This window comes from Salmo trutta, chromosome 29 (assembly GCF_901001165.1).
Source record: "Salmo trutta chromosome 29, fSalTru1.1, whole genome shotgun sequence".
NCBI lineage: Eukaryota > Metazoa > Chordata > Actinopteri > Salmoniformes > Salmonidae > Salmo > Salmo trutta.
The window spans coordinates 35,394,260-35,464,865 of record NC_042985.1 but is presented as its reverse complement, the minus strand read 5'-3'; the positions used below and the strand labels follow the sequence as shown (position 1 = coordinate 35,464,865).

Here is a 70,606-nt window from a genome sequence, read left to right as displayed (position 1 = left end):
AGCTGTACTCTGGCTACACCATGGTGCTGCTGAGGCTACTGTAGACCTTCATTGCAAAACAGTGTGTTTTAATCAGTTATTTGTTGACATGTGAATATATTTAGTATAGTTTTTATCTTGCAAGGATCACTTTTTTAATGTTTCTCTATTTTTATGAAATTCACTGAGGAGGATGGTTCTCCCCTTTCTCCTCTGAGGGGCCTCCCCTGCTGGCAATACAGATTATGCATCTGTTGGTCACAGATACCTTTAAAAAAAGCAGGGGCGTGGATCAGAAAACCAGTCAGTATCTGGTGTGTCCACCATTTGCCTCATGCAACGCGACATCTCGTTCGCATAGAGTTGATCAGACTGTTAATTGTGGCCTGTCAAATGTTGTCCCACTCCTCTTTAATGGCTGTGCAAAGTTGCTGGATATTGGCGGGAACTGCAACACGCTGTCATACACGTCGATACAGAGCATCACCAACATGCTCAATGGGGTACATGTCTGGTGAGTATGCAGGCCATGAAAGAACTAAGACATTTTCAGCTTCCAGTAATTGTGTACAGATCCTTGCAACATGGGGCCATGCATTATCGTGCTGAAAAATGAGGTGATGGCGGTGGATGAATGGCATGACAATGGATCTCGTCAAGGTAATTCTGTGCATTCAAACCGTGATTCATCCATTGAAGAGCACACTTCTCCAGCGTACCAGTGGCCATCAAAGGTGAGCATTTGCCCACTGAAGTCGGTTACGGCGCCGAACTGCAGTTAGGTCTAGACCCTGGTGAAGGCAGGGAGCACGCAGATGAACTTCCCTTAGACGGTCTATGACAGTTTGTACCGAAATTCTTCTGTTGTGAAAACTCACAGTTTCATTAGCTGTCCAGGTGGCTGGTCTCAGATAATCCCATAGGTGAAAAATACGGATGTGGAGGTCCTGGGCTGGCATGATTACACGTGGTCTGTGGGTGTGAGGCCGGTTGGATGTACGTTGGAGGCGGCTTATGGTAGAGAAATTAACATTAAATTCTCTGGCTAAAGCTCTGGTGGACATTCCTGCAGTCAGCATGCCAATTGCACACTCCCTCAAAACCTGAGACATCTGTGGCATTGTGTTGTGACAAAACTGCATATTTTAGAGTAGCCTTTTATTGTCCCCAGCAGAAGGTGCACCTGCGTAATGATCATGCTGTTTAATCAGCTTCTTGATATGACACACCTGTCAGGTGAATAGATGATCTTGTCAAAGGAGAAATGCTCACTAACAGGGATGTAAACACTTTTCTGCACAGAATTTGAGATAAATCTATATTTTTTGAGTATAGAACGTTTCTCTGATCTTTTATTTCAGATCATAAAACATGTGACCAACACTTTACATGTTGCATTTATATTTGTGTTCAGTAAATGTACAGGTGGACTACAGATTTCCAAAGGCCAAGGCTGTCCAACCAGCATCAGTGAGGGATGGACCGTGACAATAGAGAGCTTCTCACAGCCAAGCGTTTGGCCTTGCTCCATCCTCTACTGTATGCCCCTGAATCATGATGGATAGGCATGACCTTTGACCAAATGAATTATTCACATTGGAATCATGCATGGTGATTTGTGTCTTTGTGCATCAGTGCCAAGTAAATTATTTAGCTGAAATGACTTGTATCATAGGGGAAAAACGGCAGGTTTTATAACATTATAAAATAGAGAATTTGTGGACATGAGCTGAGTATATTGTTTCCTTTTATACATTATCTGAACTCACAAGGACTGAGTAGTGTGAACTGTTGATCCCTGAACTGCAATGGGTGAGATTTGAGTTGGAACATCATTAGGGAAAGTGTTTTTGTGTGTATCAAATCTATATAAAATCACAACTGTCAAAAAGACCAACCTGGATTCCAGCACAATGCATTTGGTCTGAAAGGTCAATGAGAGACCATACGCTCATGACAAGGCAGATTCCAGCCCTACCAGTCAAACAGCGTGATATACAAGCCCATAGGAAATTCATCCCCATCCTCTCTCTCTCTCATTGGATCAATGAGTGATGTCATGCTCATGCCCTGGCACTCAGATGACTGTATTTACAAACAGGCCCCGGGGACTGGAGACGGGTGGTCACACAATGAGCCTGTGTCGACCTCCTGCCTCCCTCCATCTTTACTTTCATCAATCACGTCTGGTGCTCTTTGGCCCAGTGCTGTCTGAGAGGGACAAGCATGCTCATTGTGGTGTGGGGATCATTTTTTTATTCTTCTAAACGCCTCCTCATCGAGACAAACACTGGTGAATTCCATTGATATTAACCACACTTTAATCCCTCCCAACCAATCCTCCCACCCTATCAATTACTAGCGAGCCAAGTCAGCGACCCTCTCACAGCAGACAGGCAAGACCACATTCACTCCCCTTTCCACTGAGGTGGTTCAAAGCTCCAATCAACAACGCACATACCTGGCTTAGATTTGGATTTCGTAGGTGGTGGAACCGTCCTTACGTTTGATTGTTGTTTTTTGTTGTTGTTGTACCATGCCGCCTCCCATTCCCATTTAGATCTACTGTACGTCATTTTGCTCCCCTGCAACTGACCCCCTACACAAACAAACACACTGCACCAGTCTGAGGCTACTCTGTTGTTTTCAGTGGTTAACCCGTCAGTGTTGAATTACTATGACACACACTGTGCAGTATGTGTCCAGACCACATGTGAGAGCATTACATCAATCCCACTACAGGCCTTCTTCCTATGTCATTGGAGAGGGTCAGTGTGACGCCCCCGCTAGTCTAGCGACAGATATAATGTCACAGGACCCCGTTCACTTATTGATCAGTATTGGGAAATGCCCATTACCTTGAAACACAAGGTCACAAACAATAAGGGGGGTTCACTGGGCAGTGACCGCCACCACTGCATTGATCAATTCCCATCAATGTGACTCAAGAGGAGCTATCACTATTACATACAAAAGTATTCATTTACACTAGATGAAGAGAGAATGCTGGCCTCGACTTGACCTTTATCTGAACTCTACTGATTCTGTACTGGCAATACTGATGGCAGCGATATAAATGCATTTTCCTCAGAGTAGGCCCCCTAACAGGCGTAATTGCTGAACTCATTTGTATACTGGAGACAACAACAGATTCTAGCCACTGTAATCAAAGACATGTTTAGAGAGCCTGCTTTGTGCAGATTTTTTTGTATGCTGTAATTTACATAATTGGGGGATTTGAAAAGGAATATGAATGTCTTTTGCTTCTCGTCGTCTCCTCCAGATTGCTGGATCTGAGGAAGGAAGGGTTTGAGAAGAACTGCAGGAAGCATAAGCCACGCTGGGCAAGGGGAGGGGGAGGGGGAGGGGAAGAGAGGTGGCCGAGGAGGAAAGAGAGGTCCCGAAAGAGGAAGACAGCTCACAGATGACAGAGAGGAGCATCAGCACTGCCAGTTACCCAGAGCTCTTCCGTTCCGTTTGACGTAGTGCCTGATCCTCAGTGTATTGTGGTCAAATTATAATTATGACAACTTTCATAGCAACATTGATGATGTTCAGTTTAGTCAGCGTCCTCTGCTTTGTTTCCACTATAACCAGATGTGTGCTGGTGCATGTGTGTGCCCCCCCCCCCCCCCCACTCTGTCCCTGGTCTCCATGGTGTAACGGACTCATTTCCTGCTTACAAGGATTAGAGAAATTAAGCAAAAATAATTTCCCCTGCTGGGATTGCCTTAATGAACTCTGACTATGCATGGGCACAGCTCTCAGGGAGGGTACAGTTGGCTGGGATATGGTATAGCTCTTACCGCATGGTGTAGCACCACTGCCATGGGACCTGTTGGTGCCATGAAATGGCGTCATTATTTGCTGTGCTGGTCCTTTTGAGGTCATTTTCTGGTGCCTAGTCTTCTATCACGGTCCTGTTTTGGTCCTGTATTCACTTCAACTTCCCCCATGAGCCCTTGCCCCTCAATGTGGTGGATGACATCATAGGTTACAGTAATAACCTGCCCAAAACTCTAACCACAGTGGCTGCACCAGGGACACCAAACAATGGAGCCGAGAGCCCAGAGAGGCTGGGGAGAAAAGTCCTGCTGTAATTATGACATTGGGGGTGACCTAACTCTAAGGTTTTCCCCTTTCACTGGGCACAAAAGTGCAGTACAGGTCAATACCTTGCTCTTTTTGCCAGATGTAAATGACCTCATTCATTATAGACCACTATCGGGATCCCTGGCCAGCCAATCAGACCTTGCCTGGTGGATGTAGGAGACAGAGGCTTAGAGACAGGAAGACTATTGTATCCACTTACTGTAGGCCCACAGTCATGTTCCCTTTCAACCACATCTCTAGCCCAAGTTCTCACAGTCATACAATGTACTCTACCCTCGGATGTTAGCAGGACTGCATGAATAGGTTCTGTAAAGAACAAGATTTCCCATGCAGCAAATGTTTATACTGCGATACTGCGTTGGCGTATGTATTTATATACAGTAACCACGCATGTGTTCGTATTAGCTGAATTCGTTTAACAGACCATGTGATATTAGGACTGAGAGAATTCGACGTTCTGGCCCAGCTCCCACAATGCACTGTGCCAGTCGTGTTGGCTGACCTTCTGGTGGACTCACATTAAGTGGGAGTTTGAACTTGATGGAGCGAGCAGTCAGCAGGACTGAAGCACTCCCCCACCCAGGGCTAAATTATACCAAACTACCCAGGGTTAACAAGGCATCTAATGGAGGGGTTACTGTAGTCTAGTCCTCCTCCATGTGTCCCTACCGTGTGTGTGTGTGTTTACCCGTATACCTATGCGTGTGTACTTGTTTGTGCGCGCCTGTCCTCACTGTCTCCCCAAGGCTTTTGAAAGCCTCCTGCGCTGGGAGTATCGCATTGTCTGGCTCTGCTGGTTCAGCGCACGCTTGACAGTTTTATGGGAGAACGCAGAGCAGACAGGGGCGCTGGCGGCAGGGCGGGGTGGAGAGGGGGTGTCTGTCTGATTGTCTGGCTTTAGACAGGCGGATATGAGGAACGTGTGTGTGTCTGATCACCGCTCGGTGTGTCCGCGGAGAGTTAGAGAGATGCTGGCTGGCGAGGGGTGGGGGTAGTGTGGGGGGTGGGGTGGGTGGGGGGGGGAGGGTAGTGCGTCTTTATTAAAAGCTCTATGTCTACTGCTGCAGGTTGAGGTTATGGCAGACGGGGCCAATTCCTTTGGCTCAGAGAGGCAGATCTGCCGGTGGTGGTGGTGTTGGGGGGGGGTTGATTATAGAGTCACGGCGGCTGTGAGAGTGCTGCGTCTACATCCCTGTGAATACGAAGCGGCAGGCAGACAGTGACCTGGAGGTTAGGCGGGTTTAGAAGACACGTAGACAGACCAGGGCCTCTGACAGATTATCAGCCTCACTCCTACCATATCTTATCTCTGGACCAACGACACAGATAACAGAACATATACAAGAGGGGAACAATTGTTAAAGCCAGGAGACACGGTTGACATTTTTACATCAAACATGATGGACGGAGGCTATTATGAAGAGCTTTTTGACGTGAGCACCTATTGACATAGCTCTGGGACGAACGACTGACCAGACATTCAGAAAAGAAGGGGGTAAAGGGGGTATCTCTGTCTGTCTTGCAACCTGACCCTGGTCCTAAAATGGGTGTGTGGTCATCCTGGGAGAGGCATAGTGATGAAGACCAGGTCTGGTGTGTGTGTGTGTGTGTGTGTGTGTGTGTGTGTGTGTGTGTGTGTGTGTGTGTGTGTGTGTGTGTGTGTGTGTGTGTGTGTGTGTGTGTGTGTGTGTGTGTGTGTGTGTGCTGGAGGTATGATTTCATGAGCTCATCGTAGTGAGTTGCGTGCTCAGTGAGTACATTTACATGCACACGAATAATTTGACACTCAACCGATGATGGCATTAGGCCGAGTATGGCATTTTCGCATACAAACTTTACATGTCCGAACTCAAATAGACTTCGCAAAAATAACATGGCCGCCGTGGTGGAACGTTTGTTTTGATTGGCTATCTTCTGCACGTATCTAAGTCCAATCAGATGGTCCGTGTAAACAGGATTATTAGCAAAATCGTTCTTCTCGCAAAGCATGTAAATGTTTAAATCACACTATTATATTCATCTGACTATTCACAATTATCATATTGTTGTGTGCATGTAACCGTACTCAGTTCAGCACATCCGTGTGTCATTGTGTGACAGCTGTAATGTAGAACTGTCCGATGAGACAAACAAGGGAAAAACAAGGCAGGATACATACAAACGCAAACTCTATTACTACATACTCTGACCTTACATGTTGTTTACATGTGGTTGAGCGTTTCCGTGCAGTTTATTCAGAGTCCATTTGGACCTGTGTATGCCCAGCTTGGATGTCAGTCCTTTAAAGGGGCAATCTATGATCGCTAGAGTCGTTTTGAATTTACCCATTGATTCTTGAAGAATAGAACTTATGTAATGTCTCGTGAGCTAAGATCAACTGTTCTACCCCGTCAGAACTCAAAATATACGTTTATTTTACTCCGATGCCTGGAAACAATGTAAATGTAAACAAACACCATATACCCTGGAAACATGGTAAAAACAATTATTTTGGTCCCGTGAATGGTCAGTCCTTGTATCCATAGCTCTGTTAATGAATTGGAGAGTGATTACATTTCTCCAGCCCCATTCCTCAGCTGCTTACCAAAGAAAAGCTGGCTGGGTGTCTGCTTGGTCGTTGTTTGAACTACAGATTACCCTTTGAACTAAGAGACAGTCTCCTGACGGGATCTCCCGAGCGTTTCCCAGAACTTAGAAAGCCTTAGTGAGGAATCCATGGCATGTCTCCTGGACTATGACATAGAGCGGAGAGATAGAGGGGTGCCTGGGAGTGCCCATTCCAAAGGTATGATCCATATCCCTGTTCCAGAGAGAGGGAAAGTCCGCCAACACACAGATATAAGGGATGTTGGGGGGGGTCTCTGTGTGGTCCAGTCCATGGGGCCAGAGCGTCTAACACCTTTAGGTTGTCAGAGGTCAGTACCAGGGCTTCTGTCCTATCTGACAATGAACAGAGCACCAGTCATCCTGCCAAAGTAGAGCTCCTGTATCTATAGGTCTGCTCTCACTGTCATGGTGACAGATAGGTTAGATAGTCCTATTAGGACAGAAAGAGACTCAGCGTAGCCTCAGAGAGCCCCCCCCCCCCCCCCCCACAACAGGGCATGTCCAGTACACACAGCCAGAGCAGGTTTGCGTGCCCCTGATATTTCAAGGAAACACGCCTGGCCCAAACGAACCTGTAATTAGCAGAGAATGCAGTGCACGGTGTGTTGTATCCCTGAGTGGGTTTCTATCTCCACCTAGCTCAAAGGGTGCATGACAAGAGTGGATTAAGCAGAGTGGATAGAATAAATAGGTCTATAAATCTGCCCTGGCTGTCTCCTGTGGCGAGGAGGGGGAGGGACGGGGGACGGGGACGGGGGGGTAGCTATCTGTTTGCATTCCAGAGTGGCACACAACAACACAATCAACACATACCAAGCCAGCCCGCAAGGCAGGGGAATCAGACAGGAGAGTGACGGGCAGAGAGGTGCCAAAGATGGCACCGTGCTCTCCCAGGGGAATGTCGTTTAACTGTCCTCAAGCACGCATTCTCTCTCTCTCTCTCTCTCTCTCTCTCGCTCTCTCCTTCTTGTGCCCTGTTTGTCTATCATTTCCGTTCTAGCAACAACACTCACTCACTCACAGATTCACTCAGTGTTGCTCTCACTTCCACCACCGTTCCCCCGTGAGGTTCTCAGTGCCACCGTGCTGAAGTAGACACAGCAGTTTTATGATCTCAATCGGTCTTCCACTCTTCTCTCCTCCCTTCCAATGCAAGCCTATAGGGGAGGTATGGTGCAACTCTTGTCATTTGTCTGGCTTATCTGGCCTTCCGAAGTCCTTTCATCCGACCTCTCTCTCTCTCTCCCCCTCTAATCCTCTCCATCTCTCTGCTGATATAGTGCTTTTTGAGGAGTGCTGCTGCGAAAGATACCCAGACTCCTCTTTTCTTGTGGGGAGCAGACTTGGATACTTGTTTATACACAGCTAATCCATCCTTCTAATTCTCTTCGATGCCAGTCAATAGAGATTATGGCCAGTACACACATTTTGCAATTCAAAATGGCACTTTTTAAATGCACTGCACACGGTTCTCTGCATAAGACACAACAATCGACATAAAGTCACGTTTGCCATTTCAAAACACTGCCATTGGATACTTGTTTAGACACAGCTAATCCATCCTTCTAATTCTCTTCGATGCCAGTCAATAGAGATTATGGCCAGTCAATAATAATTATACACTGCCTTAGCTTATCTACGTTCTGTCCATATTACACGTTCTGCAGATGGAATCCCCGCTCGCTCAGACAAAGTAACCGTCCTACCTTCCAGATACAGGTCTCATGGCACAGTCGGAGCACAGCGCAACTATTCAATCATCAAGTGCCCTGGAATGGAACGGGGGCAGGAGTGCATGTTGAGGTGAGAACTGGACCAGACTCTCTCACCCTGCAAAGGCTCCTTTATTCTGGAACGGATATGTGGGGGGAAAAAGATGACTTCTCATTAAAACCAAGGAGAAGAAGGGAGGGGAAGAGTGACAATGCCAGCATCTGCATGGCATAAATGAAATGACAGGCTTTTGAGGTAAAGAGGGATAGTCTCTATATTACTCTTCCTCCTTCTCTCCATCTGTGGTACATCTCCTCCACAATACATTTGACAGTGTCCCATCTGGATCCGATCTGAGGAGACTGGATTCTTCTGAGGGTGCGCGGTGGCTCTCAGCTGCAGACCTTTACTACCTTACTGCTGACTTCAATGGCACCGTTTCAAAGAGCCAGCTGGGTGAAGGCAGGGACATGCGTGCCCAATGCTGTCCTGTGGGTCACAGAAGTATCAGGTATCAGATGAGGGGCTCTAAAGGAACAGATGAGATGCAATGTAGAGGGAGGGAGTGAAGGAGCATGACAGAATGACAAACGACGGGGAGAGATGGGGAGGAACACTGAGGAGATGAAGAGAGAAGTAGATGCTGACATGAAATGAGAGCGTGGCAGGCATTGAAAAGCCCCTGACAGGGCTGAAACCACAATTGCCCTCATTGCTTTGAGCGTGCAGCCACTGTAAACAAAGCCCGGGACGTGAGTCTCTGTTTGGCATGTGCATCTCTCTCTCTCTCTCTCTCTCTCTCTCTGTACTTTATACAAGGCCCTCTGCACCCTACCTCATCTGGGTGGGGGAAAAAAATGACTCCATCTACAGAGCACCACCTTCTCAGGGCTCTCCCTTCCTGGGTGACCCGCTCTCTGGGCAGTGTGCGCTCCAGATGCTGCCTGGCTGCTCCGCTCGGGGTCTCCGGGGCTGGTGCCCAAGCAGCTGCAGTAGGATCACCAGACATCACGGGCAGAGAATGTCTGACTAATCTCCTCTCCGGGCACCGAACAGACAGTGTGCTGCTGCTGAGTCTGTGGAGTGACTCTCTGTAAACACACAGGTCTAGTGCTAACCCTCACACACACACACACACACACGGCGAGAAGCGAGCACACACCTATCGAAGTTATCTGCTTAGGATGTTGTCTGTTGTTTTCACCTCGGAGAGAGAGAGAGAGAGAGAGAGAGAGAGAGAGCGAGAGCGATGGAGGGAGATGGAGAAAGAGAGAGAGAGAGCGAGAGAGAGAAACAGATAGACAAAGAGACAGAGAGCGAGATAAACAAAGACAGATAGAGGGAGCGATTGCAGCAGTAAAGGCGTTTGTCATGGACATGGTGAATGGCATGTGAGCAAGCGTGGAATCTGTTGCCATGGCCCCCTATACTAAGACATTGAACAACATCAGTTGCCTAGATGAACTACAAAACAAATTGATTATTTTCACCAAACCCAATGGTATTTTGTGGCTCGGCCATTGTTTTGACGGGTCACCAAGCAATCTTCCCAACACTAAACGCACCATTACTTCCCTGGCCCAGTCGCATGCACATTGTGATAGCTTCTTTATGGAGAGGCCGTGTGTTTGCCACCTTATGACGTGAGCAGTAAGATTCCCTCACGGTGCTCTCCTCTTCAACTCAATCACACCATGTCATTGTATAGCCTTTCCTCCTTATTACCGTAACGGGTTTGGCATCAGTCGGACCACGGTCTGGTTCTGCTCACTCAATCACTTAGGGTTCCAACACACACCTGTTCTATATACAGGCTTACTGAGTGTATCACACACACGTGCTTGCGCAATAACTAAACACACACACCCACCCACATAACGACACAAGCATGCACATAACCACACACACGCACGCACGCACACACACACACACAAACACACACACGCGCGCGCACACACACACACACACACACACACACACACACGCACACATGCACACACACAGTGTTACAGGTTACACAATCAGAGGGTGTGTTTACAGTTTTTTCCAATTGCACAGCACAATTATTTAAACTGACACACAGAGAGCAAAACCTCTTCTCAAGTCTCCAAAAGTCTAAACACATTTTCTGCTTTACACACATTTTGCAATTCAAAATGGCACTTTTTAAATGCACTGCACACGGTTCTCTGCATAAGACACAATCTGACATAAAGTCACATGTTTGCCATTTCAAAACACTGCCATTCAAAATGACACTACATGAGCTAATTGGCCAATACATGTGCCACCTGGCCAAACACCTCAATGGTTAATTGTTACCACTTCAATCAGGAAGTAAGCACTATGAAAAGACCACAGGTGAGCACCTTTTGTTTTACAACAACAACGGAAGCCGTTGCAGAGAGAGGAAGAGGAAGAGGGAGGGTGAGAATGAGAGGGGGAGGAAGAGTGAGAGGTAGGGGTAGAGCTGGTAGAGGAGTTCATGGCCAAACAAGACAACAACTTTCAAATGAAATCAGAGCAACCTTATTTGATCATGTCATCAACCATGGGCTGACAATGCGAGAGGCTGGACAGAGAGTGCAGCCCAACTTGAGGGGTTTTACTGTCGCCTGTGTCATCCGGACATTTAGACTGGAGTACAGGTATGTAACCAAAATTTCTTTCACACTATGTAGTACACCCCATGTCATAGTGTATCAGTTGGGTGACACCTGTTTACTTCATGAATGGCTGATGTCATACACTAACTGCACAAATTTCCTGTAGAATTTACTCTACTGTGGGGGAAATATCTTTAGGCTGCATTGTCCAAGCCCTATATTTTAGTTTTTTTGTTTTTCTAAAGGCCTGAGAGACGCAACCATGGTGGAGGAAGGGGCCAAATGTTCACCGGGGTACAGGAAGCTGCCATTGTAAACTTGGTTTTGGAAAATAATGAAATCAGATTACGAGAAATTCAAAGCCACATCATCCAAGACAACACCATATTCAACAATATTCAACGAGTCAGTCTGTCCACATTGGCTCGCATTCTCAAGCGAAACCAAATCAGAATGAAACAACTTTATAAGGTGCCGTTTGAGAGAAACTCTCAAAGAAACAAAGAGGTCAGACGAGCATATGTGGATGTAAGTACAATATTGACTGCAGTACACTACACGCAACATTGTTTCCCAGTGTACTGGATAACACCATATTGACTGCTTTTGTTCTTTGTTTTCAGGGAGTACTGGAAATGGATGCTCATGCAATCCCACATGAGTTCATCTTTATAGATGAGGCTGGGTTCAACCTAGCAAAGACCAGAAGAAGGGGGAGAAACGTCATTGGCCACAGAGCCATTATAGATGTTCCTGGCCAACATGGTGGGAACATCACAATGTGTGCTGCCATCTCCAATACGCATGGTGTCCTCCACCGTCATGCCAACCTTGGACCATACAACACAGCCCATATTCTCACATTTCTGGAGAGACTCCATAACATTCTCATACCACCAGAGCGTATGAATGAACCATCAAAGAACCCGGTATGTTGTAGTATGGGACAACGTGAGCTTTCATCGTGCAGCCCCAGTCCAAAACTGGTTTGCTGACCACCCACCATTTCTCGTGCAATACCTCCCACCATACTCACCATTTCTGAACCCCATAGAAGAGTTATTTTCGGCATGGCGGTGGAAGGTATACGACCGGCAGCCCTTTGTGTGCATGCCTCTTGTGCAGGCTATGGAAGAGGCATGTGATGAGATTGATGTGGGTGCGATTCAGGGATGGATAAGGCACTCAAGGCGCTTCTTCCCTCGATGTCTGGCAAGGGAAGATATTGCCTGTGATGTGGACGAGGCGTTGTGGCCAGACCCAGCTGTGTGGCAAGATGCTAATTATTGTTCTTGACTCTTTTTTTTCTATATATTTTTTTCTGCACATTTTTTCTGCAATTTTCTTTTTCAGTTTACTGTTTTTTTGTGAGTATATTTTTGTTCAGTCCAATGTAAATATATCTGCTGTGCATATGTTGCACTGACTTGTTTGGTGAAAAATAAAATGTTTCAACAGCATGTGTGTGTATCTGCAAATATTTCTGTGCATCTGAAGAATTTTCTACAATTTGAACTATTTTAGTATTATGGCAAAGCATACTAAAGATGAGAGTGCTTTTCATTATGCCCAACAGTGTGTAGTTGGTTAGACAAACATCTGGTGATATGAATGAAGTGTGTGCCATTTCGTGCAAACGTTTGATTTTGATAATGCTTCATGTAGTTTTGGTTGCAGTGCTTCATTTTGCAGGATATATGAGGTATTGTGCAGTTTGGGTGTGCGGTTTTGTGAATTGTGTTAGGTATTTTGATAAAACCAGCCAAGTTTGCAAAATTGTGTTTTAGCAATTGGGAAAAACTGTAATAGACGCTTGGTCTGTTGCCCTTCGTGTTCCAGGCTGATCCCTGGTGTAGGGTGGTGAGGCTTGTGTTTAATGTGACATGGGGTTCTGAGGGGGAAGACTTACCTCCTCTCTCCTAAACATAGACCTCAGATTAAACAGGGTTGTATAGGGTTTTACTACACAGAGGAGACGGAGCCGACATCATAAAACCCACACAGGTCTACCACGTATTTCCTCATCTGGAGCCCTTTGTACTTTAAACGGTGTAAACACTCAATTACTCTGACAGATTACAACGTCCGTGCGGCCTTCCGGTTAATCTGGGACTTCATAAAAATGTGGTATGTCGTGGTAATATTAGGGAAAACACAATCTGTGTAATATGAAACATGCTACCGTCGCTGTTCGTGAACTTCCAATGCGGTTGTGAGGTCCGTTGTTGGAACTAGAGTTAGAATTCAGGGTCCACAGGACTCTGTTGCCCTGGCAACAAGGGCAGAACTTTCTCTCAGGGAAAAGAGTGACCCGGCTGGATCATGTGACCGTAACGGAGCCACTTCCTCTGACCCGGGACTGTATACGAACACACAAGCGTGGGGAACAATAATTCTCTGAGGAGGAAAACGCTACAGATGTACTGAGGATCACTGGTGACCACCATGACTACAATCAACATTCATCATCCTCCCTTGAACCCCTTCTAGTGTCGTTTCTCTCCTGTGCGTGCAGACCGTCACGCATGCCTGCATGTTGAGCCAGGGGGACTTGAGTAAGCGTGGTGCTGAGGTGGGTGTTTTTACTGCGGGCCACGCCAGCAGAAACAGAGCTGGTGCCCCACTGAGACGCAGACTGTTTACAAGGTAACAATCACCTCGCTGCCCTAAAGCAGGTGGAGTCTAATCATGAGCAAGCATGGGCCAGATGTCACAGCTTGCAAAGCCACGATGCCTAAAAAGCCAAGAGGGACACAAATGTCAGTACATATGTGAATTTCCCTCGACTTACCCATTTCATCATGCAATCTAGACATAAGCAATTAGGACTCCAAAGAAAGTGTTTTGAGCTGTCATTTAGGCCACAAACGGATAGAAAGCCATCTAATGTTCCCATTCCATATGTGCACTCTGTGTGCTCAGAGTCTAACATACACTCCACATGCATGTGTAGTTTATGAGTAATGGGTGGGTCCTGCTATGAATTGAGACATTTCTCCCTTTACTTTGTTTTTGCCAAGTGCCCAAACATATTATGCTATACCAGATGTTCTGCCTATTACACCACTACCTCACTTTTTAACACTAAGAGGGTCGGTCCATTCCTGTCACACTCCAAATTCTGACTAGGAGTTATGAGATAGTAAGTCATTTTTATGGGATAGTAAGTCTGGATCATGGATATTGAATAGACCTGCAGGTCGACACTATTTAACGGGGTAATCTGGGATCCAAACAATATAAAAAAGTGTTTTCAACGCCACTTCGATTGGTAAACAGCTGAAAAATGGGGCAGAAGAAATGTAACCACTCTCAAACTCATAGACGCAAGAACTCTCACATATGGATGCAAGGACTGACCATCCATGACATCAAAATGACAGTTTTACCGTGTTTTGAAGCAAAACAATGTTTGTCTAAAATTACATTGTTTACAAACAATGGAGTAAAAAGCATATATTTTGGGTTCTGATGGGGTAAGGCCGTTGCTCATGGGGCATTTCTAAGTTGTATTCTTAAACAATCAGTGGCTATATATGAATAATTTAAAAGTTAAAAAAAATGAATGTGCCAATCCCAGATTGCCCCTTTAATGAATTGAATTGAATGAATCAATTAATTAAATCAGATGTCAACCAGATGTCATCAAACAGGCACCAACTCACATCAACAAAACTCTCCAACCATTCATATGGAACAATATCACCACAAACTTTCTCTCTCTCTCTCTCTCTCTCTCTCTCACACACACACACACACACCCACACACAATGTGTGATTTATGTGACAATGACTTACTATCTCATAATTATGACTTAGTATCTCATAATTATGACTTACTATCTCATAATTATGACTTACTATCTCATAACTCGTAGTCAGATTTTATTGTCTTGGTGGCGGGAACAGGCTTCCATACGGTTAGACAAAGACAGACATGAAGAAATAGAAAGTGCAGTTAAGGGGACAGGATAAGGATATACCATTTGCAACTTTTTTTCAGAATGTTAGGTACAAACTTACTGCTTGTATATATGGTAGGTACAGTAGCAGAGCAACAGGTGGTATGTGCAGTATGTAGGCCTAACAGGTGTGTGTGTGAGGTTAATAACAGGGTTTGCTTCTAGCCGTGGTTAGGTATTGCTGGTAATAATTAGTCCACTGCTCAGGGGAGCAGCCAGTATAAGTAAGCTAATTTAACAACGCCAAGGCCAGGTCTCAATTCTAGATAGAGGTCGGGAAATGATTTGAGCTCAGCAGGTTCAAAGCCCTGACAAGGCTTACGAGGAATGTATTAGTGGAGCTACAGAGAGGGCTGCCGCGTTAGGCCACAATATGGAGCCATTTTGCGACGGTACCACTAAGGGATTCCTTATAGACCCATGGTTTGTTATCTTGCGCTGTCACGTGTCATTAAAACGGCCTGTTTATTCATGTTCCGATGAGAGCTTGCATTTACTGTGCCTGCAAAAAGTAGTCACACCCCTTGACTTATTCTATATTTTGTTCTACAGCCTGAATTCAAAATTGTTTTTTTTAAAATGATCTCGCCCATATACATACAAAACCCCATAATGACAAAGTGAAAACATGTTAAATTGTTTTTGTTGCCAATTTATTGAAAATGAAATACAGAAATATCTCATTTAGATAAGTATTCACACCCCGCATCGATACATGTTGGAATCACCTTTGGCAGCGATTACAGCTGTGAGTTGTTCTGGGTTAGTCTCTAAGAGCTATGCACACCTGGATTGTACAATATTTGCCCAGTTTTCGTTTCAAAATTCTTCAAGCTCTGTCAAATTGGTTGTTGATCATTGCTAGACAATCATTTTCAAGTCTTGCCATAGATTTTCATGCCAATATAAGTCAAAACTGCAACTCGGTCATTCAGGAACATTTACTGTCTTCTTGGTAAACAATTTCAGTGTAGATTTGGCTTGTGTTTTAGGTCATTGTCCTGGTGAAAGGTGAATTAATCTCCCAGTGTTTGGTGGAAAGCAGACTGAATCAGGTTTTCCTCTAGGATTTTGCCTGTGCTTAGCGTCATTGTTTATTTTTTAACCTGAAAAACTCCCCAGTCCTTAACAATTACAAGCATACCCATAACATGATGCAGCCTCCACTATGCTTGAAAATATGGAGAGTGATACTCAGTAATGTGTTGTATTGGATTTGCCTCAAACATAACACTTTGTACTCAGGATAAAAAGTGAATTGCTTTGCCACATTTTTTGGAGTATTACTTTAGAGCCTTGTTGCAAACAGAATGCATGTTTTGGAATATTTATTGTATTCTTTACAGGCTTCCTTCTTTTCACTCTGTAAATTAGGTTAGTATTGTGGAGTAACTACAATGTTGTTGATCCATCCTCAGTTTTCTCCTATCACAGCCATTAAACTCTGTAACTGTTTTAAAGTCACCATTGACCACATTGTGAAATCTCTGAGCAGTTTCTGGCAACTGAGTTAGGAAGGACACCTGATATTCAATCTGTTTTAAAAAATATATATGTTTACCTTCTACCAAACCTGTGTGTACCCTTTTTGAAAGGCATTGGAAAACCTCCCTGGTCTTTGTGGTTGAATCTGTGTTTTTAAATTCAATGCTCGACTGAGGGACCTTACAGATAATTGTATGTGTTGGGTACAGAGATGAGCTAGCTATTCAAAAATAATGTTAAACACTATTATTGCACACAGTGTGTCCATGCAACTTATTATGTGACTTGTTAAGCACATTTTTACTACTGAACCTATTTAGGATTGTCATAACAAAGGGGTTGAATACTTTTTGACATTTCAGCTTTTTATCTTTTATTTATTTGTAAACATTTCTAAAAACATCATTCCACTTTGACATTATGGGGTATTGTGTGTAGACCAGTGACAAAAAAATCTAAATTTGATCAATTTTAAATTCAGGCTATAACACAACAAAACATGGAAAAACAGAAGGGGTGTGAAAACTTTCTGAAGGCACTGTAAATATTTGAATATAGAAATCTAAGTGAATAGGATTGTGAATCTACAGTATATTCTCTGTGTCATGATTTGGATATAGGTTACTACTGTATAGAAGGGCACCTGCTCTGACCAAACGACTGTACTTGTTTCCTCTCATTGCTGTAGTATTTGGGCTGTTGCTGCCAAATCTCCCTCCCATTTTCCCATGGTCCATGTTTCCTGGGCCCTGGTCACAGACTGCGATCTTAGCTCAGGGACAGTTTGAAGAAGGGGTGTGACCATTGTCAGAATATAGTTTGTTTGTTTACTGAAGTCCTCAATTGGGAATTTTACATTATGGTGGACACAATAAATCATGATCCCACAGCTTCTGTATTGGTGGAGTGCCAAGCATCAAAGCACATCATTAAAAAAGGTCATTGAGATAGTTAATCAAATGCAGTATCACTTTGGACTAGTAGACATCTTTGTTTTTAGAGCATTTTATTGTGTACATGTCCAGCATGGATCGTTAACACACTCAACAGGAGGTGAACACACAACACAAATGTATAAAATCTTCACTTTCTACAGCAAAATAAAATAAAAACACATACGGAATGTTATTAAAAGTACAAAAAATAAATCCTACGAAGTTCAACGAAAAATTCGGAGAAAAACGACACATAATTAAACAAACTAAATGAATATTCAAAAATAATCATGATAATCATACAAACAAATGAACTTTTTATTTTCATCCCATCAATGTTAATAGGCGTGGTGAGGTTTAAAAAAAAAAAAAACTCACTGAAGCATTACCCGGGTAGTAACTTTCACACAACATTGCTGTAAAGTTTTTAAAACATTTGTGAGATGTAATGCTGCGTTGCCATAGCCTGGTAGGCTTTTAGTTGCCTGGTTTTCCAAGGATCTGGGAGGAGTAGTCCACTAAGTCAGTTGAGAGTTAATAGCATGTGGTTTCAGTTGTTCAAGCTCAGCTGAGTGAGTAAGGTGAGATGCACTCTGGGATAGGGATGCGCGCCCACTGAGTGTGTGTGGAGCTGAGACGTCGAGACTCAACTGAAGGGCATCGATCATTTCCCCCACCAACCTCTGGATCTGACAGACATCAGACAGGGGATTGAGACATCGAACGCGGGGATCAAAATGAACCCCTTTCTCTTGACATGTCTTCCGTGTCATCTTTCTAACATATCTCTCTTTTTCTCCACAAAGAGCGGTCTGGCATCCTGTGTGGTTGTTGATTGCAACGGATAACAAAACCATTTTGTCAAGCTAGTGGTTAACTGCGAGACATGATATGAAGCAACTGTACAGGATGCCTGTGAAATGCACTGGCCACAAACAACAACTAGCGGAATACATAGAATGAACATAGTCTGCTGGGTTCCTCTCTATCTTGGATATAAAACATCAGACCGCCTTGGCTGCTCTGCTCCCTCCCTGGCCATGACAGAGTTGCGGGGAGGGACAGAGTGGGATTGTGGGAGGAAGGAAGCTTCCGGATCCTGGCCTAGGGCTCAGCCTGCCTTCCTGCAGGGCCGGAGCAATGACAGCATGGAGGACAATGCTGCACTTTGTGAGAGAGCCCATTGTTACAGTCCCCCCGGGGCCAAGGCTGGGCCTAGACGGGCTGCAGAAGAGTAGAGTGGTGTTCAACAGAGAGAGAGAGAGAGGAAGTAGTGATACTGTAAAGCTAGGGTAAAGTTATTAAAACTCACACCAAACACCTACACACAGAGTGTTGATACCTCAATCAATCCCTGACATAATATTTCAGAACTGTATTTTTCTTAACTGTATTTTTCATAACTGTGTTTTTCATTGCTGTATTTTTCATTGCTGTAGTGTTCCAAACAATTCTCATGAATAACAAAAGAAAAAAGGAAAACAAACAAAGCAGTCTTGGAGTCAATCCCAGAGTGCCCTTATAAAGGCTCTAGTTTACTTCAAGCAGGCATATCCTTTGTGAAATTTCCCACATTTCCGTTGCATCTGCTTGAGCTAGTTCTTAGGCAGGCATCGTCGAGGACTACAGTGTCTTATCGGGGAGATGTCTCAGACCCCCCGAGAAACAGTTGGAAAATAAATCCACACTAAGAGATAGACATACTAGGGACACAAACAGCCACACAGGCCACAAAGGTCTGGGACTCGCAGTGATAAGTCTACTCCATACAGGCACAAAGATACTAGCTATCCCAGATAAAGAGAGAGCGAGTGAGGCATGGACTGTGTCTCAGACGAGGAGTGAGCATTTTGTCCAGATACCTTCCAGGCCCGCTGATGGTGATTTCTCAATTGATTTGGACAGGACGGGTGGGTGCATGGGGACAGGTGGGGGAGTCAGGGGAGAGAAGAGAGAGGGAAGGCTTTTACCTCTGATTAACTCCCCTCTCAACCTCGCAGCACAATGAGAGGGCAACGGGAGGAGGCAGTCTCCTAGCAACCCCATCGAGCGGGATCCATCACTGACACACGCAGGACGTCTCATGACAGTGATTCCTCTCCGCTGTCAATAATATTTATAATAGCCCTTTTAACTGGCCTTCCCCCATCGCAGTGATATTATGGAAGCATCTCACGCATCCTCTGTGCACCTGCCCCACCCCCGTCGATGCCTCAGACAGACATGTTCATCACAACTACTGTTTGACAGATGGTAAACAGTGAAACCTGTCCGGTATCTGAGTATAAAATGACTTATCTCTACCTTATGGCAAGTCCTTCCTCAGTATCTTTTGGGCTGCTAGTAAATCTACCAGACGTATGCATACTGTACACAGGCCTTAGTGGTCGAAGACAAGAGCATAGGGAATACATAACAATGTGAGAAATAAAGAAGTCACATACACTGCATGCTACTATTTCCCTTTGGTATCAGAATAGACTCCACCGTTCCTTCTCTGGAGCTAGTGAATGTGGGTCATGTGATACAGTGCCAATAATAATCCTTACAGGAAGAACCCCGCCGTGAGCTCCTCTCCCTCACTCCCCCTACCGCCCTACTCAGTTGTAGGAAGGGACCTCTGGTCTCTCACTCAGCCTGCCTCGCAGCCTTCCCAACCCCCTTCCAACAATCACCAACATCTGGGTAAAACAATCCAGGAACAGACTGTAAGCCTTCCCAAACACTTAACAGATAAGGTTTCTGTCTTTGAACTCCCTGTGTAGATCTCTAGCCTCTCTAGCCTCCCACGCCCTCTCTTGTTCCCCTTCTCCCTCTCTGGTAAAGTCTGTCAATCCGTTTGGACCTCTCAGAAAATGAAAAGAAGCCTGCTTTGGTACAGAGAAGGCCTAAGATTCGAGGCTGGGGGTTAACAATATTTTAAAACACCTGCTATTTTTAAATGAGAGGATTAGCTGACATTTCCTGAGTATGTTCAGAGGAATAGTTCTCTAGAACAAGCTCAGCGAGAGAGAGTTAGGGAGAGAGAGAAAGAGAGAGAGAGAAAAAAGCCCTCCAATCTATTTAAATCTAGGGGAGTAGGGTATTACAGAGAGAGGGCTCATTGTGTGGTGCATTACTTGAATTATATTTATTAAAACATTTCAGGAGGCTGAAGTATAGTTTGTTCCAAGTATTTCTCAGATGAAAAGTGTTAGTCAATCTCTTACCCACTGGGCACAGACGCTATTTCAAACTCTAGTTTGATTTAATTTTGGTTGAGTTGTCAACGAAGTTCAATTCAACATGAAATCAACAAAACATTTCAGCATGTCATTCCCAGCTAGCACATAACGTTCTGAGAATCATATTTCTTCAAGCTTGGTGAGAGCGTGGTTGTCCTAAGGTTATTTTGCATAAAACCTTCCCACAATGTTCTGGGAATGGTGCAGGGTACCCAGCAAGCACATAACGTTCTGAGAACCATATATTTCTTAGGTTGGAATGTCAGTACTGTTTCCTATAGGTTTCCTCATGGTTCTATTTAAAGTGATGTTCTCCAATTGTTCAGAGAACGTTAAGAAACAAAGTTCTTCTGTGGGAATTTCAGTACTTCAGCATAACGTTTTCTGCAGGTTTCCTCATGGTTCTATTTAAAGTACTTTTCTCAGAAACATTAAGAAAATGTTCCATAAAATCCCACAAGAAAACATTAGTAATGTTCAAAGAACGTTCTAAAAAATGTTATTTAAAAACATATACATTCCGTTCTCAGCATCAATGGACTAAGTCCATGGATAGAGAGCAGAATACCATAAGTTCCTAAGAAGGTGAATTTCCATGTGTCCTATCTGTGGTTGGAGTTCAAAACAGTTAACCTAAGCTAGCAGTAGTATTAAAAGTCTTATTCCCAGAACTTTATTTAATTACCTTCAAATAACCTATAATTTCCACCTCAGAACATTAATAAAACCTCACAGGACAACTTTCAGGGAACCATAGTAAAATGTTCTCACAACCTCCCTGCAACCGAAAAATTAACATTCCCAGAACAGGCAAAATGTTCACTTCCATTCTCAGAACGTTTAAAAGACATTCCGTTTTACTATTCAGGAAACGTATGGCTTCTTTCCCAGAATCAATGGATAACCAAAAACTTCTGTTCCTACAACTTCCAAGGAACCAAATGTGCTAGCTGGGTTGGATTTAGGTTAAACGTTTGGTGGAAAAATGTCATTCCCTTACGTTGATGACTTTTTGCAAATCCAATCAGTTTTCCACATTGATTCAACATCCTCACATTGAAATGATGTGGAAACAACATTGATTCAATTAGTTTTTGCCCAGTGGATATTCATTCAATACCCCCTGTCTCTCTCCTACCTCAGTACCTCAACTGCTCCTCCAAGTCCCACACAGAGTCATTTCACAGTGAATTGCCTTTGTCTTAAAAAAAAATAATAGGAAAGAAGCACCTTTCTTTTCCAACCCCTCCCTATCATAACAACTCAAACTCTCATTGCCACGGTTAATAGGACCGAAACAAGGTTAGAAATTAAAAAGGCACCACGGGACCGTGTTTGGTTGAATAAGCCAAACATTTGTGAAAGTTGTCTATAAAGTATGGACAAGATTTCCAATATCATCCATGGTGCCCTTGAATTAAAAACAGATGAGAAAACCAAAAGTTCAGTTAGTGGCTGTTCAACATGGAAGGTGTAGTAATAAAAGGCATTGGGTGAGTTGCAGTTCAAAAGTGACACTATTTACACTGATCTCTCTCCTGTTGATACCTGACGTGCAGTAGGCCTGGTTCAGCTGAAGGAGTCCTGAGTGAGGGAGGAAGTGGGAGGGAGGGAGGAGTGGGAGAGGGAGGGGGGGCTCTCTGCTTTTCACAGAATCAAACCTCCTTCACTCCCTTCATTCTGTGCTGCAGTCTCTCTCTCTATCGCTCTGTTTTGTCTCTGTTTTCCTTTCAAAGGCTAATCCAAAAACCAGATGGAAGTTATCTCAGAGAAACCCACTGTAACGGGCGGAGAGAGAGAATAATGCAGACACTTCCTGGTTTAGAAAAAAAGACACACACACAATATGAACCAAACAAAAACAAAAAACAATGTGCAAACTTTCTGATATAAATAGACTACAGTCAACTCATTGGGTAGAGCACCATGGGAGGGGAACGAGTTATGTGTATGTGTTTATGTTTGCTGTGTGTGTGTGTGTGTGTGCGTGTGTGTGTGCATCGTGTGTGTGTGTATGTATTTGCACGTATGTCTCTACTACCATGTTTTGGATGAGAAGATAGATGAATGAGCGTAGGGTTCAGGTTGTGGGGGGGTATTAAGTGGGTCAGAGGTCACACCCAGTCCTGCATGGAGCGTTTGCAGTGGACCAGAAGTTTGGGAGTTCCTTTCCTCTTCAGTGTGTTGATGATGGCGTAGATCAGTCCCAGGATGCACAGCACCAGGACCAGGGGTACTGTCACCATGATGATGTTCATAGTGCGCGTCTCGCTCTCGTCGATCTTCAGCACCACGTCCACCTCGTTGGTCTCCTCTTCTCTCTCGTCCTTATAGTCTACATCGTTGGTACGGCCCTGATCCTTGTCCCGCTCCTTGTCCTTCTCCTTGTCCCGGCCTGCGTCAGGGTTGAAGGGCGGGCGATCCACGTCGGGGACCTTGCGGCCTGCGTCGGTGTCCCTGTCTCTGTCTGGGTCCAGGTCCACGCTGCAGCCCATGAAGTCCCTCAGGATGGATTTAGGGTAGCCCGGCTCACTCTTCATCCGGTGGTTGTCAAACTTCCAGTATTTGGATCCCTTGTAGAAATATGTATAAGCTGGGAGGGGAAGACAGGGGCAGAATGTTATGTACTAAATACACTATTATGATAATCAAATACTTATCCACGGCATTGATTGGGACAGTAAACACAGTACGGTTCTGGGGAAAAGGAAGACAGCAAAAAAAAAAAAAAATTCTTCATCCTTTCAAGATAATGTTACTTTTCCCCCTACTCAGCTCATAAACTACTACAAACACCCTACTCATATGGTGTTTGCAACGCCAGGGTTGGGGGTTCGATTCCCACGGGGGACCAGTACGGAGAGAAAAAAAAAGGATGAAATGTATGCATTCACTACTGTAAGTCGCTCTGGATAAGAGCGTCAGCTAAATGACTAAAATGTAAATGTAAATAACCTTATACTAAGCGCTCTTTTCTCTCTCCATCCCTCTCTCCCCCTCTCTCTCTCTCTCTCTCTCTCTCTGATTGACCAGACCCACCCTCCTTTGTTAAGAGTGTTCATTACTGGCATTCTCTTGGCCTCACTCTCGCCTCTCTCACCTCCATCATCGCTGAGGAAAGCCCCCTTGGGAGAGGACGGGACCGCAGAGCCCCACACACTGATTGGCTTGGGGTAGTCCTTGTCTACCGCACGGGACTGTTCGTTAAAGCGCCAGTACCTAGAGACGAGAGGGAGAGAATAACAGTATGTTAAACCACTATACAGCACGTATGTTAAATCAGGCATTCATGTAGAACTCAGGGTGTATGTGTCTTCTAAGCCCCCCAAAAAAAGCAGTCAGCACACGCCAAGAGATTATGTGATCGTAATCGTGCAAAAACATATTCCGTAGCCCCAAAAAATAAAAGACAATTTACAGTAGTGAACACATGATGGAAACTCCTTCTGTCAACATGGAAAAGGGCCACAATTCACAGATAGCTGGGAGAGTCCCTTCCTTACCAGTCTCCTTTGAAGAAGTATGTGAAACCTGATGGTTCCCACCAGATGGCTGTCTCTATCTTGTCATAGGGGATGTCCCTTCCGTAGTCTGTCAGCTCCTGGGGGTAACCAGGCTCCAGGTTTGCCTCCCTGAACAACCAGTACTTATTCCCTACAGGTGGAGGAGAGGAAGGGGGAGGAGAGGAGAAGTACAGTGGTGTAGGAGGGGTGGGGGAACAGACACGTCAAGGAGATGGGTGGGACATGATCATTCGGGAGGGAGGGATGGAGAGAAAGAGGGAGGGAGAAAGGCATTCATGGTTAACGGCCCTTTGTGGAGCATAGGGACTTTCCCTTTCCAACAGCTACCACTCATGAACCTGGAGATCGCTATGGAAACGGTTAACCCGTCATTACATTACAGTCTTGTTTATTTGCTGGCTAGCGTGCACCAATAATGGACATTATAGAGAGTGAAATTGTGTTTATGCACAGCTTTGGTTAGATATAACGCATTTGAAGTGGTTAGAGTGGAGGACATGGCAAGTCGTTTTTTTTATTATTGTTTTACAGTATGTTAGACACAGAGGCACCATCCGCGTGCCCTGCTTTCTATTCTCCTGGCCCAGTTCTACACTGAAAACAAAACCTTCGCAGTCAGCATCTGGAGACAAACGGCTGACGCAACTCTCTCACTCACATCTGCCAGATGTTGCAGGCCAACTTTTGGTCCCTTCAGTTTCTTTCCTATGGCTGTCATCCAAATTTCAGAAGGCCTTGCCAATGACATCATTTGCCCTGAAGACTTTCTCAGGGAGAGCCAGCTGTCTTAAAGAGCTACAGCTCAAATATCTCCCCAAAAAGCGGTTTTCGCTATCTTCGTCTGTCTTTCACCGTTTCTGGTTACAAAATTCATGGAACAAAGTGATGCCAGCGGGATCTATAATAACCTCTACAGACAAAATCATATTGAGTAGGTTCTCCTAAGGATATTATTACATTTGTGGTTTAACAATTGAGGAGGAGGTGGGGGGAAATCAATAGAAAACCGCAATGAAGTCTGGGCAAAAAAATCTTATAGCCTCAAAAGCACTTTTTATGTCAACCTAATGAGGGAAAATGATCTAAATGAAAGTTAAAACCTAAAGTGTTTGGGGGCATGGGACGGTTTCTAGGGCAACGGTGCAGGGAGGAACGAGGTAGTTGTGACCGAATGAGGAGTCTGGGGAGTATTACAGCTCGAGCCAATGGGCATTCACTGCCACCAAGGAGGTCTCATGTCTAGCCCAATCCGAATTGCATTTCAGCGCAAAACTCCAGGGATCTCCAGTCCTCCCATTTCAACTTGACGATGTCATTATCTTTTCCATTTAGACAGAAACATAATCTCTTCGATCAATGCAAAGACTGTTTGTCCGTAATATACTATTCGAGGTTACAATACATTTGGGGATCCATGCTAAAGTGAATGTGGAGATCAAGGAACACTTACTATCTGCAAAAACAAGTGTTAATGTGGAATTAGCATTGTTCACTCACTACTCAACTGTAATTAAATTGTAATGTGGAAAATACTAACAGCTTTAGGTTTAATCTCCAAGGCACACTAGCGTAAAAAGAAAATACACACGCTACACACACAGAGGACTGAAACAATGTTTGTGAATCTATTTTAGTATGAGCAACAATGCTTCATTATAGTGTAACCAAAGCTTTCAGTTGTTTTGTCATTGCTGCTACTTCAACACATTAACCACTAGACCAGTCCTCTGAGTTGGACTATTTCTCCTCTGTTTAACCCAAATAAAATAAAAAACAACAATGACTAACTGTGTGTGTGTGCGCACGCGTGTGTGCGTTCGTATGTATGCCTCCGCGCCTGCTTGTAGTCTTACGTGTGCGTACACGCGCGGTACAACGATTAGGAGAGTACAAACACCTTTAAAGAAGACAAATTTCCCATCGTGTCTCTCGTAGGCTGCATCGATGTCCCCAGGCAGTCCCCTCCAGAAGTGACCAATGGGCATTGGGTAGTTGTCCAGGACCCTGTTCCTCCGCACCCTCCAGAACCAGCGGCCCTGTCAGGAAAGAGCGGGGAGAGACGTTAGAGGGCACATCCACTGGAGCTCTACTGCTCAGCCTGACCTCTAACCTCTGACCCTGCCTGCCTGTGGCATGGCTCTCTGGAGCTCCAGACCTAGCTGGGAGCTGCTGCCTGCACAGCAGATATGGAGGCAACACTGCGTATCAGCAGTTTAGTACCATCGCGCAATCATTAAACTGCAGAAACATTATGGGAGAGAGGAACAGAGAGTGCCAAACATGATGGGCCATGTGCCCGATAGTTCCTGAACCTCTCCTCTCTATCAGAGCCTGTTCAGCACATTGCCTGGAGGAGGAAGTCTTCACAGCCACGTTCAACAGTTTGGATCAATCAATAGGAGAAATACTTCAATAACGTACGCATACACTACATACACTACATACACATCTGCGCACACATGCTCGCTCGCTCGCTCTCTCTCTCTCTCTCTCTCTCTCTCTCTCTCTCTCTCTCTGTCAGTGTGTCCTCAGTAAGTCCCTAGTCACATGGTGCGGTGGGCGTCCGAGCTTGACCTTCACATTCCCTCCATCTCGTTGGCTCAGGCCCAGAGCTTGAGATTACTTCAGATCTGTCTAATATAGAAACCAGACCCAGGAACGCAGCCAAGGGCCTCTAAATTAAAACCGTCTGTTCTAACACCCAGCCCCCACCCCCCCTCCTCCTCTACATCCACTAACCCCCCCACCACCCCTCTCCACGCCACACACTCCCCCCTTCCATTTCACCACCATGGCACAGTCTGCAGTGTCTAAAAGAGAGGGCAGGGTCCAGTCTATAGAAAGAGAAAGAGAGGGCACATTGAGTTCCATTTAAAAGGTGGGGGAAACAGCTGTTAGCCCGTACTCTCTCCGTCACCTGACTTTAACACAGGCTCTGTTCCAGCAGCGTTTGGGGTTCAGGAGAAGCCTGGTGCCAGGTGGTCGGGGCTCCCAAGCGCATCCGAAAGCCTGCACTACATGACAAGCCTGCCAGAACGGACAATGAAATAACTAAAGGCAATGCTAGAAGGCTATTAATACCCACGACCACAGCACTGAGCATATCGCGTGTCCAATTACTGTAGGAACTGGTTTGGGCTTGCTGCATGTTGCACGAGGAGCGTTTTTACGAGTTGGACTTTTAAATAAAGTAGTTCAACTGATTGAACTGTTCTGTTTGTTTTAAGTCAGCACAAAACATGTCTGAAACGGTACAAGAGGGATATCGTCCTCTCAGTGTAGGACTAGGAGTGCTTTCCAAAAACGACCTCACAGATCTGCAAACTCATTCATTAGCGGTAAGTTAATAGCATTGGCTGTCAGCATTAATGGTAAAAGCTAAGAGTTGCATCTTCCTGGCAGCAGCTCTTGTCTTTGTCCTTCAAGCGGGGAAGCGCAGCCTGTTGGTGAACAGAACATAATTTAAAGCAGACCTGCCCTGCATCCAATCTACTCCAACATGGAGAGGCAGGAAGAGAAGAGAGATGAGAGAAGTGTAATTACGATTCTGAAGAAGAAAAAAAAACACCCGCACAAGTCAAATGTACTGACTGTGGAGCCTCACAGGAGCACAAGAGGAAAAAGATATGACTTTCAGTGAACGCTACTCAATGTCAGAGACAGTCTGGGCTCGATGGTACCTTTCCTAAAATAGGCTGAGGGCATGAGCAGGAGACGGCCTTGTGGAGCTACAGTCTGCCGTAAAGCTAATGCATACTACTTCAAATAAAGCGCGATGTCAAAAGAGCACAGCACAGTCAAAGATGACTCTTTTCCCCCCTGCTCTCATATCTTCACACCCCTCCAACTCTATGGTGTCTGTCGTGTACACCTCCTCTGCCCTCTCCCACAGAGACAGTTGGACAGAGAGACAGATAACTGAAAAGGCAAATGACAGTTCTTGGGGAAAAAAGAGACATCCAACTTATGTAGATCCACCCGGAAGTAAGAGGAGTGCAGTAGAGGGAACGTGGCTCTTTTCAGTGCTTGACTTGGACTGAAATAGGAGCCTGCCCTGTTTATATTTATATTTAGGTGCTAGATACCTTTGAGCTAATATTCTAAATGAAGTGCAGGAGCTTAAGCAGTAAAACATTTTAGGTGCCGGTACTCAGCTCCGGCGAGCACCTGCCCAAGTCAAGCACCGGCTCTTTTCATACAAAAGAGAAGAGTTGACCACATCAACTGAAGCATAAACAGTGAAATTCTCTCCAGCTGTCGGCAAATGGCCTAACAAATGGTTCAAATGAGAGCCATCTCCGCAGCCCTGGACTGGTTGGTCCTGCAGTTGTTAAGGCACAACTGAGACCTGTTCCTCTGCTCTTTACTGAGCTCCATGTCATAAAATAGAACGAGTCTGGGGTTTTACAGCCTGCTTAGGGCCCAATTGAACCCAGGCCCTGAACCACCTGCCCATAAGGCTCTCCAGATGCAACTAACATTTACATTTTAGTCATTTAGCAGACACTCTTATCCAGAGCGACTTACAGTAGAGAATGCATACATTTCATTAAATGCATTTTTTTTTTCATACTGGCCCCCCGTGGGAATCGAACCCACAACCCTGGCGTTGCAAACACCATGCTTTACCAACTGAGCCACAGGGAAGACTAACCTGGGTATAACAGCTTTTACTGCACTAGAGACACAGACAGACAGCATCGTGGTTATCACGCCCACTGGCTGCAATAAGACCAGCCTTTGATCAAATGACCTACTAGATCAAATCAAATTTGATTGGTCACATATTTAGCAGATGCTATTGCGTCTGTGGGGAAATTATTGTGTTCCTAGCTCCAACAGGGCAGTAATATCCAACAATACACACAAATCTAAAAAGTTAAATTATGGAATTAAGAAATATAGAAATATTAGGACGAGCAATGTCGGATTATGGAGTATAATTATAAATGCATTTGTATAAATGTGACGGTATGTATAGACCATAGACAGTATATGGATAGAATATGTAGTATATCTGAAAAATAGTATATGTACAGCAATAGTTAAATAGGATGGTCTTGACTAGAATATAGTATATACATATGAAGTGGGTAAAACAGTATGTAATCATTATTAAAGTGACCCGTATTCCGTGACTATGTACATAGGGCAGCAGCCTCTAAGGTGCACGGTCGAGTAACCAGGTGATAGCCAGCTAGTGACAGTACTGTATGTAGGTCATGCAACCGTCCAAGAGCATCTGTTCCTTGCAGCCGCGCTGAGACTGAATCAACTCATTTCATATGTGTAGGGGGCAGTGTGAGGTCCTCACCTTGAACACAAACATCTCTCCCCTGAGCATGGTGACCGCGTCGAAGTTTCCTTCACAGATGTTTGGGCCGTAGTGGTCTGGGCGGTCAGTCGTGCGGGGCTTGTCTGGCCTCCGGGGTGGGGCGTTGGGGGGAGAGTTAGGGGGAGATCTGGGGGGAGTGTTGGGAGGAGAGTTGGGGGGTGACTTGGGGGGAGAGTTGGGTGGAGAGTTGGGTGGAGAGTTGGGGGGTTTGGGGTCTGGCTGGGCTGGCCGGCGAGGAGTGACAGTGGGAAGAGCCTGGGTGGGTGTACCGTCTGGCTGACCTAAAGAAGATAAAGTGATAAACGCATGAAATAAAAGCAGTTAGAGGCTACTCTCCACTCCAAAATCCTAAAAGGAAATCAAGGGCTCAGAGATTTGTCCTCCAACTGATCTCATAATTGGTAGCTGTGTCCTGGTTTTGCCCAAGCTAGATAAGTGGATATGTGAGTCAGCAGGCTGATTTTCCACTTAGAGCAGTGGGAAGGAGGCATGTAGAGTGGAAACACAGACCTCAGACTATTCCAGCTTCAATCAGGGTTCCAAACACAGGGGTGCCCAGGGCTGGAACTCCCCACTCTTATACAGTTATACTGCAGTGCCCAAATCAGACTAAAACACTGAAAACCAAAGCTCTTACAGCCAACATTATCAGGTCCATATACCAGTAGTTTTGTGGCGGAGGCCCAACTTACCATATATCTGTTGTATTCCTCTGAGGTCATCCTCAGGCAGTTGAAAGTCGTCCGTTTCCATCCACTGGTAGAAAGGAGCCATGATGGCCATTGGGTTGTTGGAGTGTTCCAGGCCCAGGGCATGGCCCAGCTCATGTACCGCAACAAGGAACAAATCATTACCTGGAGAGAGAGAAGAGAGAGAGATATATATAGAGAGAGACAGAGAGAGCGAGACCGAAAGAGAGAGAAAGGAGGATAGTCATTATCATACTCAAGGCACTTAAGAAGTATACACCTCGTCACGACTTAACCTAAAATAGACAGCGAGTGAGTAAAGTGAGAAGAGCAATGACCTGAGCTGTGGCCACAAGCAGGAAGTGCTAACAGAGTTACTGGTATCACCCAGGAGGGAATGGCAGACAACGAGCGATTCGGGCCATTCAGGCAGCATCTCACCCAACGTGTCTTTATTCATCCTCTCTCTCCACACGCTAACTAACCGTGTGTTGACTTGGAGAGCTCGGGGCTGGAGCTGTGTGGAGCTGGGGCTGGGGCTAGGGTTGGACCTGGGGCAAGGGATGGAGCTGGACCGGGGGCTAGGGTTGGAGCTGGGGGTGGACCTGGGGTTGGACCTGGGGTTGGACCTGGGGCTAGGGTTGGAGCTGGGGGTGGACCTGGGGTTGGACCTGGGGCAAGGGATGGGGTTGGACCTGGGGCTAGGGTTGGGGTTGGAGCTGGGGGTGGACCTGGGGATTTGGGTTTTAGTTGGGGGTTGGGTTGGAGGTGGGGGTTGGGGGGGGAGTTAAGGGGTTTTCCCATTTTGACCCTGGTTATTGTTCCCCAGAGCTGGCCAAGTGAGGAACACAGTTACGTCATTCTAACTGAGACTACATGGCGGTGGGGCAGTAGCTCCTCCCATTGGGGTTGTGAAGTCAACGCAGAAAAATGGGCTTGTTCAGGGTTTTTAATGGTGTTAATGGTGCGCTCAGGCGATAAAGCGGTCGGTCTAATGTCTTCTGATAAGCATCAAGACACGCACTCCTCGTACCCTAATCAAAGCCTGCCGTTGTCCTACACAGAACGACAGTGATGCATTGTCACTGCAACAGAGAACACATCTGTGACACAGTGACCGCCACTTCAACCGCCCTCCACAAAGAACATCCTGTGGACACCCGCAAAAAAAAAAAAGCAGATGGAAATCGCCTTGAATTTAATTGACCTATCCTATAGGTTCGCCTTTTAAGTTGGGTCCAAGTTATGGCATGGTACTTTCCCAGCAAATGACACATTATTCCATTCCAGTATTAATCGACATTTAACCTGATCTGTGGGCCATCCTGTCTGAAAGGGAGGCTGCGGGTGGTTAGTGAGATGTCTGTAGGGATCACTCTATTATATTGACAGACAACATTATGTCATATGGCTTCTGTCATCTGAGGGAGTTGAGCTGTTCGGGATTCCTCCTTTTGCCAGCTCCATGCTCTCATCCCCTCCCCTTCCAGCTTCTCCTCCAACCACAACCTGTGACTTAGCAAGCTATCTGCACATCCACGTTACTCTAAAAATATACCACAGGATATAGAGAAAGAGAGAGAGAGAGAGAGAGAGAGAGAGAGAGAGAGAGAGAGAGAGAGAGAGAGAGAGAGAGAGAGAGAGAGAGAGGAAGAAAGAAGTCTCTGTAAGGTAACCCTGACAACCATGTGGCTCACAGACTTCAAACATCTCGGGAGAAGAGCCAACTTATCTCTCTTCCTCCTCACTAAAATGAACACAGCAGCACATATCCCCATCTAAGAGCCTAATGAATAGACTTGCAGCTTTGTTGGATATCAGTGTGTAATAACCACAACACTTGTCAAGCGTGTTTAAGCTTTGCCAACAACGTCGTTAATGTGCCACGAAAACTTAGTTGACCTTTACTTTTACTCCTACTCTCTTGACCTCACCAAGCAGAGTCAGCCACCCGCCTCTGCTCTGATTGGCTCAGGAAATGACAACGTTCACCTCCACAAGGCAGGAAAAACCCTCAGTCACTCACCAAGACTCCTCTGGTTAATGATTGAAAGGATGAAAGGGGGGGGTTAGAACGAAAGAATACTACCATTCCTTAAAACACGGCTTTGAGAGCCGGTGGGATTTGTAAGAGCAGTATGATGTCATCCATCTAACTTTGAAGTTTAATGGAGGTAATGGAGGAGTGAAACATGACAAATTCTCTACAAAATGAGGGACCATGTGGTTTTGTCGTGGCAACTATGGTTGAACAAGTGGAAGGCGGGGACAAACCAGCTGAAGTAGGTGAGGAGAGAGGAAAGCAGGGACGTTGCGTTTAATTCTAGAACAATGTACAAGAGGTAACTGTTCTGGTGTAGCGCTAAAGAGACCGGTGTCCATCCACATCCATCACCTACCTTGCAAGTTCCCATTGCCGATGGTCCACGGCTCATCAGAGTCAAAGTGAGTGTCACCACCCATACCAGGGCCAGGGAAGTAGGCGTGGGCCAGGAACCCGCCCTCGCCATCGAAGGGTGAGCTGTCTCCATGGAAACCCGAGGCAAAGAAGATCATGATGTCAGGCTCCTTCCTGCGGCCGTATTTGATCTCCTGGTAGGGGATCTCATCGAAGGTCAGCGGGGTCACCTTCTGCCACACCTTGAAGGCCCTACGGATGGCCTCATACGAGTTGTACTCCCCGATCTTTGGTGTGTAGTTCTGTATACTGCAAGGGAAGAGGAGGGATCCAAATGAAAACTCATTTGGAATTTGGTTATGGACCAAGATTGACCAAGGTGAAGTAAATCCTGTTATTTACCTGTAGGTGAGGTGGCTCTTGTTCCATTTGTGGCCAGTGAGTGCATAACGTTTGCGCCGAACGTTGGTCTTGATCTGACCCCCAAACTTGTCTGGGACTCCACAGCGCGGCCTCCGCATGGCTCTAGGAGAGGACGTCAGGGTTACACTCCCCACTCCTCAACACAGTGTCACACTGGGGTTTTATGAGATACACTGCCCGTGACACCAGCCCAGATGCCGTACCATAGAAAGGGTTATGCGTTTTTTATGTGCAGTAACTGATCTGTGGGTTCAAGACGGGGCGGCGGGGTAGCCTAGCGGTTAGAGCGTTGGGCCAGTAACCGAAAGTGTTGCTAGATCGAATCCCCGAGCTGACAAGGTAAAAATCTGTCCTTCTGCCCCTGAACAAGGCAGTTAACCCACTGTTCCTAGGACGTCATTGTAAATAAGAATTTGCTCTCAACTGACTTGCCTAGTTAAATAAAGGTTCAAAATAAAAAATAAAGATTGCTCCCTGTTGGGGATTTGATATTTACACCCCAGACCGCCTCACACTCCTATTAACTTATCACTCCAAGGCTCAAATCCTTCCGTCTCCCTCACACTGTACAAATCCACTACAAACTAGGAAATGAATCCATTGCCATGATTGGACCCATAGGCATCAGAGAGAGAGAGAGAGAGAGGTCTGGTTCAGGAGAATAGCATTAGGATGGCAGTAATGACAGAGCACAACAGGGAAGGAAGTGTGACATACGTCACCGTGCCGTGGTCCATGGCGCCGGTGACCGCCAGGCCGTAGAAACGCTGCATGTCGCTGACGGCACTGGAAAGGATGTGAGCTGACCGCATGGTGGACATCTGCCTGCTGGCCTGAGGTAGGTAGCCATACATCCGCAGCCATGACTGAGAGAGGGACAGAGAGAAACTTAACACCATACAGAGTGTACACTTCTAAGGCTGCAATTCAGAATTTTTTCCCGACTAATTGGTCTTTTGGCCAATCACATCAGATTTTTCAGAGCTGATCTGATTAGTGAAAAGGCCAAAAAAGATCAGAATTGGGCTGCCTGTGTAAACGCAGCTTAATAGGCATACAGAACAGCGTAACTAATTGGCTCCTTTTAGGACACATCACTGCACTCTATACTCTTCTGTGAAGTGATCATCTCTGTATACCCTCTCTTAGGCCTCACTCCCCCCCATCTGAGATATCTACTGCTGCCCTCATTCTCCACATACAACACCCGTTCTGCCAGTCACATTCTGTTAAAGGTCCACAAAGCACACACATCCCTGGGTCGCTCCTCTTTTCAGCTCGCTGCAGCTAGCGACTGGAACGAGCCGCAACAAACACTCAAACTGGACAGTTTTATCTCCATCTCTTCATTCAAAGACTCAATCATGGACACTCTTACTGACAGTTGTGGCTGCTTTGTGTGATGTATTGTTGTCTCTACCTTCTTGCCCTTTGTGCTGTTGACTTTGCCCAATAATGATTGTACCATGTTTTTGTGCTGCTACCTTGTTGTGTTGCTACTATGTTGTTGTCATGTTGTGTTGCTACCATGCTGTGATGTCATGTGTTGCTGCCTTGTTATGTTGTTGTCTTAGGTCTCGCTTTATGTAGTGTGTCTCTCCTGATGTGATGTGTGTTTTGTCCTATATTTATATATACATACCTATATATATTTTTTTATCCCAGGCCCCGTCCCCGCAGGAGGCCTTTTGGTAGGCTGTCATTGTAAATAAGAATTTGTTTTTAACTGACTAGTTAAATAAAGGTTAAATAAAAAATATATATATTTATTTTTTAAACTGCCATGTGGGGGAGGAAGACATGATGGGCGAAACCTAATACAATCACAGACTTCAGATTGACCGTTCCACCTGTTAAAGGGATATTTCATACCGCCACAGTCTGTGCCAGAGCGTCACGGCAGATAGATCTACAGACGGAGACACTCAACAGGGTGGCCACTGAACTCTATCAGCTACACCATCGTGAAAGAGAGATCAGGATCCCTCACCCCTCGGCTGATGGGATACGCCTGGGAGGTGAAGCCCACGCTACGGTATAGGAGGCTACTGATCTTTCATTACGTAATTAGCGCTAATTAAATAAGACGTCCCCCACACATATACTGTTAAAAACACAACTAACCCTAAACTGTGTTTGCTGAATCATCGCCCTGCCTGCTGTAACCAACGTGGAGGCAATAACAGGGCTAGTGATTGAGAGCAGGGTTAAACACGGCGGGTTAACTTGATGTATCTCCCGAGTTTGATTACACACAGCTGCGCTGAGACACCATTTTGTTGACAGCGGTTTGTGTCCGAGAGATGATAAATCACAGCGTATGAGCCAGCGAGGCAAAAAGCAATATTTTCACTGAAGAAAAGAGACACGGGAAACACGTGGCATACATTTTCCTCATCTCCCGAAAGAGCCATTTTAACATCCGGCGAGATGTTTTACCTCTCTGCCTTGAATCATTCTCAACCACTTCCAACTGTTAGAAAATCTTCAGGAGCCTCGTGGAGGGAGACGTGAATGGCCACACTTTTGTTGATGCCACTCCTCTGATATTTGTAAGACTGCCCCGTGTGACTGAGTGTGCAAAGCGGCCACACGGTTTACACAAGAATAGTAACAACCTCTGACCCTGTATCACAAGCAACCATGGACATCTTGAGGAACTCTTAAAAGACACACCTCGTCCCAGAGCAGTAAATGAGTGAATTACCAGGGGGGGTGGGTGATTAGAAGTGGACCTATCCCTACCATACAAGCACCGGACTGAGCAGAGGAGTGGGAGGAGTGCTATATTGGCCACTTCACTTCTAGCTAAGGACCAGGCCTGGGTAGCTGTTCCAAGTTGCAAGGGGCTCCCTCTGGTTTCTGGCTGGCATGATCTCCCCCTTCCAACCCCCCTGCTCACAGAAGACACAGGCCTTTGTGGTCCCCTCCCTCTGCTGTTATGCAGGACTGAATAGCCGGCCCTGTTTCTGGGCACAGGCTGAATGTAAACCCCTCTTTCTCCAGGGCACCAACTGGGGCCCCCAGATCCCATGCTGCTGCTTCTGGAAACACGGCTGACGAGAGAGCCTTACAGAGAGCTGAAACACTGCTCTGTCTCTCTCTCTCTGCTCTTTCTCTGCCGGCACTCTCTCCAGCCTCTCTTATTCTCTTCCCCTTCCCTCTCTCGCTCTGATATCAACTTCCTCTCTCTTTCCTGTCACATTCTCAACCCCCTGCTGGCTACCTCTTTTTGCTTCCCTCATTCTACATTTTTCTCTCTCTCTTTCATACAAATTCAGGCAGATACTTTCCCTATATTTTCATTGGATATGGGTGGAAGCGGAGAATGGCCGGTTTATAGCTGGTTTAGGTGGGACCCACCTTATCTTCCAGATAAGGGCCCGATCACACAATCTGAGTCCGGGGTTCTGGGGGGTGTAGGAGATGAAGGGGAGTGTTCATACAAGACGGAAAATATATGATCCCAGCCTGTAAAATACACAGCAAAAAGGTTTCTTTTCTCTCTGGCATCGTTCGGGATGGTATTTATTGAAGGGCGTTGGAACAAGAGAAATAGGCTGCACCACGTTATAGATATATGAAAGCACCCTTTTAAAAAGTAAAGTGCTTCAGTCTGTACCCTAGCCTCTAAGAATCCTCTGTACTGAATACAAAGCAAGGCTATGGTTCCAGGGGGGAGTGAAGCGCAGGACGTACTTTAGTCCAATCAGCCACCCTGTCAGCAGCTCCTTCAATAAGACCTTGAGCCTACCTGCCAAAAACGAAGGCCTCTTGGATCCAGCAATTCACGAAGAATTGTAAAACGAGCCTCGCACGGTGTGTGTGGTTGTGTGTGTGCGTGCGTGCATGTGTGCGCGTGTGTGTGCCTACGTTCCCGCACAATGTCAGCCAAGACACTAACAAATGGAGAATGCTTTTATTCCCTGGACTTGGTAGCCTGCCATCTTTTGGTCCTAACCTCCAGCAGAGAGAGAGAATAAAAACGAAGGAGAGAGAGAAAGAGGGAGGAAATAAAAAACACACACAGGCACTGTCTTACTCTATAAAGGGAGTGTCTTGTGAGAGAGAGAGAGAGAGAGAGAGAGAGAGAGAGAGAGAGAGAGAGAGAGAGAGAGAGAGAGAGAGGGAGAGAGAGAGAGAGAGGGAGAGAGAGAGGGAGAGAGAGAGAGAGAGAGAAAGAAAGAGAGAGATGGACACAAACAGAGAGAGCGCAAGAGACAGAGAGAAAGAGAGAGAGAAGAAAGAGCGAGAGAGCGAGAAACAGGGATCCAGAGAGATAAAAAAAAGAGAAAAAGAGAGAGATCCAGAGGGATGACAGTCACCATTAGAGGTTAATGGCATTTCCCGTTCTCATCACTACCCATTTCCTCTCGCCCTGGCGATGAAACCTCGCTGTGCCCATGGCGACGGGCAACCTCAGGGGAACACAAAGGAACTGGTTGGAATACATGGAGTAGGCATGCTGCAGATTCCACAGATAAGCAGAAATAGAGGGAGGCTGGCCCTGCTAACGTTAAGGGTTAAACTCGGGATAACGATAAGGCTTCAGGAAGCAAACAGTCGGCCTCCTGTGTCCTGCAGACTTAATCAACCCTAGCCCCTCCCTCTTCTCTAGGCTGGTCTCTCTTTCTCCCTCGTTTCACTCTGAAACAGTCCTCTCCAGACAAGAGACCCCATTGTTGCTCCTCAGCTGCCTGGGAGTCCTGCAGGTCTAAATGTCTCTCCACTGTTTGTGTCCCATTTGGAAGAAAAAAAAAGCTGTCACACTTACCCATCACATGCGGCACGGCTGAGCAAGCCGTCTAGTTCCCTTTTTCTTTCTCTCCCGCTCTCTATCATTTATCGCTCCCTATCACTCCCACTCCATCTCTGTTCATCAAGACAGCGTAGGAGTCCAGTCTCTTGTGATAGGTCAAGCTGTAGGCTCAGGGAGGGAGCTGATGACCATAGCGTCAGTGAGAAAGTTCAGTAAAGACGCAAAAGGGAGAATCCATTCAAGACAGATCTCGGCTGTGCTTCTATGCATTTTATTCGCGCACGCTGATTCATCCCGTTATGATGAATTGAATGGAGAGAGAAAATCAGACATAGGCTAAGTGGAACAGTTTAGTGAAGACACACACGAAGCGTGAAATTCTCAAGTGAACACCAACCCACACCTTGAGGACAGCCGCTGGCAGGTAGGCGTTAACTAGCAGGCTGTCTGTTCTCCATATTTTTAAAACAACTCCTCAGTCAACAGGTCTCCCTGACTACACTTAAAGACCCCATTACCACCCAAACACTACAATGCTAATACTCTACCAGGATGTGGCATGTCGGGACAAGAAAGTCCCCCCCTGGTCTTTTTGTCTGGTAAACAATGGCAGCCGGGTCAGCAGTAACTACCTGTGTGAGCCTCATTCTTCATCGTAAATCCTTCAGTCTAGCCAGTCACAAATCTGCCTCACTCAGAGTGCACTCAACCAAAACACAAACATAAACACAACTCCGGTAAGAATGCACGGGCACGCATTGGCCGACTCGTCACTGATGTGACCAGTACTGACCAACTGAATGATGACAATATTGATGTTCCTCACCGCAGCGTTTCAATCTAAGAGTCTGCGCTACATTCATTAGTGGATGATTTATTATGACACAACAATGTTTTATACTCCTTTATGGGGTTTGTCTTACATTTGCATTGTCTCTCCTAAATATGCGATATTATAGTATTCTAAATATATTATTAAGTTATAATATTAGTAATATACCTTGGGAGTCCCATAGGCCGAACACCATCGTCATGGTTACTAGGGCTTTGAGAGTCTATATATATATATATATATATATATATATTTGGCAGTGGTAAATCCAGGGTGAAAGTTGGGCCAATAAAAAGTAGACCTCATCATGCCCGTCTGAAAAAAAGAAAAACGGTGTTGCCCACCCACAACGATGCAGGAGAACAACTCCTGGTGTCTCACAGCACCGGAACCTTCCAGCTAGCACAAAGGTGCTACGGCACAGATGTTAAATCTGCCACAGGCCCCACAGGTGGGAGAAATGTGTATACACATGGGTTGGCAAAGGATCCAGGCAGATTGTGGTGGTTCAGACTGCCTCACATGGCTATGTGTTAACACTATGACCTCAAAGTGGCTTAACAATCTTGGGAGCCACGACACAACAACCGACCTCAACTGCAGTGGCCCGTGAGGGAGAAAGAAACAACGTGTGCATAACTGACCCCTTCATTAAGCCTTGACCTGACGGGAGAGGCTAAGCACTAAAGTCAACACAGCATGGTTAAGTGGGTGCAGCTGGGACAAAGTCCACAAAAACACAGACCGATACAATAACAAAGGAGAAAGGGCATTACAAACATTCAATACTGCTCTGCTGGATTGAAACTGGCCCTCCACATTCACTTGGAGCGTTGTAAAGAAAAACTAGAGGGGTATATTCTTCTCTACACATTTGTTGGGACATTCGACTCCCTCTGGCACACATGTTCATGGCTAAGCTCGCCGCCCCAAACATTAGCCCACATCTCAGCTCCCTCTCACCTATCTCGCCCCAAACATTAGCCTACATCTCAGCTCCCTCTCACCTATCTCGCCCCAAACATTAGCCTACATCTCAGCTCACTCTCACCTATCTCTTCCCAAACATTAGCTTACATCTCAGCTCACTCTCACCTATCTGGGGCAGGTCGGAAATCAGCACTGTCTGCTGCTGAAGACAGAAAGCGTGATGGTCTGGAAATGAACCACGAAAGCATTTGCCTATCCCCCCCCCCCACATTTAATAATTCAGTTGATTCACACTGTACATCCAATGCAGGGGGCAACTAGTGAGATGAGCATGACTCGCTCAGTGACGCAGATATCTTTTCAGGTACTGTTGTAGTATTTCAAGAAAGCAAAAACAACCCTACCTGTAGGAAGGTAAAGTGGGGTGGACCAATACTATGGATATGTGCATACAGAATGTGGTTATAACAGTGGGATTACTTAACCTGACCCAGATCTCCTCTAAGAACAGCAGCTTTCCACATATGGTGCTGCCTGCAAGAGTGTGTCAGTGTGTCAGTGAATTGAGTAAGATTTGTGTAGTTTGGCTAGCAGCATGGCCTTTTTGGGGAGAAGTTCCAGCCCAGGAGGACCCTGCTGGCGGCACACAGGGGATAGTCCTGTTAATATTGGAACAGCTAGTTATGAGCAGGATATGCAGCTTGGTGTGCTGGATCGAGTTCCTCAGACCGAATGAGCTGGGTCATTAAGTTCAAAATGCGTGTGAAAGTGCCCCATTTGCACTCATGAATGCCTTATGAATAAGCAACATGTATAATAATGATCTGGCTTTTTGTTTCAAGACTGGAACAGACTTGACCTAACAAATATTTTGGTTTTCTTGCAGGGGTATCCAAAATGATTAGGAAGACCTGTCCCCAGCACATATAATTGTTATTTTGGCCAATTGTTATTTTGCGCGCAAGGTTGTCAATGTTTTATGCGACCATCTCTATTGGGCCGTCAAATAGCAATGTCAGCTAAAGTTAACTGGAATTTTGGTGAGAGTTTAAAAAATTATTTGTATGTGTTTTGCTGCATATTATGATACATTAAAACTAGTTTTTGTGTAAACACTACAGCATTGTTGTCACACAGGGAACTTTCTGAACATTGACAGTTTCAGTGACGATGATCCAATTACCTCTGCATTAAACGCGTCATCCTCTCCTCCGTGTGTCCCGAGACCGGTGACCCAAAGCACGAGGAGAGAGGGAACTAAAGTCCGTCTCCAGAGTAAGCAAATCCACTTTTCCCATGAGGATGCCATAGCCTACTCTTGGCTTGCCAAAACCCCGGACAAGGAAATGGATACCTTGTCCAAGTGTCCACTGTGCCACTGGGTACAAAGACGTGCTTCGAGTTGTTAAGAATAGTTTATGTTGGTCACCTTCCAAGGAGTTCCTCGAAAATACTATAAATGTTAAGAGGAACAAATATTACATTCGCTATGGCGATGACATCAATACAGACGATGACATTCATCAACTCCGTCAGTATCGCTTCCAGACAAGGTTCACTCGAGTAGCCAGAGGTGTTGCAGCTGTTCGAAAGGTTGTCATTTGGACTGCCAAACGACAGGTCTTCTCAACACAGTTCTGTTTGAATAGACCACAGTCCCAGGAGGGGGATCAGAGAAGTCTTGCACTGTTGCCAGGATTTCTAAAACGCTTAGGTTGCCTATTATTGCTTGCGGGCGTGTCCCCAATTTTACTCACAATTCCGTATCAGGATTAGCCGATAAAAAGTAATTTCCTAACAGCCAGCTTTATGGTAAGTGGCATGTTGGTGTAACTGCACCAGAAGCCAGCTCACAAAGCAAGCATAGTGACTTTAATCGTAATATGTCTGTCATTTACGGAACTGCTTTGTGTAACAGGCTTAAAACTGACAGAATAAACGTGCAATAAACGTGCAAATGAGCCCAGAGAAGCGGAAAACGGTTGAAGGTTAAATAACGGCTCCAAGTTTGTTGACAATTATTTACAGAACCCGACAAAGAAGTTGAAGTCGGCTGCAGCTGTCCAACACTCGCGCAAATCTAGCACGGGTGTCCCCGAAGCCTGTTTTGAATCGCGGAGCCTCTTGTGATTATTTAATATGATGGTTCTCTTCCCGTTAAAATCCAAATTTTTCTTCCAGTTTTCCTGGACTCTGTCCACTCTGTTCTGTTCCTCTCCCGGGTTTATGGAGCGGGGCAACTCGAAGCTGGACTGGCTGCTTCATCAGTGACTCTGTACCTTGTGCGTCGCCGTCAAAGTCGTTCCTCCAGCTATCAAATCAGTAAGGAGAGCGGATGTAGCCCCCCCACCCCATTAGCGGATGTAGCCCCCCCCCCACCCCCACCCCATTGGATGCTATCGAGCTCGTCTAGGCTACGAATTAGTATTTGGATGGCATTTACGTTTTCAGAGGTTTCACAAAACATTCTATTAATATGGTTATTGGCTGAATTCATTCTGCTTCATAGTTGGAAATAACAAATAGCCTAGCCCTGAAAATGATTATATTGTAGGTCTACTGCCTGGTAGCTCTAGAACTTCAATTCACCTCCCTAGGCTAATTGCCATTGACAGAAAGATCTTGGTGAACGAGATAACACCTTAGTAGGCCTACTTGATGATTTGTTTTTGTCCCTCTCTCATTAACTATGTTATTTATTGATAGTCTATACCTCAATAGAATGCCTCAGGAAGTGACTAGCAGCGGCCGGGCAGAGCACTCATGGTTGTCAACAACAAGCCAGTAGCAGAGGAAATATGTGCCAACAGCTGGGAAGAGACAGGTGAGTGTATAGCAGCCCTCTCATTAGTTCTGTCACATTCAGCCAACTCCTTTGTCTAACCTATGTCCTGTCCTGACACCTGCCTAATGGCAGCTGGGGACAGACATATCTGTAGGGTCAATGGAGCAGTCCCCTCCAAAGGAAGGGGATACATACCTCAGTAAGCAGCCTAATATCTCATCTCCGTGAGTAAGGGTGCTTTCCAACAAAGGAGGCACAATCTGATCAGGTGAACAGCTTTTGCATTTCGTTATCAAGTGAGATCAAAGAGGGGGGGGGGGATTTTTGAATCCCTGTACTATCAATCACTTGTCACCTTCTTATGTGTCTATCATCTGTTCTACAGCCTCTGGCTGGTTATATCCCTAACCTGTCTAATAACAGGAAATTCACCTTTATTGGATATTACCTCAGCCTCACCACAGAGCACACAGGCAAAGTGTCATCACATTTGAAACACGGGATGTAGCTCACTGGCGTTTCCACACATCCCCGCATCTTAGAATTACAGGACATTAGCTGTAAAATGGCAACATTTTTCTCTCTGCCCCATGGCAATATGTGTAGAATCGTAGGAAGCAGATCGAGGACCTCTATGTCTTTGGTTTGCAAATGCACCACCACCACCTGAGAATGTGGCCTCCTGTTCCATTTTTTTATTTTGTATTTATTTATTTATTTCACCTTTATTTAACCAGGTAGGCCAGTTGAGAACAAGTTCTCATTTACAACTGCGACCATGTGTCCAGCCAGCCGCTAAACAGGCTGATCGATAAAGCGGTGTCCAGAGATGGACTAAGTGACAAAACAAAGATGTGGCTGAAATGTATTTAGAGTGAATGGGCACAGCTTTGCCCTGGGTATGTATGACTACTGGGTAGGACTAGGACCTGTGTTTCTGTCACTGACAGGGCCCAGATTAATCAAGCCTCTCAGAATAGGAGTGCTGATAGAGGTTCAGCTTAGCCTTTTAGATCGTCATTCATTTGATTATAATGGACAGAGACCACCTGATGCTAGATCAGCACTCCTACTCTGAGACACTTGGTAAATGCGGGCCATGTAACTCCACCTTGAAACGGCTTCAGTAGAGTTGAGAGAGATTTGCTTATCTCTGGGCGCCCTCTACTGACATTGATTTTAGTCAGATGTTATGTATATCTTTTTTTAATTTTTTTATCTGTTTTCTGTCAGATGTAAGCTGTGCCATTGGAAGGTAGTATCCATGAGTGATGGCTCGGCATCATCGGCGTTGGCTGTCTTGTGTCACAGGTAGACATGTTATTCATTGGAGAGGTTTTTGCTGGTTGGTTAGCAGTGTAAAATGAAGACTGTGCGGTTGTGATGGTGTTGATGGCGATGATCAAATTCACCGTCATAGAATGATTTATTTTCGTCCGCTCCTAAAGTGAGCATTCACACTTACAATTCAGCCAAACGCCTTTTGCAATGACCAATGCGAGCCAAAACGCATTACAGGATTTTGTATTGAGCCTCAATACAGTGAAAGGGCAGGGGAAATGGTATTTTTCTTGGAAAACATCATATCTCTCCAGTGGTTTAGTCCTCTAATCACTCTAACTCATTTCCCCTTTGTTTAAGTTTGTTTGGCATTTCCCGTGCCTCGTAGACAACATGCCAGTGATGACATGATGTCAGTGCACAGGTAACTGTACAGCAAGGGTATAAGTTGAAACAACAGAGTCAAACGGTGAAACACAGTATCTGTCATATACTGCATGTACTTCCTCTGTAATTCTATTTGCACACACATTACTTCCTTAGAATGCATATAACCGCTCTGACCTCCTCTGCACCTCTTTGAGTTCTGTCATTAGGACCCAAGTTCTGTTCTAATAATATTTAAAGAAAATTTACTCTGAACCTTGACTTCCCAGGTTGATAGGTAAGTTCTACTTTGACTTTGAGACATATTGTTATTACTACATCCAAATATGTATTTCTACAATAATCGTAATTGTATTAATTGTAATCAATTTCAGCATATCCAACCAGTATTCAGTGGTGACAGACATGTGAGTGGATGGGTTCTTTGCAAAATTATAGCAACATTTCCTCTTTACTAGGTCACAAGAAATATGCGTAGGCAATGAGATTGAATTTGGTTTTATTAAAATGAGTGTTTCTGATGTTGAAGGTCAACAAACATTTTGTGACTGAGCATTTACACTAGATTATAGGTCCTTAAAACACTGGCTACTCTATTGGCGCAATACAGAGACAGTGTGAAGTTGAGTTAGAATATTTGAGGATTGCAACACCTGGATGATTGATTCAACGATTATGTGATATCAGATAAATAGTCAGAATAATGGAGTAAGGGATGTCTTTCCACCTCGTGTTTGACTTTTACCCAATTAGGATGAAGTCCGGGTTGTTTTACGTCATGGTTCTGCTCACAGGAGGTCTCTCTATGAACGAAGGAAAAAAATATTCGTGCTCCAACTACACTCAAGGTAGATTAAAACAAATATGAGTTGACCTTCTGACTTAAAAAGTGAAATTGTTATGAACTTGATTATTATTTTACTGATATTCTGTTGCCTGGTTTTATCACTTTGATTTCCTGAGTTTGCGTCAAGTGTACATTTTATTTGAAACAACTATAAGGACTCAGGTGTTTCATGAATCGTATTGTTTGTTTGTACAGTTCTATCTGGCGTTCCGTCTGTAGTTGATGTGGATGGTGCAAGATGCTGGATGGAAGTTGTCAATGAGCACCTTAAGACGGAGAACTTCAGCAATATCGTTAAGTATGCATCGAATCATTTTTTGCGAGATAATATAGATTATATACTGCTCAAAAAAATAAAGGGAACACTTAAACAACACATCCTAGATCTGAATGAAAGAAATCATCTTATTAAAAACTTTTTTCTTTACATAGTTGAATGTGCTGACAACAAAATCACACAAAAATAATCAATGGAAATCCAATTTATCAACCCATGGAGGTCTGGATTTGGAGTCACACTCAAAATTAAAGTGGAAAACCACACTACAGGCTGATCCAACTTTGATGTAATGTCCTTAAAACAAGTCAAAATGAGGCTCAGTAGTGTGTGTGGCCTCCATGTGCCTGTATGACCTCCCTACAACGCCTGGGCATGCTCCTGATGAGGTGGCAGATGGTCTCCTGAGGGATCTCCTCCCAGACCTGGACTAAAGCATCCGCCAACTCCTGGACAGTCTGTGGTGCAACGTGGCGTTGGTGGATGGAGCGAGACATGATGTCCCAGATGTGCTCAATTGGATTCAGGTCTGGGGAACGGGTGGGCCAGTCCATAGCATCAATGCCTTCCTCTTGCAGGAACTGCTAACACACTCCAGCCACATGAGGTCTAGCATTGTCTTGCATTAGGAGGAACCCAGGGCCAACCGCACCAGCATATGGTCTCACAAGGGGTCTGAGGATCTCATCTCGGTACCTAATGGCAGTCAGGCTACCTCTGGCGAGCACATGGAGGGCTGTGCGGCCCCCCAAAGAAATGCCCCCCCACAACATGACTGACCCACCGCCAAACCGGTCATGCTGGAGGATGTTGCAGGCAGCAGAACGTTCTCCACGGCGTCTCCAGACTCTGTCACGTCTGTCACTTGCCCAGTGTGAACCTGCTTTCATCTGTGAAGAGCACAGGGCGCCAGTGGCGAATTTGCCAATCTTGGTGTTCTCTGGCAAATGCCAAACGTCCTGCACGGTGTTGGGCTGTAAGCACAACCCCCACCTGTGGACGTCGGGCCCTCATACCACCCTCATGGAGACTGTTTCTGACCGTTTGAGCAGACACATGCGCATTTGTGGCCTGCTGGAGGTCATTTTGCAGGGCTCTGGCAGTGCTCCTCCTGCTCCTCCTTGCACAAAGGCGGAGGTAGCGGTCCTGCTGCTGGGTTGTTGCCCTCCTACGGCCTCCTCCACGTCTCCTGATGTACTGGCCTGTCTCCTGGTAGCGCCTCCATGCTCTGGACACTACGCTGACAGACACAGCAAACCTTCTTGCCACAGCTCGCATTGATGTGCCATCCTGGATGAGCTGCACTACCTGAGCCACTTGTGTGGGTTGTAGACTCCGTCTCATGCTACCACTAGAGTGAAAGCACCGCCAGCATTCAAAAGTGACCAAAACATCAGCCAGGAAGCATAGGAACTGAGAAGTGGTCTGTGGTCCCCACCTGCAGAACCACTCCTTTATTGGGGGTGTCTTGCTAATTGCCTATAATTTCCACCTGTTGTCTATTCCATTTGCACAACAGCATGTGAAATTTATTGTCAATCAGTGTTGCTTCCTAAGTGGAAAGTTTGATTTCACAGAAGTGTGATTGAATTGGAGTTACATTGTGTTGTTTAAGTGTTCCCTTTATTTTTTTGAGCAGTGTATATCACGTACATTTCATACACTCCAGATGTGGTATTGACATTTGTACGTTTGCCAAACCTCAAGGAATATGTATTATGTTTGTCCGTGCTTTCCTTACAGATCTGTGGAGAAACTAGAACGGGTCCTTGAAAACACAGCTTTGAATGAGACAACTTCAATTATTGTTGAGAGGCTTGTGGCCCACATATTCAGGGCCGAGGTAAACTTTACCGGGCTTAATATATCTGCCAGCCAAGAAAGGGTAAGATGACAGTGACCTACGATGAAATGTTTGAGGAAGTTTACACACAGTCTTCTGTAAACCACGTACAGTTTGGCATTTATTGGGAATGGCATGAATCTTGTCCTGGAGGCAGCTCTGCAGAGTGGTCACTATTTATTTGCCCTAGCCACAAACTCATAACATCTTATTTTAAACCTAACCCTAATATTAACCCTAACCTTAACCATACTGCTAACCTTATGCCTAACCCTAACCTTAATTTAAGCCAAACATTTTTTTGTTTGTTATTATGAAACATTTTACGATACAGCCAATTTTGATTTTGCGGCTGGCCCATCTAGCGGAAACTGCTCAGCACCGCCTCCAGGACAAGATTCATCCCAATAAACGTCAAACCTGCGTCACATGCAAATAGATCATTTGAATGGAAATGCAAATAGAATATTTGAGGTATGACATTTGGGGTGGGAGGGTGATTTGAGATGGGGATGACATCATGACATAATTTTACAGCAAGTAGTGAACTCTGTGCATGATCATTATCCTTGTGTCATTATCCCTGATTGTACTGTTACCTAGGTAACATCAGACAGTGACCATGTGGCCAACATTACCGTCAAGGTCCACCTGCCCAAAGAGCTCTTGAAAACCAACGAGAACAATACCATTGTCTTCTGCATGATTACCTCACCTGAAAAATATGGGGTAGGTGTGTGTGTGTGTGTGTGTGTGTGTGTGTGTGTGTGTGTGTGTGTGTGTGTGTGTGTGTGTGTGTGTGTGTGTGTGTGTGTGTGTGTGTGTGTGTGTGTGTGTGTGTGTGTGTGTGTGTGTGTGTGTGTGTGTGGTGCGTGCATGCATGCATGTGTGTGGGTTTTTAGTACCTTTTTTAGTACCTTTTTAGTACCTTTTTTAGTACCTTTTTAGTACCTTTTAGTACCCCATATTTTGAAATGTTCCTCTAGCCATTGGGGATTCTTGATGGCCGAATAGTAGGTCTGGCTGTGAGCAAGAAGACAGTGTTAGGTCTGCAGGACAAGGTCAACTTCTCCATGCCTCTACAGCGCCCCACATTGGAAAGTCAGGTGAGTGCAATATCAACTCTCTGCTACCTGCACAAGTTCTATGACTATGATAATGGCAAGAATATAAACTTAGATGCCTCATTTCTGTTGTTGTTCGTAGGCTGACAAACAACCATCTTGTCAATTCTTAAATTTTTCAACCAGTAGTAAGTGCCAATATGAAATGTTATAATACTGATTATAATACTTTTATGAAACTTTGAATACCCTTAAGGTATCAATCAATGTGATATCGCATTACTGTGTTTTCTCTGTACAAATGAATGTTTAGAGTTCTACCAGGATGGCTGCACCACAGAGTGGAAGAGAGACGAGGGCCGTGTGGTTTGCTCATGTGACCACCTCACATACTTTGCTGTGCTGATGGTAGACTACTTTACAACTACCACAGTCATTCCTTATCACAGCATAAGCACACATTTTAAAAATGATTTACAGTGAAATGGAAGAGAATAAAAACAAAGTCAGTAAAGTATACCCATCTACAAAAATACACTTTAGGATTTAGCTTTTTTTTCCTGCGTTTAGGTGTCTCCCTCCATCTCTGAAAGCGATCAGGAGATCCTAAGCTACATCACTCTGATTGGCTGCAGTCTGTCTCTGTTCTTCCTGGTGGTCACAATCGTTCTGTACGCCACTCAAAGGTATGTCACTCTCTGGGCATCATGGTCAGCTCCTCACAGGAACCGCTGGTTTGTCATAAGTTTGACATCATCAGAAAGTGACATCAAGATGTACATGCACTGGAGGGAGCAGATTAAATTAACATTTTATAGCAACTGACCTTGTTTTCACCATACGCTTTCTCTCTATTCCATTGTTCAGAGGTACAGGCACAGACATCTCCCTGAAGGTGCATATCAACCTGTCTGTGGCCCTGATCCTCCTCAACCTGCACTTCCTGCCCAGCCAGCAGGTAGCAGCATTATCCTCCTCTGGGCCATGTATCTATGTTGCTGTCCTTCTGCATTACTCTCTACTGGCCACCTTCACATGGACAGCAATCGAAGGCTTCCACCTTTACCTGTTGCTGGTCCGCGTCTTCAACATCTATGTCAGGAGATACCTGCTCAAACTGAGCCTGGTAGGATGGGGTGAGATTGCACTTTACAACCTGAAACTGGTCGTATGACTGTAAACAGTAAGCAAAACAAAAACAAAACAAAATGGATATTTTAAAAGAGGCATGGGTGATGGGCCAACCTTCTGTCTGTCCTCTGTGAGTTTTGTTGATCCGAGCGGGCATACAGTATAATAGATAGCCTAATGTCTCATTTTGTTTCAGGATTCCCTGCTGTCATTGTCATCGTGATTGCTATCATTGACAAAGACACATACAGCCGTGTGACTCTTCATCCCTCTAAGACCAATGGCACAGCTGTGGAGATGTAAGACTGTTGTACTTCTTAAATGACTGACCCTTGTGGCTGCTATGTTTAAACCCCAAAACCACTTGTCACATTTTATTATTAGAGTCTGTATTGAAATATGAGGACCCCCATAGAGGTTAAGAGGTTTCTCTCTCTCTCTCTGTCCATCTAACTCTCTCTCTCTTTCTCTCCCTACCCCTTCTCTAACTCGCCTAACTAGGTGTTACCTCTCTAATGATGTGATGAAGCTGGTGACCACGGTGGGTCTGTTTGGCCTGGTGTTTGTGTTTAACCTCGCTATGCTGGTTGTGACTATGAGGCGCCTCAAGTCTCTGCGCACTGAGCAGACGTCAAGGGAGAAGGGTAGGGCCAGGAGGGACACCTGCACTGTGCTGGGCATCACCTGTCTGCTGGGCATCACCTGGGGCATCATCTTCTTCTCCTTCGGCCAGCTTACCACACCTGGCCTCTACCTTTTCTGTGTCCTCAACTCTCTACAAGGTAAGAGTCATTATCATGACTCTCATTTATGGACGCAGGTCAAACTGACTGTTTATTATTTAGTAGTAACCTAATGGTACTTCATTTTTGATACAAAAAGTAACTTTACTGCCATCGTGTGTTTGCAATCAGTGTGCTATGTAGTTGAAGGGTTAACCATAATGTTGTTTCCAATACTTGTCTTTGGAACATTAATGTCATAACAACTGTGCAGTAATGCAAGAATGACCAATACATCAACATACAGGATAATCTCCTCAATTTATTTTATTTAACCTTTATTTAACTAGGCAAGTCAGTTAAGAACAAATTCTTATTTACAATGATGGCCTACACCGGCCAAACCTGGACTACACTGGGCCAATTGTGCACCGGCCTATGGGACTCCCAATCACAGTCGGTTGTGATACAGCCTGGATTCGAACCAGGGTGTCTGTAGTGACACCTCTAGCACTGAGATGCAATGCCTTAGACCGCTGCGCCACTCGGGAGCCTATCTTCACATTGACTTTCTCTATGCATTTTTTTGCACTCTGTGGAGACTTTATTTTTATTTATTTATTTGACTGAAACAATACACATCGATTAACATTTCTGTAAATGTGCCAAATTTAGCTGGCTAGTTTTTATCTGTAGTCCCTGGGCAGATAGATAAAATCATTTAGCATCACAACATTCCACATATTTCTTATTTATTTCAAATCCAGTCCTTAGATGTGTCTTAAAGAGCGACTGCCTTTAAAAAGCAATGAATCCCTTTGAAAACAGTGGCATCGATATGAGCCAAAAACATTTATTCTAGTCTCAAAATTGCCTACGAAGTTGTAAATAGGATAATTTTGGTCATAAAGTCAGTCTCATCTAAAACTGAGTTTGGAACATCTGTGCGTCACAACAGGTAAAAGAAGGTTGGGTTTTGATTTAATGATGTCCATTTGCCCACTAACATGGAGTGAACAGCTGCGGTGATTGCTCGATCCAGTAGCATAGACAGTGAGACAGACCTGCCCTGCAGCTCTGACATGTTTTTACTTGAGAAATACTGCACCAAACACCTTAGTTAGATATAAAATTGTGCAACTAAAACATCCTCTGCAAAAGCGTCAAAATGAATGACAGATTTCTTGAGTTAACCCTAGATTCATTCTGGGGATTTTGAGGAAGTGAAATAGGCTTCCGCATCAACAGTGTCTCATGGTGGACAAACATCATTAACCAAATGTGGGATCAGTCAGGAAACACCTCCAAGATTGAAATCTAGTTTTTTGAATGAGCAACAGAAAAACACATGCGCCAATCGGCGTGTTCAGTGGCTCTTTAAAATAATAGGAGTAAGAAGTAAAAAATAATAGCAATAAAAAAAGTAGAATAGGCCTAATTGTGAAAAAATAAAAATCACATCGTATAAAATACTAGCATAAAATGCAAACAACCAAATTGTACAAACAGCAACAAAAAAGAGTTCATACCCTGCTGTTCCAGGGTATAAACTTTTTTTGTGAACTCACCAACACTAGCAACACATTTTAAACCTTCTGGAAGTTGTTTCCAGTGCTGAACAGCTTTTTACAGAAAATGCCAACTTTGAATAAGTATTGACATTTGGAATATATTGTGTGGGTTGTGAGAGGTTGACTGAATACTGTAATGAATTTCTGTCTCGAAGGGTAATATGTCTCATCTTCTTTTGTAGGTTTTTTCATCTTCCTCTGGTTTTGGGTGTTCAAACGGAAGACTGAGGACAGGCAACCTGGCAGTGACACTCACAGTACCAATACCGGATCTGCCTGAGGACAAAAGTCTGTTGTCAACCAATCCAGCACTGTTGTTATCAATGTTCATTTCAAACTTTATTGAGATTTTTTTCTTTTGAGAATACACCAGGTTCCTCTAAACTGTAGACCTTCGAAAATGTCTACAAACCACCCACTTGTTTTATACCAATACAATAGCATGTCATATTGCTCTTTTTTTCTTTTTGCGATTGTTTAGTTATGGAATGAAGGAAGGTGTTTTCAGAACTCTTTTCATATGTGGTTTGTTCAATCATAAATCATGTGAACCAACAGGATCTGATGTAATGTGGTGAGATCCTATCCCTCACTAGTTGATTAACCTGCAACAGAAGATGAATAAGATTGACATAAGCAGAGAACTGTAGCCTATTCATTGACGCTCCGCTCGAGCAAGCTGAAGTTCAGACTAGATTTGCATAAAACAAATGCAATGCCACCAGGTTCCTCTAAAGGTAGCATAAAGATATTAAAATGTTGCAGTTATATAATTTGACTATGAACAGTCATGAAGAAAAAACAGCTCCAAACATTAGAATGGACGTTTGTTAAAGGCACAGTTGGAAATACAAATTGGATGGGAGTTTACTGTGTTCAATGATGTAATTATCTCTACAAAGCAGACAGTGGTTTCACAGATCATTTGCTCACCCCACAAGGACGTCAAATGTGAGTGAAATCAACTCCTAGCATGTAAGTAAGTGTATGTGTTTGTGTGTGAGGAATATGATTCAATCCTATTTTGTCATTGTAAAGTTCAGCTACTGTGTTGATAATGTTGTGTCATTATCTTACCTGAGTGATGGCAGAATGATATGTCTGGGAATAAGCAGACATCACAGTGTTGGTCATCAGAAAGCATGGCTAGGTTTTGTTAGTGCTGAAGCATTGTTGAAAACGAACAGAATGTGTTAGGCATACGTTGCGGTATTAAGCAGTGTTAGCCTAGGTGTCAAGCTGAAATGAAATTCTCAGGCTGCATAGTGTACTTTACTGAGTGTAATGTTGAATGAGTGGTAAGGGCTATGACAGAATGTTGAAAATATGGATTGCTTTGTAATGTATTTTTTTGTCATTCATATATTGCACTGTTCTACCCTTAAAACAGCCACAATGTTTCCTCTGCGTCTACTTCTACTTATATCTGGAACACTGGCTATGAATTGCTCAAATTCAGGTACTAGCACACCTCGACTAACTGGTGCCCCCCGCACACTGACTCTGTACCGGTACCCCCTGTATATAGCCTCGCTATTGTCATTTTACTGCTGCCCTTTACATATTTGTTACTTTTATTTCTTATTCTTATTATTTTGTAGGTATTTTTTATTTTTTTTACTGCATTTTTGGTTAGGGCTTGTAAGCAAGCATTTCACTGTAAGGTCTTACACCTGTTGTATTCGGCGCATGTGACAAATACAATTTGATTTGATTTGACTAATGAGCTCAAACTGTGTTTCATTTTAATGCACTGTGGGACCAAATCAGTGGAGGCTGCTGTGGGGAGGACGGCTCATATTAATGGGTGGAACAGAGCAAAGGGAATGGCACCAAACACGTGGAAACCATGTGTTTGACGTATTTGCTACCATTCCACTCATTCCGCTCCAGCCATTACCACGAGGGCGTCTTCCCCAATTGATATGGAGGACTTAAGTACACTTGATTTGGGTTGTTATTGGTACAATTGGCACATTATTTTAGGCTGTTGTAATAATTAGGCAAAAAGCTGTAAATAACCCCATTCATGGTTGTCGTAACTCATAAATTGAATGGTGGGGTATCAACCAAATAATAATAACTTTATGCATGTTAGAGATGTTTACCTATTGCTATTTCATTTCCGTAGATGATACCTTTTATTTAGACACCACAACAGGGGAGATTTCAATGAAAAACATTCTGAACAAGACTATCACCATCATTGATAAAGCTGAGGAAAATCTGAAATGCTTTTGGGTCATTGAAAGCTATATTGAGTGCACCCCAATGAATGTGACCTCGATTAACCTCACTGACTGTCAGACGGTGCCGATTTCCGTAGTCGAGAACTCAACCAACAAGTTGATCTTCAACATGTGTGAGCAAATAAACCTATCTTCCTTTTGTCTATTCGTAATCTCGAAAATTCTGAATGAAACGTGAAACTGTAGCTGGGATTCCTCTGTGATGTCAGAGGTGTTATATAGTCATAACAAAATGACACTAATAACCCCTACTGAACTGTAACACTAGTACAAGGGCTCTTTTACTTTTGGTCCCTCAGCTTCATCCACGTGTGAGGTCACCAAGTGTACTGGGCCACCAGTCACTGCCCTGATGAGAGAGATACAAGACCATCCCAGTGAGGGTCCAAAGGATCTTAGAAGGGTCCTGAACATACGAGATATGTGTGCGGACCTGTTTAAAAACAATCGGACCATGAGGATGATGTTTATTGGGTAAGTAACCAGCCAACCTGTTTCCATTGACTTCTGACAGAGACGTAACTTTGATTACCTGCCCTGTCTCTGTGCTGTATTTGAAGCGTTGAACGGTACCTGGTACACAACATGGTGAACGTCTCAATCACTGGAGAGTCTGTGTACTACCACCTCAGGGATCTGGCTCTGATTGTGTTCAACCTGACCAACCTAACCAGTGCTGATGACAAGATGGTGAAAATAAAAGCACCAGAGGTAGGGCTGCTGTTATCTGGGTTTGTGTTTGGGCATCAATCTCAACGTCAACAGTGAAGAGGCGACTCCGGGATGCTGGCCTTCTAGGCAGAGTTGCAAAGAAAAAGCCATATCTCTGTCCAGTGTCTGTGTTCTTTTTCCCATCTTAATCTTTTCTTTTTATTGGCCAGTCTGAGATATGGCTTTTTCTTTGCAACTCTGCCTAGAAGGCCAGCATCCCGGAGTCGCCTCTTCACTGTTGACGATGAGACTGGTGTTTTACGGGTACTATGTAATGAAGCTGCCAGTTGAGGACTTGTGAGGCGTCTGTTTCTCAAACTAGACACTCTAATGTACTTGTCCTCTTGCTCAGTTGTGCACCGTGGCCTCCTACTCCTCTTTCTATTTGGTTAGAGCCAGTTTGCTCTGTTCTGTGAAGGGAGTAGTACACAGCGTTGTACGATATCTTTCTTGGCAATTTCTCGCATGGAATAGCCTTAATTTCTCAGATCAAAAATAGACTGACGAGTTCAGAAGAAAGTTATTTGATTCTGGCCATTTTGAGCCTGTAATGCTGATGCTCCAGATACTCAACTAGTCTAAAAATGGCAAGTTTTTTTGCTTTTTTAATCAGGACAACAGTTTTCAGCTGTGCTAACATAATTGCAAAAGGGTTTTCTAATGATCAATTAGCCTTTTAAAATGATAAACCTGGATTAACTAACACAACGAGCCATTGGAACACAGGAGTGATGGTTGCTTGATAATGGGCCTCTGTACTCCTACTGTATGTAGATATTCCATTAAAGATCAGCTGTTTCCAGCTACACTAGTCAATTACAACATTAACAATGTCTACACTGTGTTTCTGATTCATTTGTTGTTATTTTAAAGGGCAAAAAAATAGCTTTTCTTTAAAAACAAGGACATTTCTAAGTGACCCCAAACCTTTGAACGGTAGTGTATGTCCTGAGTAAATATGTGGTCTGTGTCTATTTTATGTACATATTGTAGTACTCTGACTGCAGAAGGGGACCCTCTAATGATAATGAGTATAGTGTGTCAGCTAGGTATTTTCCATTCTCGCTGAAATCATTTAGCTCCTCTCTGAGAACAACTCTTACATTCCGGAAACATGGATCCCTATTGATGCACTCCAGAACATCCCAGAGGAAAAGAGGAGAGTGGGCGTGGTCACCTATAAATCACCCAATCAGTTCTTGGTAGGACTTCTTATATTGTGCATCTATTCTATAATTCAATTCAATCATTCTTCCAATTCAATAAATGAAAATAAATAAAAAATGTTGTGATTTGATGGACTGGGCTTTCATGAAATCGCAACCCTCATAATCCTCCATGTCATTATCACCCTCTTCTATCCAGTTTAAAGAGGAACTCGTGAGAACCATGGTCATACGGATAGAGGTGGGCGGCGGCAGACAACTAGAGAACTTGATCACTCCACTGAAGATGAAGTTCAAATTGCTTGACCCTATTATACCAGTAAATTGTAAATTGTCGTCATAAGATTTAGGATGTTCCTGTAATTGCGACATACAAATGTTTTGGGACAGTGACACATTCTTGGTTGTTTTGGCTCTGTACTCCAGGACTATGAGTACAGAGCCAATGACTATGAGGTTAAAGTGCAGACTGTCTGCCTTCATTTTCGGGTATTTTCATCCATATCGGGTGTGCTGTTTAGAAATTACAGACGTTTTTGTGTATAGTCTCTCCATTTTAGGGGACCGAAGGTATTGGGACTCATTCATTTATATGTGTATTAAAGTAGTCAAAATATTTGGTCCCATATTCCTAGCACGCAATTATTACATCAAGCTTGTGAATCTACAAACTTGTTGGATGCATTTCTTGTTTGTTTTGGTTGTGTTTCAGATTACTTTGTGCCCAATAGAAATTAATGGTTAATAATGTATTGTTTCATTCTGGAGTCACTTTTATTGTAAATAAAAAATATAATATGTTCCTAAACACTTTAACACATTGATGTGGATGCTACCATGATTACGGATCATCCTGAATGAATCGTGAATAATGTTGAGTGAGAAAGTTACAGACGCACAAGTATCATTCCCCCCACAAGAATGCTAACCTCCCCTGTTATTGTAATGGTGAGAGTTTAGCATGTCTTGGGGGTATGATAGTTGTGCATCAGTAACTTTCTCACTCGTCCTTATCATTGTTATAAACGGTTCACCCGATATGGATGAAAATTCCCTCAAATGAAAGCGCACAGTCTGCATTTGAACCTCATAATCATCACATCCAAAATGCTGGAGTATAGAGCCAAAACAACCAAAAATGTGTTACTGTCCCAATAATTTTGTAGCTCACTTTAGTTCACAGTTGATTCTATTAATGCATTACCGTATCAGCGTTTTTTTTCTCTACAGGTGAATTACAGCCTGTCATGTCAATATTTCAATGAATACGGTGGGTTTATTTCTGTTACAGTATGTAGGCCTACAGTAACTGTGTTTACTGAAAACTACAGTCCATTGCATACCACAGTCCTTTGCATAACATTTTGTTGTTGCCTCATATGGCAAAGTAAGCTGTACACATACTGACTGCATTTGTGAATGACTAAAAAAGGGTACTCTCTTCCAAACAGGGAACATAAGCCTCCCAGACACTGTCTTTTGGAAAACGGATGGATGCGTTACTAAGATCAACGACAGCGTGGTGGAGTGTATCTGTAACCACGCTACGCCGTTTGCCGTGCTGCTGGTGAGCAATTGATATCCATCAATTCAACTACATCATCCTACCATAAATTATCACCTGGTGATAGTCGTCGTGCCTTATCCGTTCTTATCCCCTCCAGATCGCCGACCTATCTATTGACAGTGCACACTGGCAGGTCTTGTCCTACATCAGCTACATTGGCTGTGGCTTGTCTGCCTTCTTCACCGCCGTATCCTTCCTCACCTACGTCATTACCACGTATGTGACCCCCACCTCGCCAAAATGCCGCCTGCCCACCTTTCCCTCCTTTCTCCATTTTTGAATTGTATCTCTTCCTCTGTACATTTCATCCCCTGTCTATTTCAGCATGGCCCGTGTAGTCGTCCCTGCGTCTGTATAGATGACTGCACCCGTACTAGTCATCTATCCGCGCTGTTTTATCAGTTGTCTGATATGGTTGTACCCTTACTTAAGGAACTCCAGGGTGGACAACGCCAACAGCATCCACGTGTCACTGAGCGGGGCTTTGTTCCTGCTCAACACCTCTTTCCTGCTCAACGAGTGGGGGGCCAGTCTGGGCATCAGGGGCGTGTGTATCTTCATTGCGGCGGCCATTCATTACAGCCTCCTCAGCTGTTTCACCTGGATGGCCATTGAAGCTGTCCACCTGTATCTCCTCCTGGTCAAGGTGTTCAACACTTACTACCGACACTATATGGCCAAGCTGTCCGCCATTGGCTGGGGTAAGTGAATCAGTTCTAAACATGCTCGTTCAGGTGAGAGATACAGTGGGAGAAGAGTTTGCGGACATGGAACCGTGGTCGGACATGTGAATGCACTCATCCTGTGTGTGCACTGTTCAGGACTCCCTGGTATCATCGTGGGAGTTTCATTGGCAGTCAAGGATATCAAACCGTTATATGGACCTACGGAAATGACTATGGCAGACACTAACCAGACAAACACAATGTGAGTAAATGTTACCGTTCTCTTTTTGAATGTTCACTTTTTATCAGTGCAATTTCAGGGGTGGCCCAACGTACAGCGTGTTTATGTTCCTAATGAACGTGCTGTGTGGAGATCAATAAGTGAATGTTGAGGACAAGGTGAATATGATTATGTGTTTGGTAAAGACCAGATGCAGTTTGTCCAATATAATCACAGTTTGATCACTGCGTCACTGCATTTTAACCAACGCTCTCTGCCCACCCCAGCTGCTGGATCATGGACATCCCCTTCTTCTACAGTATGAACCTGGCCTACTTCACCATCATCTTTGTCCTTAACTCTGGCATTCTGTTAACGGTGACCACCCGGATCTGCCAGCTGCAGCGCTATGGCACTAAGGGCAAGCCTGGGAAGGCAAGCCTGGCCTGGAAGGACATCGGCACCGTCCTGGGTCTGACCTGCCTGCTGGGCATCACCTGGGGCCTGGCCTTCCTCAGCTACGGCTATGTCAACCTTCCCATCCTCTACCTGTTCAGCATTTTCAACTCCCTCCAAGGTGACCCAGGGAACATCGCGGAAGACAGGGACAGAAAGAGATAGTAAAGCTGATGTAGAGGGGTGGAAGGGAAGAGAGTGGAGATCAAATAAGATTATGTAGAAAGGGAGAGGAGTGACAGGTAGAGGAAATGTGGCCCTATGATCTTGAATAGTTTGAAAGCACCTATTATTGAGCACCTATGTGGGTGGAGTCTGATGATCTGTCTGTGTTTCTCTCTCTAAGGATTCTTTATATTCCTATGGATCTGTGGCACTGCCAGGAAAGACAGGGAGCGGGTGGCGAATACCAAGAGCACATCAGCAGCTCTGAACACTTCTACAGCCAAACCCAAGGAGGAGATGTTCCCTGGCAACAACTCCTACCAGTAAACAATGTCTGTCCACAATGGAGATCACCCATATCTTCTTAGATGGCAAGGGGAGTTTTGGCTTTGTGTCTAATGGCATATGCATTGTCTCTTTCTTTCTCTTTCAAATTGAGTTATGGTTTCTACACCGGTTGTGTTGATGTATTGTCACGGATCCCTCTGGAACTTTCATTGCGCACACCTGGCCCCTATTCCCACTGATTGTATTTGTATTTAGGTGCCCATTGTTCACCATGGTGGGGACGATTATTGTTATAATGTCCGTTGGTGCGTGTGAGCACCTGTGCTGTGTGTTTTGGGCTTTCGTGCCCTTGTGGATTGTGCAGATGATTACGGGTCTCGTCCCGTGTGTTAATCATTGTGCGCGTGTGTTATTTATTCGAGGTACTCCTCACTCTTTTGTTTGGGTTTCAACCCTGTGTCTTTGTTACGTGTTTGTTTGGTCTTCGTCCCCGTGCCTTTACACGGCACGCCGTAATTAGGTGCTGAATAAAAAAAACGATTACGCATTCCTGCGCCTGTCTCCCGAATCCATTTATACCAACGTGACATGCATTTTCTTCTGTATCATTCCAATGTATTTATTGGGAAAGTGCTTTGAGTGAATAATTTTACTTGAAGTGTACGTTGATTATGATTATCAACCTTCATTAAATATCCGATCTCAAGTTGCTGAACTGACTGTTGCATAATTAGTCAGATACAAACCAAAGGATTTAGTTTCCTGCATGCTAGTGAGTTTTCTCTATGGTTGCTGTGGTAAAGCAGAATGAAATGAGATTTTCAAGTGTACTGATAGGGCACACATATTTAAAAATATATATATACTGTCAATATTCTGTTTCAAATTAGTTACTATACTGTGTTACACAAAGAAAGTCCATGTACCATCAAAGTGAGTTTGTGAGATCTTGTTGGCGTAGTGCAACAAGATGTAAACTGTGACCTAGGTTTTTCACAATTTTTGGGATAAAGCCCACATATTCTCAACACATTGAGACAAAGCACTCTGATGTGATAAACCTTTTCACACAGCCTCATCATTATTCGTTTCACAATCTATCACTTCATTTTCTAACTCAACTCTGGAAAGTGTGTTGCAATCTGGTAATGTTTTCTACATTTGAACTAATATCACTTCTGCAGAAAGTGTCTCACTGGGAGCAAGAGGTTCTCAAATGCACTCATGATTGACCATATCTTTATGATTGTGAAACAGAGACATCCTCTTTTCTAGCAATTTTCTGGTGAGTGGCAGAATGAGTCTTAGAGATGCAGAGAAATGTCACGATATAGGATTTTTTTTGATGATTCTCACTGAAATGTTTTGATTATATTGATTTACCTAACATTAACTCCCCCCCCCCAAAAGGACTACAAAGGACATAAGCTTTCAAGTTTTATTGTGTCATTCTTGATGATTTTTCTTAAATTGTATGTGGAGGCGTCTTATGACCAGTATGTTTTTTATTTCTATTGTCTAATAAATTGAATCAATCACTAATATAAGTCTTGTATTCATTACATGCTGTGTTAACAATAGCCTACTTGTATTCACCCAGTTTTGTAATGCCATAACCTATAGTATACATGCAAATATGTCCAACCCCCTCTCTAATTATAGTAATGATATGAAACCAGGAAACAACAACACACGAGCAAAGATCAACTAACAAGACAGACCATTAACCCATCAGCGGTCACAGGCTGAAAGAGGGAGAGAGTGATGAAGACCAGTTATTTAATTCTCATATTTATATGCATCCCTGCAACCCTGAGTACCAATGGTAAGCTCCTGTTTGTTTCTATGTGTTGAGCAAGTGTTAAAATGGATGGCACATGTGGTTGAGTATTGGTCGAGGTTATGTAGACATTTTTGAACAAACTGTGAAAAGGGGTGGACCAGTTAATTGTATATCTGGGGTGGTCAACCCTGGCCTGGAGAGCTGTCATTTTCAAATAAGATACCTAATCAAGGTCTGTTAAAAAATATACACGATTAGTTCAACCAGGTGTGTCTCGACAGGGCTGAAAAAAAGCTTGCAATCACTGCGGCTCTCGAGGACCAGTGTTTGCCACCCATGATTGACGTGGTCCCCACTGAGTTTTTGTCACCATCATTGGCTTTAGTGTCTACAGTAGTTTTTTATCTGGTTGTTTTGAATGTGTTTGTCTTGAGGTGAAGCATTGGTACCTTGTATGGATTTTTGTCATTTTCAGAGTGATATAATGGCTAACCTTGTCAATAACGTTCCCAGACAATCTTCCAAACTGTAAAGATGCTCTTCGAGATTGTCTTCGCCAAGAAGTGGTATGGACCAGGTACTCCAATAACATTCTTTATGCCCTATTGTAATGAATTTTAACGTGCCATGGATATTACAAAATAGCCAGTACATGTTTATCCTTTTAACTACACAGTTAAACATCTAGCTAGTCCATATGGGAATGTCCATTAAGTTTACATTTTAGCGCTCTCATCCAGAGCAACTTATAGTAGTGAGTGGATACATATTTGTACTTTTACATACTTTTCCCCTGTGGGAAACAAACCCACAATCCCAACATTGCAAGCACCATGCACTACCAACTGAGCTATATGGGATTTGATAACCATTTGATATCCATTCATTACATTGATTAAGTTGAATATAAGAAACGGGTCAAATCATGTAAGATGATTTGTGTTTTTGGTAGGTGTTTTGAGGATAGAATTACAATATGCATTCCAAAGGCCAGAATTGCCATCCCAAACTTCTACAGATGGTCTGTCAACTCATCCAATAAGGTGAGATCATGAATTCATAGCTGTTGATCTCACAACCTTCTGGTTCAGTCATATATACCGGGGTGCAGCAACAAAGACTTCAGACACAGCCTAATCTCTTGTTGTTGTTTTTTTACTGTTGCATATTGCAATTTTTGGTATTTCCGATGGATATGTTGCACTTAAAACTGTAATGTCCATTAATTCCACCATAGGCAGAAGAGAGCACAAATTCTGGACACAGAGTGCACATTCCTGCGCATGCCCTCCAGAGAAGCAAGAGGAACGACACTAATAGCACTGACTATGTGCACATTACAATGGCTGTACTCAACAGCTCTCTATTCAAGGTTGGTAACTGACTCAAACAGTAGGCGATTCTTAGTTTTAGCTGAAACCAACCAATGGTAATGGACAAAATATTATCACTGCTGCCATATCCGGTATACAATTTATCACTACAGTAAAACAATGAATATATTATTTAGTATCATGAAGTCATTTATTGAGGAAGGATTTTATGAAAGTGAAAGGCACATAAGACCTCTCTGAATGACGTTTGCTCTTCTGCTGCTGCTTTCTCTTGCACTTCCCTCCAATGTTAACAGCTTGGTCCAGTTCGAGGCTCTAGATCAGGGGAAGTCCTGGGGCAATCTGTGCTGGCTGTGAGGGTGGGGGACCACAGTGTGAGGGACCTTGACCAGCCTGTCAGAATCACCTTCAGAAACACAAATGTGGTGGGTGAATGGAGTCCACTTGAACTTTAGACACTTACTGGAGGAATAAGACTGTGACTGTGCACCTACTGTATCTCTGAGACAAATATTAGTCTAGTCTATACTTCAATGAACAGTGTGTGTTTTACATTGCCTTTGTTTCAGACTGAGAGAGGGACTTGTGTTTTCTGGAAGGACTCAGAAAATAAGAATGGCGAAGGTGGGGGCTAGGGCTTGACTCATCTTTTAATGGTTGAACTGCTGTGGGCCAACATGTTATTTTCCTGTGTGTGTGGGCATTTGTGTGTGTGTGTGTGTGTGGGCATTTGTGGGTGCTTGTGTGTGTGTGTGTGTGTGTGTGTGTGTGTGTGTGTGTGTGTGTGTGTGTGTGTGTGTGTGTGTGTGTGTGTGTGTGTGTGTGTGTGTGTGTGTGTGTGTGTGTGTGTGTGTGACATTTGTGACTTTTCTGTCTGCAGGGGACTGGAGCTCAGGGGGTTGTAATACCACCCTCATTCACGGAGAGTTTGTGTGCAGCTGTAACCATCTCAGCTTCTTTGCAGTGCTTGTGGTAAATATGTGCTACAGTAATTATATAGGTCATTACTTTAGTTATTTGAATAGCTCTATACAAATCATAACTGTGTAATACATGCAAAGACTGATATAGAAGTCTTCAAAACACTCACTTTAAAGGGACAGTGGTTTCCTTACTCTGTAAGCAGTCCATCGACAAGGTATGACAGAAATCCATGCTTTGGTTTGTTTACCTGGCCATTGTTTCCAAATGCAAATGTTTTGGCACAAATCCAATGCAAGGCAACGATACACATATTAGCATATTTTGCGCTTCATATCCAAATCATCTACAAGTAACTTAACTGCGCTACGGAATCAATTGTAGATACTTTAGGATAATTTGGACATGAAGTGCAAAAAATGCTAATAGGTACCATTAACTTGCATTGGATTTGTACCACCAATGCTAAAACATTAACTATCACTTTAATAATTACATTCTTCTTTTTTTGTATGGTAAGTCCTAGCTGGTAACATACTCTTGATTCCTTATCGTATTTTCTCACTAACAGAACTCAAAGTTGTCGGTAGACCCTGTGAATGCCGCCAACCTCGGCTACATCTCCTACATTGGTTCATCATTCTCTGTGGTTTTCACAACAGTAACCCTTGTCATGTACACTTGTCTTAGGTAAGTATTCTCTCTTCCTTGAATATAAACAGAGTAGTTAAACCATCCACAATGCAGCTACACAATAGTACACATTCACAAACGTTTGTGTCAAAAATATTGAGCGATACAATTCAAAGTAGAGGTAAGCAAGAGACCTCACTTTAGCCCTTTAATCTGTACACAGACAAAGGCCTGATCACAGAAACAGAGCATAAATGGTATACATTATATAAACATCTCTGTGGGCCTGAGCCTCTTGTTTTCTGTCCCCCATAGGAAGGGGCGTTTTGAACAGTCAATATCAATTCATGTGCAGCTGACAGGAGCGCTCCTGTTCCTGCACCTCTCCTACCTCTTGAGCGAGTGGTGGGTGTGGCATGAGGCGGATGGGGCTGAGGGACGTGTCTGTCTGGCCTTTGGGTTGATGCTGCACTGGGCTCTCCTGTCCACCTTCACCTGGTTGGCCATTGAAGGCTTCCATCTCTACATGCTGTTAGTCCGCGTCTTCAACATCTATGTCAGGAAATACCTGCTCAAACTGAGCCTGGTTGGATGGGGTGAGATCACAAGTTCCACTCATAAGTCTTTTTTTCCCTCTCCTTTGACAGTTGAGCGATATTCTACACCATACAATGTATAGTCTAAATGCGGTCCTTGATTCCAGGCATACCCACTGCAACTGTGATGGCCTGTCGTTTCTCAGGAGTCTACGGCATACATAGCTTCTACATGACGGGGGCCAACAATGGCTCATCAACAGACATGTGAGGTTCAATTCACAGTATTTTGTCATAGGAAGCTAATATTTAAATATATATGTAGCCATGAAAACAAGCAAAGGTTCAAATGGACTCTTGTCTAACTGCAGATGTTGGATAAGCAGCGCTACAGACAGCCATGGAGTGGTGGTCAGCTACGTCACAGTGAGTGGATACCTGGGCCTGGTCTTCCTCTTCAACACAGCCATTCTAGGTGTGGTGGTGGTGAAGCTGTGGGGGCAGAGAGGGAAGGGTAGGATGTGGAAGGACTGGGCCACGGTCCTGGGGCTCAGCTGTGTGCTAGGAGTACCATGGGGGTTGGCATTCTGCACCTACGGCCCCCTTTCTCTCCCTGGACTGTACCTCTTCAGTATATTCAACTGCTTCCAGGGTCAGTATCCTATCACACACAACGTCTCTAAGGAAAGATATATGATTGACTGCTTTAAATCTGAGTGATCGCTGAGTGATTTGTTGCTTTTCAATCCCTCCAAAATTATTCCTACAACAGGTGTCTTCTTGTTCCTGTGGTTTCTTGCCCTTTCACGTAAGGGCCGCCCAGAGCACTCCTCTGTGAAAGACTCTTCCAGTCAAAAGATGGAGACAAACTTCAACTGATACTGTGGGACTTGCAACACATTCCAGGATACCTTTTAATAGTGTTTGCGGACCAAGTCCTGAGTATTAAACAGGGGGGAAAGTATAATTAATTTCTTCCCGGTACGGACCTCTTATACCGAAAAGAAATGTATGGGCCTAAATATAGAATTGCATATAGAATCCCTATCAATTCAATAGCATTTCTCTGGGCCTAGTGGTAAAGATTTGACATGTAACTTTTAAAATGTATGACCTTTTATTATGGCATAAACAAAACCAGTCATGATTTTTTCATCAGATTGTCAAACAAGGGCTCCTTTACTAGGCTACCCGCGCACGTTTATCCACTCACAACATATTTCCAGCCCACAAACAATGGTGAATGGAAAGAGACAGCTGTTACACAAAAACACCAAAAAAGTGTCATGACATTTGGCGTTTGTAATTAGGCCAGAATATATGCGTCCACTGCTGTCTGCGTGCGTCTCGGTGTCGGCCACTCATCTCTGCCATGGCATAATTTCAGTGTTTTTACATGACATTTTGGAGTATACCACCTGTTTCCATGTTTCATTTGCAAAATGTTCATGCCTCTGACAAGCGGTAATAATAAAAAGTGGTGTAATAGCCTACAGTTTTTTTACATTTTGATTTCAATTATTGTGATATTTTACCGGTACAGTAAACCCTCACTATTTATTTTGTGGGGACACAGTGCCAGACCGTACCAACTTACTTTCACCCCTGGTGTAAACATGACATTTATGATACTATGACACATAAAGCAAATAGCCATTAGCACACAGCCTATCTACTGGATAAAATGGTGTTTGGTGTTGTGGTGTTAATCAGATCATTTAATGCTTTCTTATTTCATTTACATTTTAGTCATTTAGCAGACGCTCTTATCCAGAGCAACTTACAGTAGTGAATACAAACATTTCATACATTTCATTTTCATTTCATGCATTTAAAAAAAAAAATTGTACTGGCCCCCCGTGGGAATCGAACCCACAACCCTGGCGTTGCACACACCATGCTGGCGTTGCAAACACCATGCTCTACCAACTGAGCCACACAATGCTATCTGACCTATGATTCAGCCTTTTCCACAACGCTTTAATGATACATAATGGAATGTCACTCTGAACTTTAACAGAATGTAATTTATTGGAAACAGGAGACAAAGGGCTGTGAGACAAAGGCTTAAGGGGCGGCAGGTAGCCTAGTGGTTAGAACATTGGTCCAGTAACTGAAAGGTTGCTAGATCGAGTCCCCGAGCTGACAAGGTAAACATCTGCTGTTCTACCCCTGAACAAGGCAATTAACCCACTGTTCCTAGGCTGTCATTGTGAATAAGAATTTGTTCTTAACTGACTTGCCTAGTTAAATAAAGGCTTAAATAAAGGTTAAAATAAAATACAAATATCCTAGACACATGAAAAGGGGGATGTATGCGGAGTGTATGCGGAGTGTATGCGGAGTGTATGCGGATGAACAGCAAAGGGGCTACGGACTTCAGAGATGGGGAAAGGACCTATAAAATGGGGGAAAGTTTATGAGACTCCCCCCGGAGGGGCAGGTAACACGTAGACAGCCATACCCTCTGCCTGAGACGATAGTGGGGAATAGGAGTCCGGTGGTGGTCTGTTTGCTGACAATACCTGGAAGCGCTCTTGAGAGCGGTGGATGAACATCTGTGCCGAGGGTATGTTGACCTCCTCTTCTTGCTCAGGGAAGAGCTGGGGCTGATAACCCACGGAGCACTCGAAAGGCGAGAGCCCAGTGGCCAAGCAGGGAAGAGTGTTCACGGGGATACTCCACCCACACGAGTTGCCGACTCCGGGTGGTGGGGTTGTAAGAGACAAGGCACCAAAGAGTAGTCTCCAGGTCCTAATTGGCACGCTCCGACTGGCCTTTGGACTGGGAGTGGTTGAAGGAGGCCAGCCGGAGCTTGCCGTGGAGACTTATTCTGAGCACATACCGTGCATGCAGCGACGAATCCTGAGACGTAAGGGAGGATGGTCTCAGGGATGGTCTCAAAGTCCGAAGGTGTAGCAGCGGAACTATACAGACGAGAGAGAGCATCAGGCTTCACATTCCTGGACCCTGTGCGGTAGGAGATGGTAAAGTTGAAACTAGTGAATAACAGAGCCCAATGGGCCTGCCTAGAGTTAAGGCGCTGGCGGTCTGGAGATATTCTAAATTCTTATGGTCCGTCCACACCAAAAATGGATGTTCTGCCCCTTGAAACCAGTGCCTCCACTCTTCCAAAGCCATCTTGACCGCCAGACGTTCTCGATTTCCTACGTCATAGTTTCTCTCAGCGGGATGGGACAGGAAGGCCCAGGGATGCAGCTTTTGCTTATGGACAGGACGGCCCCCACTCCAACGTCAGAAGCGTCGACCTCAACCAGAAACTGATGGGACGGGTCCGGATGGATGAGGATGGGGGCTCTAGTAAACCGATGCTTAACTTGTTATGGATAGGGGGCAGTATTTTCACGGCCGGATAAAAAACGTACCCGATTTAATCTGGTTATTACTCCTGCCCAGAAACTAGAATATGCATATAATTAGTAGCTTTGGATAGAAAACACTCCAACGTTTCTAAAACTGTTTGAATGGTGTCTGTGAGTATAACAGAACTCAAATGGCAGGCCAAAACCTGAGAAGATTCTGTACAGGAAGTACCCTGTCTGACCATTTCTTGGTCTTCTTTGTCATCTCTATCCAATTGCTCTGATATTCCATTACCGTACTTAGAAGCATGTCAAACTCTGTTTAAAATCAATTTTTATGCTATTTTTCTCGTAAAATAGCGATAATATTCCAACCGGGCAACGTTGTATTCATTCAAAGACTGAAAGAACGCGCATCTCCAGTCTCACTGTCCCCAGGCTGACCACTTACAAACTCTGCTCCTATACTTTGCCCAGAGACAGCAGACACCCCATTCCACTTTCTGGCGGCTTTAGAGAGCCAATGGAGGGCTTAGAAAGTGTCACGTTACAGCACAGATGCTGTAATGTCGATAGAGATGCAACAGAAGGACAACAAATCGTCAGACAGGGCACTTCCTGCATGGAATCTTCTCAGGTTTTGGCCTGCCATATGAGTTATGTTATACTCACAGACACCATTCAAACAGTTTTAGAAACTTCAGAGTGTTTTCTATCCAAATCCACTAATTATATGCATATTCTAGTTTCTGGGCAGGAGTAGTAACCAGATTAAATCGGGTACGTTTTTTATCCGGCCGTGAAAATACTGCCCCCTAGCCCAGACAGGTTAAACTGCATTCTAATATGGACTAATTATAGAAAAAAGGGACTTTCGTATGCTCAGGTCTTTGGTCTCAAGCGCAGCACGAGTGAAAACTTAAAATGGAAGTTATGGAACTCCCTAGCATGAATCCATTATAGGAAAAAGTCCACAATGAAACTGATATTAAATATAGAGAATGATACAGTTGCATCTGGAGGCTACTGGAGCCTACCATGTTATACAATAAATATGTTGAAATGATGATATCACTGGAGTCATTGCAAATCAATTTGTGCCACTTGTGTAGCCTACCTGGAGCTGACAAACGGATTTAATCAGTGGTGGAAAAAGTAGGTTCCCCAATTGTCATACTTGAGTAAAAGTAAAGATACCTTAATAGAAAATTACTCAAGTAAAAGTGAAAGTCATCCAGTAAAATACTACATCAGTAAAAGTCTGAAAGTATTTGGTTTTAAATTATATATTTATTTAACTAGACAAGTCAGTTAAGAACAAATTCTTATTTACAATGACGGCCTACCCCGGCAAAGCCCGGACGACGCTGGGCCGATTGAACGCCGACCTATGGGACTCCCAATCACAGCCGGATGTGATCCAGCCTGGATTCAAACCAGGGAGCTCTTGCACTGAAATGCAGTGCCTTAAACCGCTGCGCTACTCGGGAGCCCTAAATCATAAATCATAAATATACTTAAGTGTCAAAAGTAAATGTCATTGCTAAAATATACTTAAGTGTCACGCCCTGATCTGTTTCACCTGTCATTGTGCTTGTCTCCACCCTCTCCAGGTGTTGCTTATTTTCCCTGGTGTATTTATCCCTGTGTTTCCTGTCTCTTTGTGCCAGTTTGTCTTGTTCGTCAAATCAACCAGCGTTTTGTTTCTCAGCTCCTGCTTTCCCAGTCTCTTTTTTCTCGCCCTCTAGGTTTTGACCCTTGCCTGTTCTGACTCTGATCCCGCCTGCCTGACCACTCTGCCTGCCCCTGACCTCAAGTCTGCCTATCGTTTTGTACCGTTTGGACTCTGACCTGGTTTTCTGAACCCCTGTCTGTCCTGACCTCGAGCCTGCCTATCGCCTCGTACTGTTTGGACTTTGACCTGGTTTATGAACTCTCTCCTGTACCCAACCTGCCTTTTGTCAAAATAAATATTGGAGCTCAACCATCTGCCTCCTGTGTCTGCATTTGGGTCTCGCTTGGTGCCCTTATACTTATGTATCAAAAGTAAAAGTATACATAATTTCAAATTCCTTGTATTAAGGAAATCAGACCACACTACTTACTTTTTAAAATGTATTTATGGATAGTCAGGGGCACACTCCAACACTGAGACATCACTTACAAGCAAAGCATTTGTGTTTAGTGAGTCTGCCAGATTTACATTTACATTTACGTCATTTAGCAGACGCTCTTATCCAGAGCGACTTACAAATTGGTGCAATCACCTTATGATATCCATCCATCTTATGATCAGAGGCAATAGGGATGACCAGGGATGTTCTCTTGATTAGTGCGTGAATTGGACCATCTTCCTGTCCTGCTAAGCATTCAAAATGTAATGAGTACTTTAGGGTGTCAGGGAAAATTTATGGAGTAAAAAGTACATTATTTTCTTCAGGAATGTAGCGAAGTAAAAGTTGTCAAAAATATAAATAGTAAAGTATAGACCCCCCCAAAAAAACTACTTAGGTAGTACTTTAAAGTATTTTTACTTAAGTACTTTACACCACTGTATCCATGTTATTAATATTTGATTCAGTGATTGAAATTACGACCCATCCTCAGTAGCTTATTCCAGCAGCCTATTGGGCAACGGAAGCGCTTCTTACCCCGAAATCGCCTCGCTATTCATGATTAATAAATGAGTCAGTCAATTTGAACTAAGCAAGCAGATACATTTTTTATTTTACATCTTGCCTACATTTTGCCTAGGCTACTGAAGGATATCTGAAATTAGATGTAGGCCTACCAGGGGCTATAGGCTACCTGTATCTAGCTAACCAAACCATGGCAAAGTATGATTACAATCATAAACTCAGATTTTAGTCAGTAAGACTAGCCTATGCCCATTGAAATGATAAGTCAATCTCGCAAATTGGCCATTTGTAATGGTTTGTAGTCTTAACGTCTGGCACATAACGGCACAATTGCCAGAAAATAGTCTAACATTCGTTTAATAAGGGCAAATTACATTTTCTCTCATGACATATTCAAATTCCTTTATTATTCACATTAGGTCATAATTATTATTTTGATGGAAAACCTAATTTTGCTTCTTAGGTTGTTAGAAGTTAAGTCGATATTCCTTTTTAATTCGCTTGATAATGTTATTGAAAAGGTTTATT

The 70,606-nt window shown here is 44.2% G+C and overlaps 4 protein-coding genes across 7 annotated transcripts; 3 read left to right on the top strand and 1 right to left on the bottom strand.

Annotated features, from left to right (window-relative positions):
* Positions 1-21,715: 21,715 nt before the first annotated feature.
* On the bottom strand, positions 21,716-41,855 carry LOC115167475 (matrix metalloproteinase-15). Its single transcript, XM_029721913.1, has 10 exons — positions 40,698-41,855; positions 33,711-33,859; positions 32,973-33,095; positions 32,572-32,879; positions 30,176-30,337; positions 29,463-29,764; positions 26,046-26,184; positions 24,128-24,278; positions 23,725-23,843; positions 21,716-23,217 (listed from the first exon to the last, which is right to left on the bottom strand). Exons 1-10 carry the CDS (start codon positions 40,821-40,823, stop codon positions 22,739-22,741), a joined length of 2,058 nt encoding a protein of 685 aa, XP_029577773.1. The 5' UTR covers positions 40,824-41,855; the 3' UTR covers positions 21,716-22,738.
* On the top strand, positions 41,755-51,979 carry LOC115167479 (adhesion G-protein coupled receptor G5-like). Of its 2 annotated transcripts, XM_029721921.1 has the most exons (15): positions 41,755-41,836; positions 42,221-42,338; positions 43,533-43,610; positions 44,721-44,815; positions 45,010-45,112; positions 46,835-46,976; positions 47,538-47,663; positions 47,921-48,040; positions 48,141-48,186; positions 48,312-48,406; positions 48,569-48,684; positions 48,866-49,134; positions 49,326-49,428; positions 49,631-49,911; positions 51,605-51,979. In XM_029721921.1, the coding sequence occupies exons 2-15, from the start codon at positions 42,313-42,315 to the stop codon at positions 51,700-51,702; spliced, it is 1,698 nt and encodes a 565-aa protein (XP_029577781.1). In that variant the 5' UTR covers positions 41,755-41,836; positions 42,221-42,312; the 3' UTR covers positions 51,703-51,979. The 2 variants fall into 2 exon arrangements, with proteins under 2 accessions (XP_029577781.1, XP_029577782.1); XM_029721922.1 differs by lacking the exons at positions 41,755-41,836; positions 42,221-42,338; positions 43,533-43,610 and adding an exon at positions 43,622-44,374.
* A 312-nt stretch (positions 51,980-52,291) lies between these two features.
* On the top strand, positions 52,292-60,451 carry LOC115167476 (adhesion G protein-coupled receptor G3). 3 transcript variants are annotated; one of them, XM_029721915.1, is made up of 14 exons: positions 52,292-52,397; positions 52,813-52,881; positions 53,554-53,784; positions 53,971-54,145; positions 54,232-54,382; positions 55,462-55,584; positions 55,748-55,867; positions 56,761-56,818; positions 57,000-57,115; positions 57,213-57,331; positions 57,548-57,816; positions 57,937-58,042; positions 58,288-58,577; positions 58,803-60,451. In XM_029721915.1, the coding sequence occupies exons 2-14, from the start codon at positions 52,818-52,820 to the stop codon at positions 58,946-58,948; spliced, it is 1,968 nt and encodes a 655-aa protein (XP_029577775.1). In that variant the 5' UTR covers positions 52,292-52,397; positions 52,813-52,817; the 3' UTR covers positions 58,949-60,451. The 3 variants fall into 3 exon arrangements, with proteins under 3 accessions (XP_029577775.1, XP_029577776.1, XP_029577774.1); XM_029721916.1 differs by lacking the exon at positions 52,292-52,397 and having other exon boundaries at positions 52,715-52,881; positions 55,748-55,789; positions 56,779-56,818; XM_029721914.1 differs by lacking the exon at positions 52,292-52,397 and having other exon boundaries at positions 52,715-52,881; positions 56,779-56,818.
* A 135-nt stretch (positions 60,452-60,586) lies between these two features.
* Positions 60,587-65,622, top strand: LOC115167481 (adhesion G-protein coupled receptor G1). Its single transcript, XM_029721927.1, has 12 exons — positions 60,587-60,734; positions 61,206-61,269; positions 61,645-61,735; positions 61,930-62,064; positions 62,323-62,451; positions 62,596-62,650; positions 62,907-62,998; positions 63,519-63,637; positions 63,896-64,176; positions 64,284-64,383; positions 64,488-64,768; positions 64,889-65,622. The coding sequence occupies exons 1-12, from the start codon at positions 60,674-60,676 to the stop codon at positions 64,993-64,995; spliced, it is 1,515 nt and encodes a 504-aa protein (XP_029577787.1). The 5' UTR covers positions 60,587-60,673; the 3' UTR covers positions 64,996-65,622.
* Positions 65,623-70,606: the final 4,984 nt, after the last annotated feature.

Coding starts and splice junctions, on each gene's coding strand:
- LOC115167475 (XM_029721913.1), bottom strand. CDS start 40,823: ATGGCATCCTCATGGGAAAAGTGGATTTGCTTACTCTGGAGACGGACT. Junction 30,338..32,571: donor CGGCAATGGGAACTTGCAAG/GTAGGTGATGGA, acceptor CTCTCTCTCCAG/GTAATGATTTGTTCCTTGTT. Junction 24,279..26,045: donor GAAATTTGTCTTCTTTAAAG/GTGTTTGTACTC, acceptor CTCCACCTGTAG/GGAATAAGTACTGGTTGTTC.
- LOC115167481 (XM_029721927.1), top strand. CDS start 60,674: ATGAAGACCAGTTATTTAATTCTCATATTTATATGCATCCCTGCAACC. Junction 62,065..62,322: donor TCAACAGCTCTCTATTCAAG/GTTGGTAACTGA, acceptor CAATGTTAACAG/CTTGGTCCAGTTCGAGGCTC. Junction 62,452..62,595: donor CCTTCAGAAACACAAATGTG/GTGGGTGAATGG, acceptor CCTTTGTTTCAG/ACTGAGAGAGGGACTTGTGT.
- LOC115167476 (XM_029721914.1), top strand. CDS start 52,749: ATGGATTGCTTTGTAATGTATTTTTTTGTCATTCATATATTGCACTGT. Junction 54,146..54,231: donor ATGAGGATGATGTTTATTGG/GTAAGTAACCAG, acceptor CTGTATTTGAAG/CGTTGAACGGTACCTGGTAC. Junction 58,043..58,287: donor ACTAACCAGACAAACACAAT/GTGAGTAAATGT, acceptor TGCCCACCCCAG/CTGCTGGATCATGGACATCC.
- LOC115167479 (XM_029721921.1), top strand. CDS start 42,313: ATGTGCCAACAGCTGGGAAGAGACAG. Junction 48,685..48,865: donor GTTCTGTACGCCACTCAAAG/GTATGTCACTCT, acceptor TCCATTGTTCAG/AGGTACAGGCACAGACATCT. Junction 49,135..49,325: donor ACTGAGCCTGGTAGGATGGG/GTGAGATTGCAC, acceptor ATTTTGTTTCAG/GATTCCCTGCTGTCATTGTC.